The following is a 71,691-nucleotide window of genomic DNA, read 5'->3' as shown; positions in this document are numbered from 1 at the left end:
AAAAATACTGGACACTTTGAAAGCAAACTAATCAATGCCAGGAGAACACTTCTCAATATAAAAATTCAAGCGATTTAACTCAGCATAGAAATAATATGAAGCAGCTTAGTTATCTGAAGTGAGACACCAAGAAACACACTTCCATCACCAAGTTAAAAAACTGAAGTCCACTGAAATCAATTAATTTAAATACATTTTGATGTGTGAGATAGAAAAAAAAAACAGATCTCCAAGGCAGATTTTGCTTAGTTAAAAGCAAATGTTTGACTTTTAAATTGAGTAAGATATTAATGGTGAGGTCACGCAGAGTGCCATGAGACTTGTAAGTGCCACGGAAGGCAGCAGCCCTGGCCCCTGTGAGTCACCTGATGCTGGGTGCTGATAAAGAAGGGAATGAGCTGTTAGCTCAGTAATCAGAATTGGTGTCTCAGATTAGCTCCCTGTTCCTCAGAGCTCCTCCATTAAAACCAATTCATCTGGCAACACTTGACCTTTGCAATTTCACAGAAAAAAACATCAAGCATTTGCCTTCTCACATAAAAAAATGCAGTGCTTTTTACTTTTGGGTGACTAATAAAAGAAAAATATGTGCACATGATTAAAGTAGTGCACTTTAGATTTACTTCAGAATAAATTAACTGAAACTATACTGTTTCCTTTCAGGACTGTTTTTTTACTAAACATGTGTTTGTTCACATCCCTGACAAAAATGGTAAAATGGGCGAAAAGCACATGAAGAGCTGTACTTGTAGAGTAATAAAGAACTAATTATTTGGATAAAGTACACATCAAAGTACACAGAAAGGCAGTGTTTGTGGTTCCATTTTATTTTCTGTTTCCATGAAAGACTTAAAGTGTGCAAAAAAGTGTATTTATCGAATGTGTAGGTGAATGAAGATGAAAGCAACAAGTATCATCCTGGAGAGCAGGATGCCTTTCTGAATAAGGGTTAAAACGTTTACATGGTTGCAGAAGAAACCAAATATCTTGCTGAGATGGAAGAACAACCTGTAAGATGAAGGCAGGTGTCCTTTCAGGTGTCCTGTCCTGAGCCCCGCTGAACTGCCCAGCTGGAGACCCAGCACTGCACAGTGGGGAAGATGAGATCTAGTTGAAGAAAATTGGGAAGAGATACACTAGTGCATGAGCACAGGTGTAAAAAAATCCTAGGATGCAAATACTAGGAAAGCCCTAGGCTGAAAAGCTGAAAGTGTATTAGTCTAGGAGAAAGGAGACCAAAAGTGACATGATAACAGCCTGCGAATATGTAAAGCCTGCTGCAAATTACAAGGGAGTGGTAATGTGTTTTCTCTGTGGTGCATAGGACGAAATGAAAAGTGTTTGCATGTTCTGTTAGATTAACAAACTAATCTGATAAGCATGGACAGGTGTGTAAGGCTTCAGTAAGCTTACAAAAGCTGTGAGTAAGACCATCTTTGCTCCAATGCTACTCATAAGGATCACATTTGAGCACAGCAGCTGCTTGTCCAGACTTCAGGATTCCTGATGTCCTTGGGTATTTTTGAGAACGATTCAACATTAACTGCTTTGAGTTAGACTAACTTTACTAATTTTATATGTCCCAGTGCTGTAAGTATTTTCTGAAGACTTTGGCCCAAACTCTCAAAAGGTTGTTTTCAACAACTGTTGTTTGAAACTGTTGGTTCTCAACACCAGTTTAGATGCTAAGTCAAACAGTTAAGCAACATTTAAGAAGTCATTCGGTTGCCACCTAAACCTGCAATCACTTACAAGTCTGTGAGTGTGCCCCCCATTCATCTATAAGCTCTCACATCAGGTGGCTTTGCTACCAAATCCCTCCCTCATGAACACTGAATGTAAAAACCAGAGCAAATACCCCACAGAATTGTATTTGGGCTGTTACCCCAGATTGCCTGAGGATTTAAGGGTTTCAGGTGGGATGTGACAGACATTGCTGCTTCAGATCTCTTTTTGCTGGCTAGAGAGGTGAACATTATTTAATCTCTGGCATCCTAGACTGAGACCTTTAATGGGTGAATGGTTTGGGTTGGAAGGGCTCTTAGAGATCATCTCATTCCAAGTCCCCTGCCATGGGCCTTCCACCAGACCAGGTTGCTCCAAGCCCCATCCCACCTAGCCTTGAACACTCCCAGGGATGGGACATCCACAGCTTCTTTCTCTCTGCCCAACAAATAATCAAGCTGATACCAAAACTAGAGGCTTCTTTACAGTATTTCAGCTATTTGAGTAAACATTATACGCAGAAATAAGAGTTCATAAAGCCTGTGGAAAGATTTAGAGACACATTGTAATGAAATGAGCTCAACTTAAATCACTCCAGCCAATAAAGGAGTGGAGATTATGCAGAAGGATTTATATTTAAAAAGAGGTTAAAGGAGCATTGCAATATGGTTATGGTTATGGTCATTTATGCCTGTGAGAGCATGGCCTGAGATCTGCCAGGCTTTCAGTAAATAAATCTGTGGCAAGCTTATTGAACTCTGAGGCACACTGTCAAGATTTTAATCTTTTTTAAAAGAATTTTTGCAGTTTTCTAGAACTCACAGGGAATTAATTTAGCTGCTTAGCAGTTATATATTTCCAGACACAATTAAAAAGCTTTTTTTCTAGTTTATTCACCATCTTTTTTAGAAAGTTAAGATCCAGATAATCAGTTGTGCTGTCCACACTTTAAAATAAATAAAAATATCATTACTGTATTCAATATCAGCACAAGAAAAGCACTTGCTCAGGATCTCACTTTTTAGTAGGTGATTTAAAGCTATAACTAATGAACCTCACAAATTCAGGTACTTTTGTTTAGCTCTGTTTACTAAAATGAAGATATACATAAGTAAAATACATGCTGGATTACAAACACATGTTAGAGTACCATTCAGTTGTAAGTAAACTCTGCAATGAAAGTTGTAGTTATCCTTCATATACAGGTTCTAAAACATTATTACATGCTTTAAAAAAGCCTACTCAAGCAATACAAGTGATCCAAGTAAGATTTTAGCAGCAGAATATTGGCTGATTTCCCCAGCTCTTAAAGACTAGATGCTTTTACTATTGCAAGAGCAATTTGTATTGGTGACATTTTATCATGTATCAGCTTGTTACTTACAGCCAAACAAGTAAGTTCTGTGTAAAAACAGACAATAAGAATTTTGCCAGAGGAAAGCTCTTATATTTCACCCTGAATATATCAATATATGTATTGATAGGATTTGGACTCCTAATTGGATTAGGAATCTGCTTTTGCAGTTGCTTTCTATGTGTAATGATAGCAGTTATGCTCTGGAACTTCTGTAGTGTTCATCAAAACTTGCCTGCTCTTTGTCTTTTAAAAACATTTCATTTTCTGCTGCAGATTATAGTGACATACACATAGTGACAGTATTATAATGGCATACCTAAATTCTCACCAGATATTTAAATGCATGTTTCCAATTTTTTGTTCTTAACTGTTCTTGTTCTGTTGCTTACTCTGCTCATTAGCTGTATCTCCAAATTTTTGTTCGAAGCAGCTTATTTTTCCACTTAGCTGAAGAAATCTTCAGATGTTATTTCTCTTGTAGCAACATACATACAAAATGTGTTATTTTTCTTGAAGTAATATATAAGATATAGTCCTTGCAATTATCTGCTAGAATTCTCCAGAAGAATTTAAATGCCACATAATGGAGGCTGCTGCAACAGAAGCTGAAGAAAATAAAGCAGGGGAGTTGTTTAAATCCCTATGAAGCATGGGAAAAAACCCCAATATATGTACATATATAAACATGGTTAGAGGAGTTAAAAAAACCAACCCAACCTTAAAATGTCTGAGTCCCTGGAATCAGCATGATCCTGTGACCAAATTATTTTGGAAATCTTATCTTAAATATTTTTCACAGAGAAGCTGTTTTTAATATGTGGAATCAAGTAAGATATTGCTCAGTTGTTTAAATAGTACTCTCCACTTGAAATTTGGTAGCAGTTTTTGACTCAGTTTTGTTCTCAGCAGCTGAAGCCCTTGCTTGTAATCTCTAAATACATCAACAATGGGTGCTTCTGGCTTCATCTCTCCTGTTTGAAATCCTGAGAGTGAGACTATTGCTGGCCCTAAGAGACATTGCTGCTGTGTGCTGTCCCTGGCAGATCTGTCAGCTGCAGAGAAATGATCCTCAGACAACTGGACAAACCAGATATTCAGACTGACAGAGCATGTGACTGGACTTAAGGTCAGAGATTCAGAGACTGTGGGACTGGAACCTTTAAAGATCCCTGCACAGGATTGCCCTGTGTGCTGTGTGTCACTGGCATCAAGGGAGTACCTGCACAATTGAAGGGTTACTTCATTCTTTGGGGAACCAGGCCTTGACAGTCCTTTAAGCACAGGCTGATAGGGGTTAATCAGATTTACTGTCTTTTCCATTCCCTTCTTCAGAAAAGAGTTACTTAACTTCCTAATTATATGATTAGAAAAACCCCAAACCCCCATTTTACAGAGAATGAAGACTGTTAGGATGAGCTTCAGCATCCTGCCATGCCAGATCTGATACCCTCTGTTATTTTGTCACCATACCCCGATTGAGATTAAAATAGGTTTTAAAAGTTCATGATTATCTTTGTCACCACTGCTATGCACAGTTCTATAAAATCAGTACTGGAAAATAATTCAGACTCTAAATGCTCTTTCATGTTCAAGTTTATACTACCCAAGAGTTAAATTCACCTTTTCACAAAGGAACAAAAATAATGCCAACTCCACCTAAACTGTCTCCTGGAAATACAGAAGGTTCTTCTGGTTTGGTGCTGCTTTTCTTTACAAGGTTGAAGCACACCTTTAAGTCTTACAACTGATATATGTTGCTTCCTTATTTTATCATATGCTGGGTTACTTTTTTGTATTTATAAGAAGTTTTGTTTTAATCTGCAGCTTTACATTAAGTATGTTATTATTGCATGGTATATAAAACATATTTATGGTAGAACTTGATAAGACAATACTGAGAACTTTTGTTAGTCAGTTTTCAATGGAATTTATGTATTTAAAAAGTGTATTTCTAAAAGTGAATAGCTGAGAAAGAAGAGCTAAAAGGAGGTCATCTATTTAGACACCAGATACAAGAAAAGCCACAGTCTTCCAAGGGCTGAGCATCTAGTGTAAAATTTACATGAACTCCACTCACATTTACTAATGGCTCTTTCCAGTGGTTCTCTGAAGAACCAAGAATTGTAACCTAATGTGTTTGGCAGAAATCTTCAATAAAAGTGGATGCCAAGTATTTACCAAAATAAAAAATTAAAATATGCACATGCCAATATTAGCACTAGACATGCTTCACACCCAGGGAGGACCAGCACAGCAAGTGCTTTTGTGCATCAATCAGCACAGATATTTCTTTAAGCACAGACCTAAGTCCTTTAAGGAATCAGATCTCTGATCAGAAAAAAAAAAATCAAATGTTGTGGTAACAATAACACTGGACACAACTTGCCTACTGTGCTGCATGAAGTTCAAGTGTGTGCAACTTTCTATAACCCCAAAAGTCTCCCAACAACTATTCAGAACAATAGCAGGATATCCTCCACCTCTGAGCAACGTAGGAGAAACTTGCTCTTTCGGAGTGGTATTTTTTCTAACATCCCTACCATGATTTCTTCCAAGCATTCACTTGCACTTAAAAATTGGTAATTGATGTCTCAATATGCATTTACTTGACTGCTCCATCATCCATGGCTAAGTCACTCCCATCGTATCAGAACAGCCAGAGTTAACAGATAAATTCCTTCTCATTAACAAAAGATTGGCTAATAAAAACAGAGTTGTTAAATGTACTACTCTCCCTTTAGCCTCTTTGCATCTTCTCCTTTAAACTGTTTCTTCCTTTTCTCAGATTTTGCAGCTTGCTCCTTCCTTTCTTGATTTTCCTGCATTCAGACAGAATGACAAAAAAGTAAATGAGAGTTTCTGAAGGAAAAGCTTGTTAATAAACTCTCAGTTTGCTATGAATAGGTATTCTCAACATGCCCTGTGCTCACTTAAAACTCTCAGCGGCTGGGGTTTGGGGGTAAATAGCAGAACAGAGCTTCCTGGTCAATCCCCTTGGCCTTCTCCATGTGATGGTGTCACCAGCAAACTATTTCATCAGCTTTAACTGCAACTTTCAAGTATGGACTGAAATGCATTCTTCTTAATTAGTCCCTTTGTCCACAAAACAGAACATTAGTTTAACTTAATTAGCATTCTAGAGATTTATCCCTTAGCAACCTTGTTTATATTCAGGGATTTCTACCAGAATTTTCAGGAACTGTTCAGCTGTATTAAACAGCAATTCAGAGTTTCTCTTCAGGCTCTCATTAAATTTGCCAGTAGTATTTCTGCACTGCAGTTCAGGGCCAGAGTACAGACTGGATGTTTGTTGGTACCACTCACACAATTGCCAGAGTGGCATAAATCCTGTTGGGATTTATGTAGATAGGCAGGATTGTGGTTTCCACAGAGCTGCTGGTACCAGAATAATATGGTTAATAGAGGAAGAAAAAGGATTGGAATGATTACTGCTAGCAAAAGAAGACCATTACTCAGTGGAAGAGTATTTCTGGCTTTTGACAAGTAGCACAACAGTGGGAGAAGGTAGTTCTGAACAGCTGAGATAACTGTAGTATAACATAAAGATGATAAAAGCCATTTTCTTAAATGCTTCCGCATTTCTTGTTCCAGAGCTGCACTTGTCACCAGAACACTGCTATCCCACCTGGAAGCTTGCCTGCTTTTGATTACCAGTGAGGAATTAACCTACACGTGGCAGGTAGGTCAGTACTTAACAGGATGCTGTGTCATATGACAAAACCTAATAACATCCAGGAAGATGTTGATGATTTGAAGCAGATAAGATTTCTGATGAGACATGTGGGGTCTCCTTTGCAGAGAGTTTGAAGCAGAAAATACAATTTCCCACGATACTGATAAATCAGTTTGATTGCTATGGATTATCTGCCACTGTTCCCATAAGATGAGCTGAACAAGTCCCAGAAAATGAGCACAAGTTTATAGAACCAGCCTTTATAGAAAGTAGAAGTCTAGTACCCTTCGGTCTAAAGGAACTTTCAAACAAATAAAGAAAACTTGTGAGCATTAACAGAGTTAGTCTGAAATATAGGAGCATTAGGGGCTCAAGGTTATGGAAACTGTCCCTGGGTGCCTTGAAAAGGAAAAAAGAATCCGTGTTCTTTTGACAGAGCAAGAAAAGGATCCATTTGCCTCAAACAGAGGGTGCTTCTGAAAGAATGGGGTAGAGATGGTGAAATCTTATGGCAAGGCTAGAAGTTTTCCATCAGTATATACTTCCTATGTGCTTGCCTGATAAATTCCTGCTGTGTCTTAGCATAATATCTTTAAGATACTGTGGCTGTTTGGACACTTGGAGATTTGTGGGCCATGGAATAATGTCTCTATGTAATATGCCATAAGAAGTAAAGTTGAAGTCAGGGATATGTTGCTCTGCTAATTGAGCAGCACACACAGTAGTGATAACAAGCTAAAACACGTTAGGAATAAATTTATCAGTTGGGCAAGCCTGAACCAAATTTTTCTTCAGAAAAATTGTAAAAACTCCCAAACAAAATAGCAATTCAATGTAAACACACTTAAATACCCTTAACATAAGAAAGCCAAAAAAGGTACAGTGGTAGTAGGGCAGAAGAACAAATAGTCACAATCCCTTCTCCACCTGCCTGGATTAGTGAAGGCAGCTGCAGGGATAAGATCAGTGAAAGAAGGTGTTGCTTTGGATTTGCACTTTGTGCAATGTTAGATACTTGCTTGATTTTTGAATTAAAAGGTGCTCCAGGACAGCTGTTTATCCCCACACTATCTACAGTACATCCTATTCCAACACCATATGCACCCTACTGAGGAGCAGCTGCTCCAGCTTGGTTGTCCTAGGGGAGTACACAGAGGAACTATCCTTGTGCAGAGCTGTCAGTATAACCTCTGTCATCAGCTGAATACTTCCTAGAGCAGATTTTGCAGAACATTTTTTTCTCCTTTTCCTGAGATTAGACCATCTCTTTGCTAGGAGCTCCCTTCTATGAACAGCTGCAAATGCTAAGGGAAATCAAATGTTTCCCACAAACCACTACAATCACACAGTGATTCTTTTCCCCACAATTTTACCACTCAGTTCTCAGCAGAACTCCAAATCTGATTTTTTTTGTCTTTGAGCTGAGAAGCTATTTTCTCCCTGTCTCCTTCCTCCTGCCATCTGCTTCTTTTATTTTTTGAGAACTGTTGAAACAGTCATCGGCCCTGGGTGACAAACCAGCTCCCTTGCTTCCTTTCACTATGTCAGTTTTGGATACCATTTAGATATTTGGAAAGGATTTCTTGATTTGGGTTATTTCCCTCCAGGTAGATGGAAAGAAAGATGGCAGAGTCTTATTAAAGTAATTCCATTTGTGTAACTCAATTTTTGTTACCTGAAGGATAAGAGATCAGAAAGAACCCTCAGGGAGGGAGGAAGATTTCATTTGAACAAAGTAACAAACCCCAAATCTCTGTAGATGAGCTTAGGAGACATGAGGAATCACTATTTATCTAAACTATTTCCCTTCTTATTTGATGTGGGAATGGAAAGATGGCACTAATGATTTTGGCAGTGCTAAGAGACCTACTTTACACAGAAGACTCATCCTAAAATAAAAGTTACACCTTAACATTAAAGCTTAAAATAAATGGCACTGGGAAGAGATGATGCCTGCGGCTGATTCTGGTGTAAAAAAAAAAAAAAAAAAAAAAAAAAATCAAAATCACAGAACAAAAAGATGCTTTAAAAATTAAAACCTTCAGCTTTCCAGTATGTAGCTGTTTCAAGTAGAAATACTATCTTTACTGCGGTAATAGTAAGAAAGCAAGGCAAGAGGAAGAGGAGATTACTTCTAGGTCTGCAGTGAAGGAGGGAGGTGTAGACAACATGGCTAACAGCTGTGGTACCTTTGAGGTGAGGTGCTGCTGAAAAATGGACTCAAAATAGGATGAAATGGAATTGATATTTTGGGATATAAAAAGAAGCTTTTCTAGTTGCTCTGACCTGGCTATGAGCAAGAAGCGCCCAGAAATGTGGTTTGAATCTGCTGCAGCTATCCTAGAACACTACATAACTTTCACTGGGACTGTTTCTTAAAAGAACTGCAGTTGCTGGAATTACCCTCCACAATAAATTTCCAGTATAGCTCTCTGCAGATGCTGAGCCATTATGCTCTGGACTCTCTTAATTTTTTCTTCCTTAATCCTTTCCTAGAGTTTTAGGAACTTTAAGGATCAAGCATATTGCCAAAACATCTGTGGTTTATAGGGTTAATCTTCCAGACTGTCTGTGGCAGTATCACATCATTTCAGAGCCTGGGTAGCTGCATTGCTTGGAAAACTTCAGCTCAGTGCTTCACTGGAGAAGCAGGTAGAGGGAACAGTGGAGGACATTTTTTTCATCTTTCATCTTCTATCACTTCCTCAGAAACTTCATTGTTTTCGTCTGAATGTATGATCTGCCCTGAAGCACTCCTCCAGTCTCTCTTGGCAGCAGAGCTGTCTGTATTCTTGCAGTTCTTCTTGTCATGCAGATGGTTCTCTCTACAGAAGGTTTATTCAGGCTGAGGCTCTCCTGGAGTCAGCACAGGAGTGTGTGATTCTTGATGTTAAAATATGTATGAGTGCTAAGCAACTATCTCATGGCATTAAGAAAACCCTAAAGGAAGTACATTAGCCCAGGTGTGAAGTGCGCAGTAAGGGAAGTGAAATGGAGGTTTACTAGAGAGTTTACTGATTGGAAAGTTCTCTACAAAACTTATGGTGAAGTTGCTGTTCTCTTACTCCTTAAGGCAAGGAGTAAAGTCCTATACATTAAGAAATATAATCCATTGGAAGAGTTTTTTTGGAACACAATACACACCTTTTGGAGCTATCTAGTACAATGAAAAACCAACACAAACACATCTTCCAATTAGGCTTTGTGTATTGGAAAATATCTACCTTTTGTCTATCACCAAGTCTATAAAGCATGTCAGGTTGCTCATTCTTTCACGTGCCAAAAAGGTCCTATTACTTTCAGGTCTAATTTTCAGTGGGAAAAATTACTTGAACTGTTCTCCACAGGACCACACCTCACCCCCCCCCCCAAAGGAAAAAAAAAACCCAAACACAACCAAAACCAAACACCACAAACAAACAGCCACAAATTTTATATTTGCCCACATACTCATTTTCTGCTGCATTTTGCAATACAGAAATTTACTTTCATTTACTTCTGCAACTAGGGTTAAGCAGCCCATCTTAGAGTAGAAGAAAATAAAAATTATTGCTTGATTTAAAATAAAATAAAGTTCTCAACCTATTTCTAAAGAGAAACAAGGGCAAACCACCTGTAAGGTCTGGAGAAAGATCTCTCTGAAGCTTTTCATTGTGCTGAATACATCCTCCAAAGACAATTTTTTTCGGTCTTCACAAAGATAATCAGCAAGTTCTTCCTTCTTCTTTTCAATGGTGGCAAATTCCTTCTGCAGGTCGTTTGAAGCATTGAGGCTGTCCTGAGACACATTTGTTTAACATGCATGTTAAAGAAACCTGTTCTGAGAAGGTGAAAAGCTAGGATGTTAGGAAATATGTGTGTGTGGGGGAGCATATTGCAAAGCTATCCACTTTTTTCCCCACAAAGCACAGTGAGACAAAACATGTTTCTGTGCTGCACTGTACACATTTATAATTGCAGCCTTTCATTTTTAGGGCTTTCCTTTCTTTTACCCACAGAAAAATCTATCTGATCCTCAACTGTTTCCATATCCCAATACCACATCACAGAAATGTAGGAAAATCTGGGATACTCCTTCCATCAGGGCACAGTGGGTGTGTAGTAATGACCCTTTTCCCATTGGTTTTTATGTCCAGTTGTAACCTGAATCACAGTACCTTTAAGGAGAGAGTGTTTAGGAAGAAAGATAGGAAACGTGACGCACTCACATTACCTACTTGCACAGATTTTCCATGCTGTATTTTTAAATCATCTGTCGACAAAAATAAACGTTTCTCTATTTCCAACAGTTTCTTCAAATTGGTGCCTGCCTCAGCCTGCATGATGTCAATGTGGATTCTGAAAGGTCCACAAAAGGGACAGTACATTGAAGGGGCAAATCTTCTGTTTGCATTAATTTAAAAGGTTATTATAAACATTATCATCTCTGCAAATGAACATGGAATTAATTGTCCAGCCCAGACTCTGCTTTTGCAGGTAGTTCTTTTCTGTATAAATTCTTTTTCATGTGTGCAAACCCTTATCTAAGAAAGACGGTGTGCTTTTGCCCTCGCTACCTCCCTGGATGGACTGTAGAAGAACCTCACTGTCCTAACATTCAAAAAACTCCAAAAATTTTCCAGCCTATTTTTATTCATAGGCAACACAAGCTCATCTCCCCTGTGCCAATACTATCCTTATTTAGCTGGTTCTTTTCCCTCCTTGCTTTTTTCCCCAATCTATTTATAGTCTAAATTTGTATCTCCTCTCTGTGTTACTTTAGCTTGTGTGGAGATCCAAACACAACCACTGCCAGACCAATGCCTTCTGTAGTTCTGAACTACTCTTTGGGCCAGACAAAATTTATTGAATCAGTAAAACCTGGCTCGGTGCTTCACGGTGCATCCAGATGTGAGCACCATTAGGAGAGTCCCTTGCAGAATTTGCACCATGCACAGTTCTCCACAGGTTGATTAGCAAATCAATTTTATAAGTTTGAGAGTTTGACTGAAGTAGAGGGCAATTACTTTATACAAAGAGTTCATTTATATCATTGGCCAGCAAGATATAGTTTCAGTCAAGAAAAGTATTTCTATTATGACACAGCCTAAAAAGAAATTCACTGTTGAAAACAACATTCAGTTTAGCTTCTGCAAAGATAACTCACAAAAGTCATAGCATTTTTCTGTTTCATTATGGAATTAAAATATTTTCAAAAATTATTTAGCAGCTACATAATAAATGTCAATCCATCTACAGATTTAAAAGTTACTCCTTTCTTTGAGTTACAAAGAAATCTAAATCACTACAAGGTTCCTATGAATCCTCTGAATTCATAATGGGATAAAACTTTTAATCCTGGGGCTACAAATGTGGATTCTGATTGATGTAATTGAACATATGTGTTTCCTTTGAGCTAAAGAGAAAGAGCTGGTGATACACACATGAGGCTTTCAGGCACATGGGACAAAGTCAAAAGCCTCCAGAAGCAGTTTTTTTCTTTCTACCAACATACATTAGAAACACATGCTGATAGTCAACTCTGGGAGTCCTGAGGTCCCCATTTGCCACTAAACCACCCCAATCGTTCCCTCCTTACATAAACTCTGTACCTCCAGATGAGCTTTCACCTAAAAATCACAGAATGTGCTGAATAGGAAGGGACCCACCAGGATCATCAAGTCCATCTCCTGGCCCTGCATAGCACCATCCCCAAGTATCACACTGTGTGCCCCAAATATATTATCCAAACACTTCTTGAACTGACTGAGAAACTTCAGGGAAGATACATTTCTATTGCTATATGTGGAAGAAGAATCAGGTCCTTGAAAATGAGGGAAATTCACTATCTACACAGTTTTCTTCTAAAGTACTACTGGATCCACAGAAAGAAAAAAAAATCATAATGGGCCCAACCTAAAAGTCTTAACCAGGTTGAATTATAAATCTCAGCACTGTTTGGTGTTGAAGGGAGCCACTCTCTCCCACAGCAGAGAAATCCTGTGACCTTATTACACCATTATAAAATGACTCAGCTCCTTGTTGGCTTTAAAGAGGTTGGCAATTCATACATGACAAAAACAAACAATAATGTCCTACCCTGCTGCCTTGGAAACAAAGTCTAGATCTCTGGGAAGCTGCAGGAGATCCGTGTGGTTTTTTTCAACCTCCTAAAATTGAAGGGGAAAAATTATTATCTTATATAGGTTGTCAAACAGTATGAAAGCTTTTCAGCTGGACAACATCAGACTGAAAAATTAACACTTCATATTCATTCTTATACATGTAGGGATAAATTTAGTCTCGTTCATGTTTTGTGGTTTTTTTTTTTGGTTGGCATCCACAGGGTGTTAAAAAGAAAGGAAAAGACTCATTTTAAGTGCTCAGGCTGCCACAGTGTGCAGGCTGACCTGAGATTTTGTCTTCATACTGCAAAAATAAATTTAATTTGACAGATGCATTTGGGATACGTGTCAACACAAGAGAGCAGTTGAAGAAGAGAAAGAAAACAGCAAGCAGACATGTCAAGTGAACTTGAGGAAGGAGACCTAGTGTTACCTCTCTAAATATTACTGTATATGGATGTGATCTCATCTGCACAGAGAGCTGTGGAAAAGTTTTCAAGGTATTTCCACACAGAGGCTCACACTCTGGGTACCTATGGTGGGGCATTACAGAGCTAAAAGCCCCTTAGCTTCTGGGGAATTAATATTTGAGAAAAATGCACACAGGATTAATTTCTCAGTTTTGTTGTACCTCCAAAATATGGTGAAGCAGAGTAATGTTCTTTTGGTTTGCTTTTGTTTCTGTTAGTTTGAGCAAGGCACTAATTTTAAAACCTCCAGCATCTCCAGTGTGACGCCCCTAGAAGACACAGAAAAAAGTTCCTTCCTTCAGTTTTCAAGTCCTGCATTATTTTCTGTTTTCTTTAGAATACAACAAGTAAAGAAATAATTTTACTTACATAGTTCAGAAAGTTTCCAACTTTAAGAATCAGTTGGCAGAAAACTGGAAGTCGGTGACTGGTAAGAATTGCTAAAGAATAAGAAGAGAGACATTTTTAATGCATTAAATTATCTGAAATAGGATTTTTCTTAGGTTTGACAGTGATGGCAACAAAATTTTAATCCAAGATTATGTCAAGCCTTTGTTATGGATTTGGAAAAGCACCAGTACAGAAATAAATCAGCTGAATGGAATTGGAATGAGTAACTTTCTATTGTAATCTCTTCTTTATAAGTAAAAAAATGGAAAACTAGTTGTTCCATTAAGTTTGGAGTATAGATGTTTCAACCCTGCAGCTGCCTTATGGAGGAGAACCTCACACAAGAAAGCATATAAACTTGTGAAAGTCTATAGCCCTCATTCCCAGCACATATTATTCTAGTTAAGAAAAGCAAAGGGTTTTGTGCCTCCTTATCAGTGTTAGTGAGAGCGATAATCAAAAGATGCGCATTTTGGCAGGGGAATCGGGGGTAAGAATAAAGTTTTTGGCAGAATTAGAACAGAAACACTGACCCTCACTATGAGATAGAGGGGGAACAAGGATGTCAATGTGGACCTGCAGAGAGTTGTTGATTGCACCCCAATAAAGAGTAGCCATAGTATCTGACATCCAGATATAGCCCTGTTTTGTGTATAAACGTAAAAGTTTGCAGTTTAAGTGTTTTAACAGGAGATCAATGACTGGAACCATTGAACTGAAGTTAAAATGCAAGAGCACCTTCAATAAGGAGGCAACTTAAAACTGAAATGAGGGCTAATTATGGGTGGAGAGGTCTCCTGAAATATTGGTGTTCATCATCTGGAATGCACTTTTCTGACAGCCAAATCTGATTCTGGTATGTCACAGCGTCCTGCTCCACCACAGAGCTAAGCTGGACTGCACCAGTGCACACTACAGGAAAAACTGGAATTGATTCATTTTTATGGACAAAAATCTCCACTGCACACAAAAATGTAACCTATATTTATACAGGATCTAGCACTGACGTCTCCATCTCAGGAGAGCCCTTACTGCTGTCTATAAGTCCCTGAAATTTTGTAGTCAGAGGGAGTTCAGCCTCTTCTCTCAGTGACCAGTGACAGGATGAGAGGACACAACCCAAGCTGCACCAGGCAAGGTTCGGGTTGGATATGAGGAGGAATTTATTAACAGAAAGAGTCATTAAGCATTGGAATAAGCTGCCCAGAGAAGCAGAGTCACCATTCCTGGAGGTGTTCAAGAAACAACTTGGTACTTTGTACTAAGGTGTAGCTGACAAGGTGTTGAAGGATTGAAGGTTGGACCCAGTGATCTTTGAGGTCTTTTCCAACTGAAATGAGTCCGAACCCTGGAAGTGTTCAAGGCCAGGTTGTGTAGGGCTTTGAGAAACCTGGTCTAGTTCAAGGTGTTCCTGCCCATGGCAGGAAGGTTGGAACAGGATCATTTTTAGGGCTCTTTCCAACCTAAACTATTCTGTGATTCTCTGCTAAATGAAATTTTCTTCTTTCTCTGCAGAGCTACTACTTCAGACCAGAACAGCACAAATTGCAATTCTTCAGAATGTATTCTAGGAGCATAAATTTGCAGAATCGTTTCGATACTCACTACACATTCAGCAATTAAAAGGTTAATTTTGATTAGCTTATACCACAGGCTACCACTGATGCTAATCAAGAGAAGAAAGTGGCTGAGCCTGGGCACTGGGGCAGCACTGATGTACTTACTTTCACAGGCTGTCCTGATGGCTTGTGCTTTTGGCCACAGACACTCCAGCAGAATTTTTGTTTCTTCACAAATCAGCATACATTCAATCCGCAACCGGTAGCTAAAAAGAAATCAGTGGGAAAAAACACAACAAACACCAAAAAAACCAAACCCCACAGGCCTGATTAATTGACTTCTGTTCAGCAAGAGCATCATCTATTTTAGGCAAAGCACAGTACCAACATTCTTATGGTCTCTTAAATGCTCTGACATGAGAACTGGATTATAAATAAATCAGAGATATTTCCAAAGATGTCCTAGAAACAATTTTCATCTTCTCTTTCAGAAAGCAATGCTGGCCTGACATCTGGCAGTGACTACCTTGCATAATGAGGCCATAATTTTTTACAATTCCTGGGCAACACTGGCCAGGATTTTAGTTTGTTTTAACTTCACAAACGGAAATTTGAAATATTTTGGCAGTAGTGTCCTTTAATGATATTTATGCTTCATCATGGATTAATATTGTGGAAGGAAAACATTTTTTAAAACACTTAAATCTGGCTAGAAGTTTGAGAAAATGAAAAGCCACATTTTCAAAAAAGTGTCTCTGGGTGTGGCATGGCAACTGATCAGATTTATGGAAGGCTATTGCTATTAATTACAACACACCATCATGTTTTTGTGAACAGCAGAAAGAGTTCTCTGTGTGCACCTCATTTGACTTGGTAAAAACTGGGGAGGTGGTGAAAGCACAGGCACTGCTGTGATTCACTCATGAATTTGTGGGCTCTCCAGTGGGTGAACTGGAATTCTGTAGCCCAGGGGTGGAGTGAATCAGCAGCCTGGTGACAGGATTCAGTCTGCAGCTTCACGCCACGCAGTTCGAATAGCTGTTCAACAGCCAAGGGTTTTTTCATACCAAGGTTATTTCAACTGTAGTTTGCCAAAGGTGTCTGAAAATCTCTGTGGCCTTTGGGAAGGAAAAAAGTTCTCATACGAGCTCTACAAATAGCAGTCAGATGATTTGTCCTGAAGACTGGATGTCAGGAACATCCCTCTAGCACAAGTAACAGAGGCCTTAATTTTTATGGATGAGTCTTGTAAGAAGCACACTCATGAAAAGAGACAAGGAAGATTTTGTTTACCTGGAAACTTCCAAAAGATGGAGATAAAACTGATCTGCATTTGCCAGCTGTGATTTTTCTTCTTTGCAAGACTTCAGGCTATTTATCTAGCAGGGAATAAAAGAGCAAAATAACCATACAATTTAATTTAACAAGGAAAATGACCACACAAACATTTCTGTTTCCATTTTCTTCTTACAGGCACAAAATCTGCTGTGTGCACAGGCAATGGGAGTAAATTAGATGAACAATAAATTCTATGTGTGAACTGGTTTGCAAGAGCAAACATAGGTTTTGTTTTGACTGGAAGGTCTTTTGCCTTTGTACAGCATCTCCTAGGATGAGTTCCTGATTTGTAGGCAGCAAGCTATAATGCACAGACACCCAGAACCCCCTTTTAAAAAGATGAGTCTTTTCCTCTCCTTGAAAGGCTCTCTATTCACCTAAATCCACACATCTAACATACTTCATCCACCTAATTAATATAACAGGATAGAGAGTAGCACTTTGTCTACATCTGTGCTCAGTCTCCCAACATGTTCTTGCTCAACCCTTGTGTGAAGAGGCCAGACTGCTGCTGGCATGGACTTGCAATGTCTCTGCCTTGGAATGTCATTGACCTAGATGCAGCAGAAGGATGTGGGATCCAGGCATAGCTTCTTGCTTCAGCAGTGCAAGTGTTTCGAGCTGAGCAGACAACACACTGGACTCCACCAGAATGACACATTAATAGATACCTCCTGGTCTTCAGGCAGCAGATTAAGAAGCTGTCCCAGTATCTCAGCATCCAGTTTGGATCTATCCCCTCTCTGAATCATGGCAGCAATCTCTTCAGTGGAGCTGCAAGAAGGAGGGAGATGCTGTGGAGTACTGGGGGAGTAACATGGCAAAAAAGACCTCAATCTCTGCTGGCACTCCTGGGGCAATGGAAGTAATTCATACTATACTAGCCTCCCATAACAGTTTGGATCTTAGTCCTCAAAAGTACAGTGAAGATATGAAAATGCAAAGGTTTTTCTTTTGCAATATTCCTTATAATTTAGGTGTGCTTTTTGGCATTTTTTCATATTTACACAACAAATCCCAAAGCTCTGCTTTTACTGTGGCTGACCAGTGTCACTGAAAAGATATTTACATTTTAATTCCTCCACTATTTGCAGCAAAGAGTAGGATAAAACCAATGGATCCCAGAAGGTTTTAACTCAAATCCTCACCTGAAACACACGTCAAGCAGCATGTGTTTGAAATGATTCCAGATTGCTGTGGTTTGGGCTCTGGAGAGTTGGGCTCCCTTGGCCACCAGCACTAACAGAGGCAGCACCAGGCTCCAGAGCAGCCTCATCCCTCACAGGTGCAGTGGGGCTCAGCTCTGTGACCCCACAGTCCCCAGCTGCTCTCAACCACTGCCCAGGGAATCACACAGGCAGATGAAATAACATCTGCATTAGGCTATGCACCATTCTCCCCCAGTGAAAAGCAGTTTGTCATGGAAAAAGAATAATAATAATGAAAAACATCCCTCTGACTGATTCTGATTTATTCTTGGAGAAAAGGGACTTCTTGGCTGAGTTTCTTCTTGAAACCCTTTTAACATAGGCCATGACACAAAGGGCAGAGAGTGAGCAGAGCATCCATCATCATCCTGCCATCTAAGAGTCTAGATATTTTCCCAAAAATTAGTACAAATTCCTTTCCTCCCCAACTCCTCCAGGAGGGCTGTGACTTGGTAAATTTCCATTTGTTTAATTATTCAAATGGTTTCCTATTTATAAGAAAATTTCACACAAAAGCTATGTATGATTTTGGATCTGAACGTTTGGAGATGCCTCTTTCAAAGCAATGAAGTGACTTGAAACTTCCATTCAACAACCTTCACTAACAGTTCCTGCCAGAATTTGATATTTATGACAATAATACCAAAGAAAAATACATTTCTGCATAACTTATGTACTGTTATTTATGAGTACTATCTCTTTAGGAATTAGTAGTCCATTTTAGAGTTAATACTAGTTTGAAAAATTATATTAATTGTCTGGAAAGAGACTGTCACCTCTCATTATTAAAAAAAAATGTTGACTTCTTGTTAAAGAAAGATAATACTTGCAGAATATTTCTGCTAAATTAATTTTATTTAATATCTGAATAACCACATAGGCACATCAAATCAGTAATTCTCATGTTATTCTCCAAATCTTACCACTTAAATTGCTTCAGAAATATACTCAGAAGGAGGCTTTTCTTTGGACCTATGAATGTGATCTGTAAAAAGGAAAAAAAAATCAGTCAGATGTAAATACATTTACTTTGGATTTAACAGATTTTCTAGAACTTTTGTTTGTTTATTGGGTGAGATTCATTCTTTTTTGGTAATAATATTATCAATAACCTTCACTGATCAAACCCCAAGTAAATGACTACTATAAAGGCTATTAGATCTATTTTAGAAAAAGAGAGGCAAAGGCATAGAGAAGGAATTGATTTGTTTATTCCAGTGGATAAGAATTAATATTGAAATTCTCATGTCCTCCCTGCCTCAGATGAAGACCTGTCCCTCTGCAGACTTACTTCAACTTGTTTAATTCTAAACCTCCCCTGTGTTTTTCTTTAAGGCAGCCTCAGGCAGCAGATCTTAAAACATTTCAAACTTTCTTATTATAAATGACTGATGACAAGGAAGTGAAATGCTTATTCATTCTAAGAACTTTGCCATTTTCTACAAAAAGTGGGCAGTCCAAGTACCTCTTTTGTTTTCTTTATTTTTGGCCCTGTTTTCTCTGTAGGTGTCGTTGGTGGGACAGAGAAAAGAAGCTCCAAGCTCTCATAGTCAGGCTCCACAGGCTCCTTGCTGCTGCTTGGCCTCACAGCCCATATGGAGTGGCTTTCTGGAAGAGAATAAAAGCTCAAGATGGACCACAGAGGCTGAAGAGCATTTTTAAGGCAGTGTGGTTTGTAAAAGGGAAAACACTTTTGAGGATGAATGAAATATCATGCTCGTTAGCCCTGGACAAATGTGAATTATTTAAGAGTGACAGCTCCCACAGAGAGCATCCCAAAGGTTTGAAGCCTAATTAAACCTGGAAGACTGCTGCCACATTCAATTCACTGACTTGAAGGTAGCAGATGAACTTAATGGGCTGCTCCGAATTGTTTTTGCTATTGCTGACCAGCTACACTTTGGAGGATCATACTGAAACAGGGGATGCTGCATCCAATTAGGTAAACAGCTCTTTTTGCAAGAGATAAAGACTCCCAAGCTCAACATTATTGTCAGAATCATCAGGACCTATCCAAATAACAAATTGAACTTGGGAACCTTTCAGACAGCAGCTCACTGTCTTTTGCTTTAGGAGAGATTGCAACAGTGACATTGAATGCACTGGAAATGAATCTCAGTTTGTGTCCCTGGCACTCTGTGGCTCAGTTGTTTTACATCTGTGTTTATATATTTTATCATAGCAGCAAGTTCCTGCCCCCGATGTCCCCTTTTCTTGGAGACAGGCAAGGAAGAACAACTGAGATCTGAGTTGTGTGAGATGAATATTAAAAAATGCAGAAAAACTGGAGATGTGTTTCCAGGCTGTTTGCTGGAAGTTGAACAAGATTTTCAAGCTCCTTTAGTGCATGGTAATCACAGACTCTTAGGGTTATTCTCTGTGTGTGAAACACCACACAAATCACGTGCCTGTGGTCAGTGTGAAATTAAGCTGTGGGCTACCCTGAGGGTAGACATTCCCCAGCCCTACTGACAAGAGCGTTCAGCCTCACATTTTGGATGATGCATGTTCTGGCTGTGCAAGAACATAAAAAACAAAGCAAAAGCTTCAGCTGAGACTTCACTCACTAGTGATGTGCCAGCAGTTCTTTAAGAAGAGCCACAGGACATGACCAGTCAAAGGATCTTCCCACTCCACACAGAGTGCTTTGCAAACCTTAATCAGTGCAGACTCACCCCTCAAACAAGTAACAAATAGAGACTGAGAGGTGAAGAGAAGGTAACTTCAGCAGCCACAGAGCTTCAGCTGAGAGCTTCTCCCAAACTACTGTTTCCTCCAGTAATTGGCAGAGAACTGCCTTTCCATATTTATATTGTGATTATGATTGAGAGCAGGCAGTGGGACCACATGTGTGATCTGACGTATGAGTGAAGGTTTAGTCCCCCAACATCAGTGCTTTCCTTTGGCTGCAAAGCGCATGAACCCATCAGGCCAGTGTTACAAACAAGCACGTACGTCTCACCACGTCAGAGGGGAGCTTCTGCCAGTGGAACACCTTCATCCTCAGCGTTGGAGTCTTCTTAGCGTGGAGCAGCTCCCCACATCCACAGGTAGGATGGCTACACTCAGGATTGCTGCACGGCTGAGGAGATGGGAGCAATGGGGCATTTATGCCAGGCATGGAAACAGGGGCAGGAAGCACCTTGTACCCAGGAGGTAAGGGTGGAGGTGCAGGCAGCTGTGGTAGCAGAGCTGGCATGACAGGCTCTTCTTGGGAGGAAGAAAAAACATCTTTCTGGGAAGGTGATGTGTTCCCTGGACAATGCTCTGACTTCCCAGAAAGGTCAGTTGTTGGAGAAAGGCTCAGGTCTGCACTTGGGTTCTCCTCTTCCAAGCCCATGTTAACTTGAATGCATTTGTTCACCTTTGGAACAGATCTTCTAGACACTGTTTTGTGGTGATTTGAGCAGTGCATGCTTGATAGCAAACTCTCTGTGGCTTGCCCTGGTCCCATTTTCCTGTTCTACAACACAATGAGGGGGTACATGGATTAGCAAAGTTCCTTGTGACTGCTCTCTACTCATAATTCCTACAGAGACACAGAAATAACAGTGACCTTCATAATAAGGTAAGCAACAGGAACACTTCTAGCTGCTTTACAAGTGACAGCTCATAGCAGTTTCACCTTGGCAAGTCAGGAGCAAGGCAGCCCTTCTGGCCATAAGGCTAATTTTTGACTTCCCTTGATCCTTCTACAGTCTTGTTATAATACATTAAAAAAGACAAGACAAATGCTATCAGCACAGTAAACACCTACCTGGTTGTTTTTTCCCCCGTGCTGATCAGCCATTTAGTGGGATGAATGAAGGGGTAGGGAGATGCCTCCTACAGAACTTACTACAGTTGCTCTATAGAGGGGACATCTCAAATAGCAGGGACAGAGTCACTTAACCCTGAAAAACCACGTTGCCACAATTTACCTTGAGGGCAGAAAGGTGCAGGGGATTTAAAGAGAAACTCTCAAAATAGCCTAATAAGGTAAACAAGCTACAGCTGAGAAGGAGGAAGCTTCAGGGTGAGCTGCTTAGGTATTTGTGACTACACATGGAAATGACTGGTAAGCATTTAAACTAGTAAGATTATCTTTTCTATTTTGCCCTTAAACCAATTTTTAATCTAGGTAAAATCTTTATGCTTGTTTTAAGACTATACAGTTTCTTTCAGAGCTTCTTGCAAAAGACTGCAGAAGTCCCTCTCTTGTATGTATGCCCAATTTTAAACATGGAGACAGTCCTACCAAATTTAGTAGAGCATTTGATGGCTCGAGACTTGGCTTTGTTTTCTTAACTGAGCAAACCTTTCTTTTGCAAATAATTGCATTTCTTGTGGATGAGCAGTGTCCTGGGACACTTAATCTCAGTAACTGGAGTTGCTGTGTGATTTCTCTCTTTATAACCTCCACAGCAATGACCATCAAAAATGACAGAAGCAGCATGTACTAAAAGGGGGAGCAGTGAGCAAATTATCAATGCTCTAGAAATGACATGGTAGGTGCAGCATTTTTAGGGACTATATGTAGGCAGAAACAAAGTCCCCTGTCATCCCGTTCTTGAACAAAATACACACTAATAGCATCAGCAGTTTTAACTAGGTGGGGACTTTCATTTCCAGTATAGAATGAGAGATTTTTTTTTGGTACATACACCATATTTATATTCTCAAAGAGCTAGGCTAATACTTATGAATGACCATTTTCCTCCTGACACAGCAACTTTGGGCAGTTACTAACACAGACAAACTCATTAAGGGAGCAGCATTAAAACCTGCTATTGATGCATCTCTAGTCCACAGCATACCTGTAAAGCATCTCCTATAATCTGGAACAGTTTGTCTTTGACACCTAGCAGTTCATAGTGATGATAGACTCCAGCTCTTACAGCCTCAGTAAAATTGTGAACCAATGCATCTAAGGCAAAAAAAAGGAATAAAATTTTGATTTTTTTTGTGTCCTAATTTAGTGAGAATGGCTAACATTAAAAACATTAAATGTTAGATCAGCCAGTAAATAACATTTGATTTACATACTAAATGGTACCAGTTAAAATAATTAAGTCAAAGCCTGTAATAGAAAATTAATATTAACCACATTTGCAGTTTACTTGAATTAATTTGTTGTTGGTTTCCTTTTTTTTTTTTTTTTTATTTTCCACAAATAAGCAGGCTTACATTTAATTTAAGTAAACAATTTAATGTATCCCCTTTAGGACTTCTTAATCTGTGTGGTAAACTTGTGCATATGTCTGCAATTACCCTAACAGGACAAGTGAAGGATTCAGCCCTATGAAAAAGCTCAATGAGAAATGAGAAAGCCTAATGAGAAATAAGCCACTTTCTGCTAGAAGTATTAGGAGTAAAATGAGCTGATTAAAAGAAAATCTTATTGGAAATGCTCATGTTAAAATTCTGCTGCTTGTTTATTTTAATTAAGCTATAGGGAGAATCAGTAAGACTATTAATTAGGAAGATCTTTTTCTTTTAATCAGAACACTCATCTAAATTGCTACAGGGTTTGTGTAAAGAAAAGTCTTATTTTTAAAAATCCTACTAACAAGCATTACTACACAAGAAACAGCCTTGAATGATAAATAGGCTTGTAATAATGTATCTCCAAAGATTATACTTTAGAGACTATGTAGAGAAATCCAAGCTTTTGAAAAGATTAAAGCTTTGGTATAACTTCAAGGCAGCTGTAACTTATATTGCTGATCATGTTCAAATGACCTTATGGGTGTATTTTAAAAAGAAATCTCTGTGTGAAATTTCTCCTTAGATAGTGCAGCCTCCTGTGCCTGCTGAATAGATACATAAATAAACAAACTTCTCAATGCAGCCAGACAAGCACTTGCACTGGCACCACTTAGGCAGGGGAGGGAACAGAGATTGTCTCAATACATCAGCCCAATTCTGATAATCTTGTTGAATCAGTTAACTTGCAACTAACTGTGAAGCTGTTCTCAACTACTGTGCTCAACTACTCCAGCTTTTGTTTTGTGGGGAAAACTGATGATACTTGAGGACCACCACAATATAGGCTTTCATTCCCACTTTTTTATCTGACTACTGACATGCTGAAAGTAGGCACACTTCTCATCAGCCTTGAAAGAGAAGGTGTATTTTGATGGCATAGGGTTTAGAATTTTCAGTCACATTAAAACAGTCTCTTACCTCTGTGATTTGGATCATGTAAACACTCTCAATTTTTCACGACTTTGGCTGCTAATGGACTGATACGGGGCTACCTTATTTTGTAAAACTTGATTTTCTTTGTAACAGGAATTTATTTTATTGGTCACTATTATACTATAAACAGGGATTTCAATGTATGTTTCAGAAGACCTAATATTTCCCCTTGTGGGCTCTAAATACCTACAAGGTTTCTCTTCAGGGGGAAGTTGTTTAAAAACTGTGCCCCACACTCATTTGAGGTAACCACCAAAAGTGTAAGACACTTTTGAGGATATGAAGATGTTCTTCTTACCAAATGGCTGGAGTTGAGCAGCAGGATGTGTAACCCAGCTGGGGAGGGGGTTAGCCACTTGTTTATGCAGACAGCTGCTCCCTAACTAGAACAAAGCTGCTGTTCATTAGCTCCCAATGGGCTCCACTTGCTTTGCTTTGGATTCAGGCACTGACTTGGATTAAGATGCTCCTGGTGTAATATTCCTCACTGTTGACTATGCATCTTGTGTCATTTATTCTTGATGATTATGATTCTTAAAAGGATAAAAATAACAAGGAGGAGAAAATAGAAATCTTAATCCTTTCTTGCACAAGCTATTGTCTCACTATGAGATTCACTCTTTTCCTTTCAGATACGTTCCTGAGGGTTTTCAAGGTTCTTCTGCAGCCTGGGGTAAGACAAGCCTTTGGGGAACAATAATTCCTTGCAAGTTCCCATCTTCCTTCTGTTTTGATTCTAGTATGGATTCAAACAGTAAAGAGAAAAAGAGATTTTTTTTTTCTTATTGGTAACAATATTTCTGTTGTGGTATTTTTCAAAAATATTTGTCAAAGTGTTTCAAAGGAAGCCATTACCCCCATTTTAGAGATAGGGAAACTGAGGTACGGGTTCTGTGTTTGCCCTCAGTCTCTTAAGAAGCCAGTGGCAGAAAATGAGTAATCTCAGTAGCCCAAGTTGCTGGCATTTCATTTCAGTGCTCTGTCTGTCAAAACCCTCTTTAGTCTCTGCAATCCGCCTCTCATTAAAATACAGCTACTGCTGTGCCTCCAATTCCTTGTGTCAAAAAGCTGGAAGCTGTTGGAAACTGCAAGCAGCTGGAAAAAGTTGGAAACAAAGTGATAGCACTCACTTTTCACTCTGTAACTGTCCCTGCTGCTGGCAGGAATGTGGCTGTGAAGTGTGTGTGCTTAATGCCTGTGGACTCTGTCCTAGGGATGGAGTTAAAGAAAAAGTCCTCTAAGGGAACTGGCTCTACTTTTTGGCAGCTGGTGGTAAGGCAGGAACCTTGGGATCTGCTGCAGAAGGAGCCAGGGCCAGCAGCAGCAGCTGTGGGTGGCAGATGTTAGGAGGCACTGCTGCTGAGATCACTTTGCTGCTCTCTGTGCCCTGCAGCAGAGTGAAGGAACCATGGAAAGCTGCATGTAGAGTATGGGGATGGACTGTGAAAGGCAGGAGGCTGGGAGAAGACGTGTTGTAGGATCACCAGAGGAATTTGTAGAGAATAGGGATGAACTCTTCAAAATTGAAAGAAATGTCAACAGTTACTTCAATTGGGCCTTGTATAGCTGAAGGGATTAAGGACAGAACGTTATAGCTTTAATCTTTGGATATTTGCTAGGTTTGAGGTAGGTCATGGTTTGAGAGAGATTGCTGTGCTGGCTCTCATTTGATCTACTTGCTGTTGTGCTATGGTTTACACCCAGACCTCTGCAAGCAGCTGTGTGTGTCACAGAACATGCCTTGTGGAGAGCAGGGTCTCTTCGTTGTCCTCTAGACCTCTTGCAAGGTAGAATAGTTGAAAATACTCAGAAGGAGAAAACCTCCTTATGCTGCTCTCCCCAAGGTCTCTCCAATTAAGGAGGTATTTTAAAAAACAAATCATTTGTCTGTCATTCAGGATGGGTTTGTAGGCTGCTGGTACAGTGAATGCAGCCACTACCCCTAGGGCATATTCTTCTGTGTATAACACTGGTTCACCAAAGAGGATTAACAAGCAGACCTGAAAAGGTTTCTGAGCTCTTATTGCTCCTGTCTTTTCTGCTTCTCTTGTATCTGCTTCTTGCTGAACAGAAAATCATAAAAAACATTGGTTGGAAAGGACTCTGGAAATGGTTTTGTCCAAGCTCCCTTTCAGAAGATCATAATCACTACTCTGGTTTTGTCTAATTGAGCTGTGAAAATCTGGACAAATGGAGGTACAAAACCTGGCAAAAAAAAAAACCTGTATAGAAAAACCTGTTGGTCCCAAAGGATGAGTCCTGGAAACTGTGTGCTACTGAGGGTTTAATTTTGATAACAAAATCAAGTTGTGGATTTCAAAGGATTACAGAACCAGATTTCATAGACCTGCTACCCTTTTTGCATGTGCTGCTTCTGCTTCTCCTCTTTCTTCATTTATTCTGACTGATGGATTTGGTGATTAATTGTCACTGATTCATGACTAAATTTATAGATTATGCTGTATGAAGCCACATAAATACCAGACAAACACATCAGGTTCTGCATGCCCTGAGCAGGGCAAACCAGCCATAACCATAATAATGTAGGTGTCATCAGCAAAGACTGCTGATCTTAGAGAAAACTTCCTTTGACAGGCTGGGAGTGTATCTAAACTGACTTGATAGGAGCTGACTGCCACAGAGTGATTCTTGTCTTCTGACTTTGAGTAATGCAAGCTGAGCCTGCTTAAAATCTCCATTACGGAAGGACAGGGCTCCTGCTAATTCCTACTGACACCTGGCTCTGTGTGAATTGTCACACACAGCTCTTGCAGAAGTTGTTTATGCTGCAGCAAAGAGAGCATTAGAGAGTTCCTAATGTGAATTAAGTGCTAGCACAGCACAGATGAAGAGGTGAGTTACCTACAGAGATGACTGAATATGTTGATTAACTTGCAGTGTTAATTGCAGTTCTCCCCTGGTATTTAAGGTCTGGTACCTGCTCTGAACTAAGGAATTGGAAACATTTTTCTCTACTGTGGGGCAAATCATGTGGTTATTTTGGAAGATTGACACCATGCAGTGACTGCAAACATCTAGAGAGGTCCTGTCACTATCACTGCCCCATTTTTAACCCTCTGCAGTCACACTTCTAGTAATAGGAAAGCTCTTTTATCATATCCTGCCCAGTTTTGATTGTGAGGTGACCAAACAAAATGTGGTCTCTTATGGAGTTGGTTCATGGCTCTATTTGCTTTCAGACACCTTATGTGGACATAACCTCATGACTAACATGTTCACCCATATTTCATGGCCATGGCTATTACCATGCAGACAGAACAAGCCAGGGTTCCTGCAGTGCTGATGTTTAGCTTTGGTAAACTTGCATGTTGTACTTGGTTGATCACTGTGTACCAGAAATATGAAGCTGTAGATCCAGGCTTTATGTTTAGACAAATGGAAACTGGTTAATTTTGCTGAAAAAAACTTATGCATTTTCCTTTTATTCAATTTATCCTGCCTCTTTCTAACTGGAACAGAAGGTATATCTAAGCTCCCTTGTCTTTATGGAATGAGGACCAAATGGCATACTCAGCCCAAAAGATATGACATATCTTTGAGATTTCAGCCATGTTTCCAGTACAATGCAAAGATGTAGTGGTACTCATGAACTAGATATAGCTCCATTTATAGCTCTCTTTCTTTTCATAGAATCATTAAAGTCGGAGAAAGACCTCCAAGATTATCAGGTCCAACCTTTGACCAAACACTGCTGTGCCAACTAAACCACAGCACTAAGTGTCACATCAAGTTGTTTCTTGAACAGTTATAGGGATGGTGACATGTCATGTAGAGAGAAAATTAGGAAGGCAAAAGTTTAGCTAGAACTCAATCTGACCACTGTTGTGAAAGATGATAAAAGCTGTTTTTACAAATATACCACCAACAAAAGAGGGGCAAGGAAAATCTCCATCCTTTTTGGGATGTGAAAGGGAACGTTATCACCACAGATGAGGAAAAGGCTGCCTTCTTTGCCTCAGCCTTTAACAGTAAGACTGGTTATCCTCAGGGCAACCAGCCCCCTGAGCTGGCAGACAGGAACAGAGAGCAGAACAGGTCCCCCAGAATCCAGGAGGAAATGGGGCTGTTTGGGATCCACCCTAGAGTACTGAGGGAGCTGGCAGAAGAGCAAAACAATTGGCAATTATTACTAAGCATATATGACAATTACATGATTAGGTGCCTTATATCCTGTGTGGGAAAAATAGGACTTTGATGAGCAAATTCTCATGAATCATAGGTCTTCCCCATCCCCACCAGAAAAAGGAAACTCACCAAGTATTTATTTTATTCTAAATGTGGAAATATTTTCAGTATTGAAATAAAAAAAAATTCCCAACCAAAACTCCCCAAAAACTAACCCTGAAAGTCCTTCTCACTAAACAGCTGATTTTTGATGTGAAATATTTGAAAAAGACTTTTCTGATTTCTCCCATACTTCCATTTTTATCATATAGCCAATGTTTACAGAATATGCATTTATTTGACAGTAAGAAGCCTGTGGTGGCCACAGCCTGGTTTACATACCACACTCGATGTGCAGTTACTGTAATACACCACAAGAATTCTATTTTGAGGTCTGTACTCATGGTTGACTTAAATGACCACGGCTCTGTTGAATTGGCTGTGATATTCTTTTTACCACCAATTAATTTAGTCTTTCAACCACTAAAAAATATTCTGGATCATGAGCTTTATTTCAAGCTCATAAATGGAACAAAACTGCACATCCCAGTTGAATATCAGTCTTTGACCTGCACTTACTCTTTTTTTTTCTGTTCTTCTTTAATAATCACTGGAATGGAAGCAGAGCTGCTCTGGAGAAATAAATTATAAACGCTGTGCTTGAGTCTGCTGATTGGGATGTGATTGAATAGATAATTTACAGGTGACTATTGAACAAAGAGCCTCTGGTGGCTCAAAATAACCCATTTCTTAGTAAACTCTTGAAAGCAGAGGAAAGATAATGCTAAACCCACTCTCTTTAAAGGCCAAGGTAAGCACACAGAGTAATGAAAACTCTGGCTGTGGAAATGAGCTGCTCTCTGGGTGGAAATGAGGGAAGCTGAAAGACCCAGGTGGAGAAATGGACACATGCTGTAGCATCTGAAATGAGCAGTCACTGTGGCATCAGCAGGAAAGGTTCCCTATGTAACACCCAGAAAAACTGTTTGTTTCCCAGTCCTGCATCTCCAAATGATGTTGCTATTGGTCAAACAGTGGGGTGGTGAGGAGGAGGCTAGCTGTGCTCTGCTAGCCTGGGCTGAAGGCTCTTCTGGAAACACAGAGGTGGGAGAATGTGTTTTATTCTCAGGTTTTTGCAGCTTGGAGTCTAATCTGAGCAGCAGATGGAAGAGCAAAAGGATGGTGCTTGGTGATGTGCTCTGAGACTGGAAAAGAGGGGAAAAAAAAGGGGAAACCTGTAGGTGTGATAGAGACAGTCCTGCAAATCAAACCTGGGTGACATGGTTCTGCAGGGAATGCTGGGGGTATCCCTGCCTCTGCCAGCAGGAATGGGTTTTCTGTTGTAACAGGGCTGTGCTGCTCTGCAGTGTCTCCTGCACTGAACCTGCCCCCGTGTCTGTTCTCAAGTCAGCTCTGCTTCTTCAGTTGTCAATATGCTCATAGTGATGCCTTGGTTAAAACAAACCAGTGATTTAATTCTTGGTTTCACGTCTAAGTTTTCAGTATTACAAGGACATTACAAGTCCTATTAAGCGAAGCAAAATAAGCTTTAGCCTGCACATTAGTTTAGCTACAGTGAGTCACCATATAAATGAACAGTTCTGAAATGTACCCAGCTCTTCCACTGGATTTATGTTCCAGCACATATCATACCACAGATTCAACAAACATAGAACATTTTAAATGGACAGCTATGTACAAAATTATTATACAGTGTTATTACAAAACTTGAGAAATAAAGCTCTGAATTTTGAAAACGCAGTACTGCACAGTCCCAGTTTTAAAGCCAAAGTAACATGATTCCACACCTTCTGCAGCTTGGACATAGACTCTTGAGTACAAGCAGCTGACAATGGAAGTCAAACCCAGAGATTTACTACAGGATAAGCTGAAAATGTGTCCAATGGAGCACTCTGGAAAACCTCTTCCTTTTGCTTTAGTAAGAGAAACCAGGGCCCTGGTTCTCCAAAAGCTGATGGATGCATCAGCGTGTGTGTGTGTGACAAGACTACTTTAGACTACTGATGCTCTCCAACTTAACTGCACATAAGCATCATGTAGGAACCAGACACTGTTTATATGGCCATATGCTTACTAAAATACATACTTCTTATTTTACTTTTTTTTTTCCCCATGTAACCAATTTCCCTTGCTTTAAGTGATTGAGAGTAAAAATACATTTGTCTAATCTGGGTCTTGGACCTGGTCCAGTACAAGTCAGTGGGCAATGAGAAGAGGGACTTAACACACCTCCACCCATGATGGTACAGCCATTGCTTAATTTATACTCTTAATTTAGTTGAGGCACTGCTGTTTTAAACACTTTTTTGAGGGCTGAACACTGCAGTCTGTTCTTGGGCCACACTCAGTTGTCATTTCAAGAGAAGTTTGGCCTAAGATCAGGTTGAAAGACTTGGCTTCCAGGACAGTGGATGACAGGTCTGACCCTTTCACTGCCACTATGCACAAAACCATCCCCTGCCCCCACAGGTGCCCAGTGCAAGGCACAGGATGAGGGGTCCAGAGTCACTGGAAAGGCTCTTTAGGTCCCGGGGAGGGGAGTGAAAGGCTGCATGAGGAGAAGCTGTGGGTCTTCATGGGGCAGAAGTTGTCCATGGTGACATTTCATTGATGCAGAACCTGGAGTTTCAGAAGCTGGCAGCACTCCAGGGACACGGGAGAGGTTCTCTCATAACTTCTGCCTTGTCATGACACCTGCAGGAAGAGGGAGAAATGCAAATTATTTGCAACTATGAACAAAAGTGGTGAGTTTTTGCATGCATGTGTATCTAATGGTTGAGGTGCTACTAGGGAAATCAGTTTAATCTGTTCCTCAGATAACCTAAAAACAGGTAGTTTGATATACTTAATAAAACTCTCATGTTTCCAGAATCAATCCTGATGTTCCAGAGTTTGGGCAACTTTGCTTTTAAGTTTAGTCCAATAACATATATCCTTCTAAGTATTAAATTGCTGAACTAACTAAATCTAGGAGATTTAGCAGGACTGTCAGAAAGATGGGGCAGCACACTGTAGCCTGTCTCACTCCATAAATTATCCAAATACCATTCCTAAAGGCAGACATGAAGGCAAAGGCCTAGCAGGAGGATGACCATTAGATTGATGACATTTTCACAGTCTGTTTAAAAACTGTCCACAGACAATACTGGGTCTGCAGAAGGGGAGGTGAAGCAGCTGTCCCTCAAGAATTAATGGAAAACCTGGACTCTCAATCCCTTCTGTGACTTTGCAGGGGAAGATTGATGTGCCACTGTGCCATGTGCACATCATAGCCCTTCTCTCCCTCCTCACCAGGCTGTAGTCTCTGAGCTGATCTGTATTGCCAGTTTGGTGTTTCTTTTATTTACTAGGAAATAAATCAAGTAGATCTGTGAGCAGGGAAATGGCTAAGGCCCAGTTGCTGAAGCCCAATTGTTTATGGCCTTATGCTTTCAAGGCTTTTATTTCTCCTAACCATTCTAAGTGACATACAGAGGGGAGGAGAAGGGGAGCTGCACAGACATGAACATTTGTCCGTAGGAACTCTGTAGGGTCTGAGGCAGGCAAACTCAAAGAGCAGCTCTCTTGAGTTCAGGTGCTTTTACAGTCTTTCTTTTACTGTTACCTTTATAAAATGATTCTTAAAGCTCTTTCTGGACTTGGCTGGAATTGAGTTGAGATGTTATCAGTGTGCACACAAACAGTGTGACTGCCAGTGCCTTGATTTCAGAGGAAAACCAGCTAAATCATTTCTTTCAAGAACATGAAGATAATTTGGGATACTAATCTTAAGGTGTAAATAAAGACATTAACATCACTATAGAAATTGCTGCATAACCAGATAAGGTCAAGGTGAGGCAAGAACTCAGTAGCTGATTACAGTCTTTTACTGCTCTGAAATACTATCACACAGTCACAGGCTGTTCCTGCCCTCAGCTGGTTTTGCACAAGACGGAGGAAGACAGCTGTGGCTTCACTGAGACCCATTAACTTTCACATCAGCAAATCCACCAGAGAAATAAATATCCTGTACCAAAAGAGAACTAGTAGGGACCTGAACACAGAACACACTATGTATGCTTGGGACAAAACATAAAATAAAAAAAGCCAGGTGGAAGATCCTAGGAAAAAATATTGATAGGTAACGCTCTAGGCTTGCTGAATATGTCTTATCAAGAAGTTCTGTCTTATCTGTCTCATCAAGAGCTGGATTTGGGAGAGGAAGCTCTCTGGCAGGAGACTAAGACAAGCAAGTGTGTTTTTGCTTCTGCTGCCCTTGCTGTGTGACATACAGAAGAAGAGGAAAAAGAGAAGTGCAGGTTTCATGGTGCAGCTCATCTCTGCCCTCCTGGCATCAAAGCCCAGGTAGGCTCTGCTGGTGCAACGCCAGGCACTGCATTCCAAGGATGCAGTGAAACTCCTGGCTGACTTGGTCATGTAATAAAGGTACTGTATCCTCATGCATTCCTCTGTGTTGCATTTCTATGTCTTCCTAGGACAAAGTGGAACTGTGTTTCATATATTTTTTCAGGCCTGTATGCTTAAAAAAAACTGAGTTAAGCTTAACTCAGGGTTCCAGCTGCTCTTCCAATGAAGCATGTCCACTGGTCCTGCCATACTTCCCACCTATGCTTCATTGCTACTGTTTTCAGTTCCTGCAGGAAATCTTCCTTAGGATTTTTAAACCAACAGAACTACTTTCACTTCATGTAATCCTATGGTACTGCAAGAAAAGGATCAAAAGGAGGGCAGGGGTAGTTAGGACTGTAACTACCCAATGTATATCCCATTATTGCTTGTGAGCAGTGATGCTCCAGGTGCAGGAACAAAAGCAATCCTGTGAGGAAATCCTGCAGATTTCTCCTGTCTCTGTGCAGGAGCAGGGCTCCCAGCCCCAGGGAACCGGGGTTGCTGGAGAACAAATACATTCCTTTCAGGAAACAAGACAAAGAACGATTTGATAATATTGGTTTAGTTCATAAGAGATGCTCATCAGCATGGAAAGGACAATGCGTAACTATGCAATTTCAGTACAGTGGGTGTTTCAGTTGTTTATTTTTTCTTGCTTTTCTTTTCACTTGCTGTAAAAACAGGGGAAGTTTTGCAAAATGAAAATCTCATCCTGGAACTCCTTTTAAGGGACAACCGTATGCTGCCAGCATCAGTGAAGGATGGCAGGGAACTTGTGTGCAACTCTGGAGTTGAATTTAGCTTTGAGTGGGAACTGGTATCTCACCCCAACTAGTGTTTGTCCCTGGGTCCAGTGTTTTATTCCCTTTTCCAGATACCCATATTTAAACAGTGCTATAGAAAGTGGTTACCCACAAGTAAACCAAATGTTCTTTTTTAGAGGTAGGTACTGAAATTACATTTTTACAGTTTTTGAGAAAATAATGTGATCAAAGCAAGGACTTTGTTCATCATATGAAATTTGATTGCTTGGTTAGAATGATGGCTCTTAATTATCTGCAGGGAGAAGCAGTTTGGCTGCTGCTGATACAGAGGACAAACATGTGGGCTGTGACCCTGTGTCAAATGGAGATCAGCACTGACTCCACTCAACGCAAGATCAACACCCTGGAGAGTAAAAATCAGAGTAACAAATTTATTTTGCGTGTGTTTGTGATTAGACACAAAGACAAAAAGCTTAGGTGATATGTGGAATACTGATTAGGTCTGTGAAGTCCCAGTGCTGTGGTTAGTTCACAAAAAAAGACTTCTGTGAGTTTACATACCTCATTGTGTCACACAATCTTTTTTTGTTTTATTATCTCCAGTATCAGTCTCAACCTCTGCTTTTGAACAAAAGAGAGACACTAAATATATCTGATAATGGCAAGGCCAAGTTAACAAAAGGGAACTTTTTAAGGTGAAAATACTGCCTAGTAGCAGACAGGTTCCTATGAACACAGAATCTTTGAATGGTTTGAGTTGGAAGGGACCTTAAAGATTATCTAGTTCCAACCCCCTTAATGCCATCCCTAGATGCCTAGGGGACCCTGTGGCTGGGGTCAGTCCTTAAGCCAAGAGTCCCAATTTCAGGTGTCAGGAAAGCATTGCCAGGGCTGGGAGCATGGGATGATCCCATTGCTGCAGCTTCTGCTCCTCCAAAGAAGCAAGCTTGAGAACCACTGTTCTAGGAAATCACTTTTGGTTTGTGGCTTGTTTTTAACTAGGGGAAAGTGGCATGTTTAGCAATGTAAGTAACTACAACCCTGGGGCATGCTGCATTAAAAGGGTAAATCCCTCTGTGGCAGCTGCTCAACCTATGCTGTTTTCCTCGGCAATGGGTATTCAAACCCTTCCTTTCTTTCTCCTCCACCCTCCCTGAAAGGAAAAACATCAAGCATTGGTCAAAAGACTTCCCCATTTGCCTGCCCATTTGACCTCAGGACCTTGTAGGAAACAGGCTTTGGAAAGTATATTGTAAGTTCTAAAGGCTGACAGACCCATCTGTCTTCCCTACAGGCATCTCCAATTTGGGATTAAGGTACCCACCCAAGGGTGGTATGATCTAAAGGACTTGAACACTCTTCCCAGGTTTGGGCCTGGCTGAGGACTTTTGGTATGAAGAGGGGGGCCTGTGTGGCTCCAGCAGCTGAGCTCCCTCCCAGCCCCAGCAGGGCAGCCCAGCTGGAGGACTGGTCCTTGGTGGAAGCATCAGCAAGATGCTCTTTTTCAGTGGCTGACCTTTCCCCCTCTCTGCATCGATGGTTTGAGGGCCTAATGTTTAGAAGCCACCTAAAGTACCTCGGAGCAGGTTGTCAGGCAAAGTGCTGTTGCAATGAGGAGAAAAGCCAAACAACCCCAAGGCAGCATTGATGTTGCTGCTTTTATGTGTTTATAAGTAGTTCAGAGGGGGTGATTGCTGATTAAGTACCCAGTATTAAATGCTCTTAATCACTGCTCTGGAGCCTAATGGAGCTGTTGTTTGCACATAACTGTGCCTTGTAGCTGTCTTTAGCACACTTGACAGATGTGCTTATTGCCATCGTTATTGTGTGTGTGTAATGGGCTTTTTAATTATTGATTCATCATTACTTCTTTATAAACTACTTATACATAGCACGAGAATGAACTATGCTTGTGTTTTGCTTTTTAAAGCTCTTTCAGGTTTAAAAAATATAATAGCTGCATGAAACAGTGTGACTCTAGGGGCATCAGGCCTTGAATTGGAAAGAAACAGGTACACACAAATATATCAGGAAGGTTCCCACATTTAAGTCAGTCCCCGAGGCCTGTTTATAACATAGGCTACCTGAGTAGCTTTTGCTGTGCCTCTTCTTCTTCTTCCGTTTCCCTGATGGCCTCTGCTTTTCCCTGTCGGTGTGAGTTTGCTCTGGGGGAAGTGTTGCTGAACAAGAGGAGTCGGTGGCCGGCTCCTCTGAGAAGGACTTGTCTTGAGAGGTGTCCAACAGCGAGTCTGTACCAGGGTCTTCATTTTCCTTTGTAATTTCTTTTGACTCTGCCTGCTGAGCCTCACTGCAGGGAGCAGACTGAGCACTCTCTAAGCCATCAGTTGGGCATTCCTTGTCCTGGCCTCCTGACATGGACCTGTTGGTCCAGCTGAGTTGGTCTCTCAGAGCAGAGGCTGAACTGCTGCTCACAAAGCTCACCCTTGTGCCTATGTCAGCCACAGAGAAGGCGAGGGAGCTGTTCTTTGTGCTGGGCTGGAAGCTTTCCATGTTGTTTGCCTGCTCCATCCCGGGGCCCAGCATGGTCTGGCTGGCTCCATCAGCTTCTACCATGCTCACTGAGGGACTTTTTGTCTGGGACTCCAGTGGCAAACTTCCTCCAGCATTGTTTTTAGATAATACCTGGCCTGAAGCTGAACCATTTGTAACACCTCCACCTGTCTCCATCGGGGCAGTGGTTGAGGGAGGAGTGCTTTCTGGGGGATGATCATCCTTGTTTTGCTGGGTCTTGTCATCAATCTTTCCTGCTGCTTGTGGATCCTTTCCTTTAAACAGAAAACATACCATCAGTCACAGCTCCAGTTTCACCAGGAATCAACCAAGATGCACCCACCCTGCAGAGATTACAGGTTAGCAGCTGCCTGTGGAAGGAGCACTGACCCTAAAGCAGCTGTGCAGAGGCAGCACCAGTTTATCCCCCCTGTACCTCCCCCTCCTTATACCCATATAGTCACCCAGGCTCCAGCTTAGCAAAGACCCTGATTTGTTTTCAGCAGGTGTTAATGTGTCTTTGTTGTAAAATGTCTGATTTCCATGGAAGCTCTAGTATAGAGGAGACAAATCCTTCTGCAGATACCCCTGGGAGGCCCCCTTGGCACTTAGTCTCTGAGATAAGAAAAACTACTTGCTTAGAATGACTCATGCTAGAAAAAATATAAGCTCTTCCTCTTATCTTTTTAGAATATTATTGGTTAGGTATGATTCTTTATAATTGGTTGTCCCAAACAAAGAAAGATAATGTAGTTGGCTAAAATGTGTTAACCCTATTTTTTATTGGTTTACTTGTGATCCCCCCAAACCCTATAAAAGTACACGTGTGATCCCCCACCTTTGGATTTGTAGCCTGACCCCTTCATGGGCATTAATAAAGCCTGTGGAAAAGGTCTGAGCTGCTCTCCCCGCCTTTTTACATTGGCTGGAAAAAAAAGAAGGTCACAAACCTTGTAACTTTTCCCTGCCCAAGAACAACAGAGGCAGGGGGGACAAGAAAAACTTACACTCTAGGACTGCAAGAAAGCCTGAAAGTCTGTGTCATAAGAGAGAACCTGCCTGTGAGGTCCTGGACCATGTCAGACTGTTGGCTTGGCTGTGTGAAGACTTCAAGTCTGCCCATTAGCCAGCCTTAACCTGCCTTTGCAGAGTGGGTCTAGGAGAGACCAATGTCCTTGGAGTTACCTAACTGCACTGACACTGAGGTCAAGAGACCAAAGAAAAGCTAAACCCATGGGCTGTCCCCTCACAAGCACCTAAAGCACTTGGGTATTTCTGCAAATAGGGTTTCTTATCTTTTTTTTTAAAGGGCTTCTTCACTCTCCCAAGTGTAGGCTAAGATGGGATGCAGCAGTCTCCAAGGCAGAAATACACTGTGCTACTAAGACTTGAGAGCACGGAGAGGACTTGTGTGGAGATGACAGTAGTGCCCCATCAGCACAGTACCATGGCTGACATGTGGGTCAAGCACCTCACAGGGTTTATCAACACAGATGCAGGGCCATGTTGCTCCAAATTCCTGCTAATTTTGTGACAGATGTTGCTAGCAACAGCTCAAGTGTCTCTGCTCCTCTTCTCCATGGCACTGGCTGCAAAGCCTTCTTAAATAAAATGCCCCAAATGCAAACACAAAGGTTTCTTGCTGGTGCATGCTTGGCTCAGGCTCAGAGGCAGATGGGAATGAATAGCTGCAGGTAGAGTCAGGTCTGTGCCCTTACCAGACTGGCTTTCCTCCAGGCTCTCTGCAGATAAGGGTTTAGGAACTGCATCTGACTCGTGTCTGTTCTTTGTCTTTCTCAGTGTGAACCCTTTCCTTATGTCGGCAAGCAGGGCGTCGATGACACACACCTCCTCCTGCTTCATCAACCCCTTCTTGACTGGGGGGAGAGAGAGAGGGGTGTTAAATCTGCCCAGGAGACAGGGTAGGAGAAGACTGCAGTGATGCCACTGCTGTCCCAGCACAGGCAACTGCTGGGCAGGAGAAAGGCACCTACACCAGACCTGGGAGCAGCCCGTGCTCTGTGATCCCACAGCAGCTCATCCTGGCTGAAGACATGGGATTTGCTCCCAAGTCTGGCACCAGTGGCACCAGTTCTGCCTGGACATGTCCCTGGTTGTACCATGACTTTGAAACACTCCGTTTGTTATCGATGTTGGTAGGAACCCTTTTTTTTGGAGGAAAAATAATTTCTATTTTTCTTTCCTCTCAGCTTCTTCCAATTACATTTTTCAGTCTTTCATTTTCATCCAGAAGGCATATTTAAGTAACATGCAAGATTTTTGGGACAACTGTGGTAAAGAGAGACCATTCAAGTGTATACAGGGACCTTGGATGGCAAATAAGTCAAATGTTTCTTTTTAGATCTGGGATTCAAAAGTTATGTTTAGAAACTGAAAAAGTTAACTGAAATATTTAATTTGTGGTGGTTTTCTTTCTTCTTTGCTGTTCAGTCAGCAAGCCTAAAATTAACTTCTCTGCCCAGCTGCAACTGTGGAAAGTCAATTCTTAGCTATGGCTGTAAGACACCTAAAAGCCTTTAGTCTGCCAGCACCTGGAAACCTACAAAATAAATTTCCACTACTGGTCCATTAAAGCAGGACCAGCAGAGAGCTCCTATGGCTCCATCTCTGCTTTTGAAGCCATTTCAGATACTCACTGACTTTTCCATTTTCCCCCTTCTGTCTCTTCCCCTCTTCCTCTTCTAGCTGTTTTTTCCTCTTCTCTGCTTTGGCAGCTTGCTCCTTTCTGTCCTTGTTTTCCTGCAGTGAGGTAACAGTGGTATGAGAAGGTTGGGTAAATGTCTGCTGATGAAGAGAAAGATCTATAGATGAAGGAGGAGAAATTCTGGCCCCATCCTGTCCAATAAATAAAATGGACATTGGGAATAAGGGCTGTCTTACCAAAATGGTGAGAGGGGAACACTGACTTGGCCAGGACTCTGCCATGTCCCAGCTGGAGGTGGCAGTGGTGATATGCCCAACACAGCCACCTGCAGTGTGCTCACCTTCCTGACTTCTAGCTGAGGTGAATGTGGGAAAACTGAAGCCACAGTTTTTTTGCAAACAGGTGGCTTTTTTACTACATATCTCTGTTCTGAGTCTGTTTGCTCAGGTTGGAGCAAAGGGTTCAGTTTTATAAGCCCTTTCACTAAAACTTGCACATTTGGCTAAACAACATCTTTGTGACTCTGCAGCTAAAGTTGCACCAAAACCACCAAAACCAAAATCCCTGGTGTTTGGGCCAGGCCCTGCAGCACCAGAACTGCATGAGGATGCAGTGGAGGAGGGATCAAACACCACTTCACTGGGGGACCTCATGCCAAGTGCCAGAAGGAGGCTGCAAACAGGTCCCCCCCTGGATTCGGGTGCCCATCCCACCCCTGTCCATTGGAGTGGAGGCAGCCACCAGCACTAGGGATGCTCAGAATCCTGTGCCAGCACAGCCAACCTTCAGGGCTCTGATGAAGAGATCTCTGAAGGTCTTCATGATGCTAAATATGTCCTCTAAGGACAACTTGCTTGGGTCTTCACAGAGATAATTTGCAAGTTCTTCTCTCTTCTTTTCAATGGTTTCAAATTCTTCTTCCAGCTTTCTGGAGGCATCAATGCTGTCCTGAAACACATTAAATGCACACAGTAAAACACCATCCAGAGGACAACGAGTGAAGTGCACTCACAGAGAAAGGATTAGAATTAAGAGCAGGACTCTGTGTCCTGTCTTTTAACTGCAGCAGAGCTTTTGGGAAGCAGGTGGGAAGAAATTAAGATTTGCAAATGACCTTTACTCTTGGCAACTGTGCTGTGCCAGTTGCTGTTCCAGTTTACAGGGGTGGCTTGAGCAAGACATGGAAAGGTCCATGCAAAGCTTAATCCCAAGCAAAGGGTTTCACTCTGCTGATCCACCCAGAAGCTGACCATCTTCTCTTAAAGTGAGGAGTCACACAAAAGAATGGACAGAGCAGCTGTGGCACACACCCTAAGAAATGGCCTCACCAAAGGTATCTAGGTTTGGGGTGCAGTTGGCAAATGCACATTTGGGTTGTGTGGCACTGCAGCCTATTTCCAAATCTGAGAGCATGTCTATGGCAATATTTTCTCCCCTCTCATGAGGCTCCTCAGCTGCAGATGTACCACACACCATCTCTCTGTGTGGAATGGGGGAGATCTAGGGCAGCTCCATTACTGACCTGGATGGGTTTCTCATACTGCTGTTTCACATCCTCATTTGATGATAAGACTTTCCGCTGAAGCTCCAGCAACTTCTTTAAATTGGTACCGGACTCCGTGCGTATAATATCAAGATTAATTCTGAAATCATACAGAACCCTGCCATTAGCTGACACTCCAGCACCTTGAGCTGACCAAGGAGTGGACAAGTCTGAACTGGTGGTTTGGCCACCCCTCTGCTTCCTACCACTTCACTGAACTGAACCCTATGCTCTGAATTCTCTATACAGTCCAAGCTCATGGAAAACAGCTTCCCATCACAGTAATTATGGAAAGGCTGCCAGGCCTACCTACAATTTTGTGTATTGGGTAGATGAATGCCAAAAAAGTCCACCCATTCCAAAGGCTGTTCTCCACCCGCTATGCCCAGTATTAGCTCACTTTCCCTGCCTGGAGGTAATTCAGAAATGCTTCTGGGTAGCTGGCCTTCACCAGCTCCTGCCACCACAAGGGCAGTGCACATTTCAGAAGGGTCTGGGAGGCAGTTTTAACTGACTGCTCTGCAAATTTCTGAGCTAAGTGTTGCCAGCTGTAGTAGAATTATTATATATTAAAGGGCTTTCAACATTCATCAACCAAATCTTTCAGTTAAAACTATGTAAGATGCCATCTTGCTAATCTCTATACCAGCTGTGTGTGTCCTAATTTCTGGTACATTGTAGATATGCATGGGATTTATTTTTGTTTTTAATTCAAAGGAAGTGACACACAATTTTACCCTGCTGCTTTTGAAACATATTCAAGATCCTTTGGCAGCTCCAGTAGGTCCTTGTGGCTGTTTTCTACTTCCTGAAGAGGAAGAGAGAAATAAGTGTTATTTGGTGTGTGGCAGGAGCTGAGGGGAAGCTGGACAGAAGTGTCCAGGAAGGCTGACTGTGCTGTGTTCTGCCCCGCTGTCTGTAGTTTGCACATTCAGAGAGGAAAGGCATTTCCCCTGGCTACAGAAACACAGAAGAGTGCTGAAACCCTGAGAAATACTCATAGTTCAAAGCAAAGCAGAGCTCTTCTTGAGCATGAAGGGAGGCAGGACTGTGGTTTGATGCAATCTGACACTTCCTACGGTCCCAGAAGGGTACCAAAAGGCCTTGAATCTTGCATTTTTACTTTCACAGCTGTTCTTGCTGAAGCTACTGCCAGCTAAAGCACAGCTTGAACACGTGTAACTGAAACTGAGGGACATTGATGAATGAAGGTGGCAGAGCAGAGCATGGAGAAAAAAAGATAAAAGCAGCATTGGAGGGAAGAGGAATGCCGTGGGGGCTTGGAGAGAAGCATGAAAAGCCTGAGCGCAGTCTGGAGGAAAAGGGAAAGTCCATTGGAAAGGCAGAAAGGCTGAATGGGTACAGATGATCCAGGACAGCTTTGTGCTCTGTGGTTCACAGCTGCTGATGTGCAGATTGCACAAATATGAAAGGAAGTTGCAGACACTGAGGGAAAAGATGCTGGAGGGAAGCAGAGCAAGACTTAATAAGGAGTAGTGCCCACAAGCAGCCTCCACCAGAGTCACCAGAGTGATTCAAACGCTCCTGACTTGTGACACTCTGGGGCTTGCCAGGGAGGATATGAGTATGAGCATGGGGCATTAGCCAACAGTAGAGTAGGAGAAATGTTTCATCTGTGATAAAACCCTCCCTCTTCCCTACTGTGCAGGACTTGGTACTGGTACCTCTAGAATATGGTGGAGCAGTGTAATGCGGGTTTGGTTTGCTTTGGTTTCTGTCAGTTTGAGTAAAGTGCTGATTTTAAACCCATCGGCATCGCCTGTGTGACTCCCCTATAAGAGAGAAAGAAAGCAGATGTAACTTCTGTGTCCATCACCATCCCAATTACAACCCTAAAGGAGATCATTCACATGTAATGAGGGGAGGAGAAGACAAAAACAGTCCTTACATAGTTCAGAAAGTTTCCAACTTTGAGAATCAGTTGACAAAAGACTGGCAGGCGATGACTGGTCAGAAGACCTGAAAAACATAAGGGACTTTTAAGCAAAAGCCTCTGTTACATCAGAACATTTCCTAAACTGCATTGAAATTGGGGTTCTGAATTCCACTAAATTAAATCTGGTATTTTGGCTTTGCAGCCCAATGCCCAACTGGCAGAGAAACTGATTCTATGTAGATTCAGTTCTGTGGGTTGCAAGTCTTTGTTGACTTATGTTTCTTTCTTTACATCTGGTCTTTCATTTTCTAATGGCAAATAACCTGGAGCTGCCTCCTCACTTACAGCAATCAAGGTTCTGCATTCTTTGCAAGTTTCCCAGTGTGGGCAAGGGTAACTGGGCTGCAAGTGTAACCTTGCCAACTTCATTTAGCTGTGCTGTGAAGCCAGTTCTGACTGCCCTATGACCACCTGCCAGCTGCTAAAACCAGACACACTCACCCTGTTCCTGGTCTCTTGTAGTAGAGGTGATTATTGACCAGGCATGAAGAGGACAGTCCCTGTCCTTGATCTTACAACAGGGTGCTGCAGTGCTGTGCTTTCTGAAGCACTCAGCTTTGAGACTGGAACAGCTCCAAAAGAACACTTGGGCTGCTGGGAAGTCACTTTGGGGGAAAGTTCAATTTATCCCAGCAGACAGCTGTAATGCCAGCTGGAGAAACCCCCAGCAGGAGTTGGGAGAACTGTTTCTGTAGGACAGGTGACACTTGGCAGTGCTAAGAGCATACTGCTCTCAGAGGAGTGGGACCAAAGGTTTCTGACACAGGAAGCCAAAATCTATTCCATAAACTTTCTGTGTACTCACAATAGTGGAGCATCAGCAATTTATAACTGAAAATAACCACCTTTTTTCTTCTGATTCCATTTCTAGGCAGGGAAATACTAAAGCATCACTACTTTTGGGGGAAGTCTGGGGTAGGCTTTTCTGGCAGCAGACAAAATTGCTGTATGAAGTTCTTAATTTGGGAAATAATGCTGGATGGATGGATGGATGAATTTGCTGCAGTGGGGCCAGCTCTGCTGTCTAAATTCAGCTTTCTGAAAGGGCTAATGAACTTACAGCACTTCATTCAAAGTGTTTCAGAGGAATACATCTGCTGCAGAAAATAAGGGATAAGGGTGAGCAAAAACGATCTTTGGTCCTGTTAAGGACTTTGACCATCAGTGGAGATACCAAAAGTTGCATCCCATTTGCAGCAAACCAGTGAATGGACCACACAGGAGTTCTCTGGGGCTTGGGTAGTAATACTGCAGAGCTCCAGGGGATTTTCGGGGTAACACTGCAGAGCTCCAGGGAAGTTTTGTGGGGGTTAAAATTTCCTGTCTTAAATCAGATCCAGAAATAAGCTCAGGTCATCTATACCTTCACAGGCTCTCCGGATGGCTTCAGCTTTGGGCTGAATCATGTCAAGCACGACGGTGGTCTCTTCACAGATCAGCATACACTCAATGCGCAGCTGGTAGCTAAGGGTGGAGATGGATTCACAGCATCAAGGCACTGGGATCTCAGTCAGCACAGCAGTTCCCTTCCCACATCACCAGCAAGCCCATGCCACCCCACAACACTGCTGTCCACCACATCCACACCAAACCACCGGCGTGGCCTGTGGAGGGAGGTGAGGGGCCACTGCTTGCCCTGAGGACCAGCAGGGATGTAGGTTCTGCTGATGCACTGTGATCAGCAAAGATTGATCACTGCATTTGGCACTGCCTTTCACTAAGCTGTGGAGCCTCCTTGGGCAGATCTGACCCCGAGTCTGGGCCAGCTTCTGCTGCTTCAGAGGGAGAGGAGGTGCTGGATCAGGAAGAGCCCTTCATCTAAGGGTAACAAGGAAAGGGATGGCTCCAAGGTGGAAGGGGGAATCCACCAGTTACATCCATCACTGTTGGTGTGTGAGGTTCCTATAAAGCAACTTAACTTCCCAGAGGTAAATCAAGAAACAGACTGGGACATGACCAACAGCCTTACCTGGGAATCTGAAGGAGGAGAAGATAGAACTGATCTGCATTTGCTAGCTTTGATTTCTCTTCTTTGAAGGCCTTCAAGTTTTCTATCTAATGAGAAATAAAGAATCAACACTGCAGGGTTGCACTATGTGTTCGGCTCTCTGAACCAAGGATACTGTTTTCCTCCTGACCTCATGCTTTTCAGGCAGCAGCTTCAGCAACTGCTTCAGAACTTCAACATCAAACTTGGTCCGGTCCCCATTCTGGATCAGGGCAGTCACCTCTTCATTGGAGCTGCAGGGAAGAGGAGCAGAGCCAGCCATCAACCAAAGACCACTTTTCAACTATCACACATTACCAAGAGATTTATCTGTGCAAGCACTCTGTGCTTTCCCTAGTAAAGAGTCACAGTAATCCAAAAGGAAAGGTATCTCCCCACAATTAATAGAATGATGACCCGGATCCCTGCTACGACCCAAATCTCGTTTCTGGCCCTGATCAAATGACTCAAGGCTAGAGATGAATCCTGCAACTGAGATCCTGTCTCTGAGCATTTTTTTTTATCTTAAAAGAAAATGGAACTCTTCATATGTCCATTGGGTCTGATTTGAGGAGGGATTTGATCTCCAGGTGTGTCTTACAGTCTAGGTCACCCTAAGAGTCTGTGCCACAACTTTATCTGTAAAATGGAGATGTAACTCCTTTGTCAACATATGGGGGACTTGTATGTAAAAACATAATTAAACCCCTAAACTCAGTATTTTAAAGACAGTGTAGGACAAAATGGGAAATATTCAGATGAAATAGTAGCATGGACCACCAAAGCACATTGGCTAGAACAGATTTTGTGAGGACCTTCCAGATACTGCAAAGCCTGCTCAAAGTTTTGTCAACTGTCATGAAAACTGGCCATATCTTACCATTTAAATTGCTTCAAAAATATGTTCAAATTGAGACTTTTCTTGGAGTCCAAAAATGTGATCTTCATTAAAGAAAAAGAAGATATCTCATATTAGATGAGCTGTCTGTAGGGATCTTTACTCAAAAAAAATGAGGGGGGCCTCCTCACCTCCTTCGGCTCTGCCTTCACTGGTGCTGCTGTCTTCTCCTTGGGGGCTGGCTGTGGGAAGCAGAACAGCTGCTCAATGCTGCTGTAGTTGGGCTCTATGGTTTCCTCACTGCTGCTGCTCACAGAAGCCCACATTGAGTGGCTCTCTGAAAGGAAAACAGTGCTCAGACTGGCTGCAGGGACAGCTGATAGCTCCTGGGGCAAGGTGAGCTGCTAGCAGGGACACTCCTCAGAACCTGAATGAAATAAGAAGTCCTGGATAAATGGTCATTACTGAGGAGGGGCAAGTGCCACAGGTGGGATCCAAAGGGCCTGAAGGGCAATTAAACCTGATAAGGGGAGGAAGCACAGAGGCTGTACAGCCTCAACCCTCCCTGTAAAACTGGGTTTTCCTCCATGGTGGGCAAACTGGATCAGAATGACAAGGACCTCAGACATTTTGTTTCTAGTCCCCTGAATGATATTATTTTTGCTTCCTTGCATTCTAATGGAGGGACTGGGCACAACTTGGACAATTTCTGACTGTGCCCTTCTCCGTTTTTCATTTTATACTCAAGTCTCCTTGTATAATGATGGCTAAAGGATTGCTTGAATTAATTTCTACTGCAATTTCTTATATCTTAAAATAAAATCATCACCCTAACATGCCTGTAGAAGCCTCTACTGAAATAATCCCAAGATTTTACTGTTCTTGTGATTGAAGACATGCCTTATTTAGATTTTACCTCTGCCTACTTTCATGCAGTGGATGCCTTACTTGTCTAGCACAAAGCTGACACAGCTTGTCCCAGCTTCTCACATTTCATGCTCCACTTTGAATCCACTAGTAGAGGGAAATGCAACCCAAAAATCAAGAGAGACGTTATGTGATCCTCACATGCACTCTTACTCATGACTTTAATATACTCAGATACAAGCACAGATGAGCTGGGTAATAAAAGTTTGGGGAACTCAGATCAGAGCGTGATCTAAGGCACATCATAGTAAATTAGGAAAACATTCCCATCCCCTTCTCTTTTAAGTTCAAAGTATTTTAGGTATAAACAAGCTATCCCAAAGTACTAATTCAGTTAGAATAGTTACTATAACATTAGCAGTTTCATGTTACTTTTATATCAGCCCTGTAGGTCAAAAGCAAAGAAAATCAGGGAAGTTCTGTATCTAAACAGAGTCAACCAAATCTGACCAACTTTAAGATAATATTTCTTCCCCTGGGAAGCAAAAGCAGCAGTGTAAAGCACCCATAAAGCAGCAGTGGCTTTATGCCAGAAGCACCCACCTCTCACCACATTGGAGGGCAGCTTCTGCCAGTTCAGCTTCTTCATTCTCAGCGTTGGTGTCTTCACTGTCTTGTGGGGAGGCCTGCCCAAGCCAAGGGGGCAACTGTACTGGGAGGCCACCACGGCTTCTATGTGGTCTCCTGTCATGCCAGGAAGGAGGGGCGGAGGCGGAGGGATGCCAACCATGCCAGGCAATGGGGGTGGAGGGGGAGGGATGCCACCCATGCCAGGCAATGGGGGTGGAGGGGGAGGGATGCCAACCATGCCAGGCAATGGGGGTGGAGGGGGAGGGATGCCAACCATGCCAGGCAATGGGGGTGGAGGGGGAGGGATGCCAACCATGCCAGGCAATGGGGGTGGAGGGGGAGGGATGCCACCCATGCCAGGCAATGGGGGTGGAGGGGGAGGGATGCCAACCATGCCAGGCAATGGGGGTGGAGGGGGAGGGATGCCAGGGAGTGGAGGGGCTGGAGGTGTATTTGTCATGGAGGATGTGGGGTTCATGGCTGCTGTGCCAGAGGGTAGAGGTGGTGGGGCTGGGGGTGCCGGGTTGGGAGCAGTGTTAGAGGGAGGGTTACATTTCTCTGGCAGAGCACAGCAGGCTGTGAACTGGCAGGATGAGATCTTCTTTTCATTGGCCAGTGGCCCTGAGGATGTTGCTGGTGCCCTGGTGGGGTTTGATGATCCCACTGGACACCGAGCTGCACGTGCACATGGCTCTGGTTCCCCCTGGACACCTCCAGCTGCGCTCCCAGACAGGCGGTTTTCAGCTCGCTTCTGCTTGTTTGGATGTTTTTTGATGGACAGCAGCCTCTCAATGACTTCTTCAACTGTGTTCCCTTGGACTAGAGAAATAAGTCAGGGTCAGGGAAGGGAATGAGGCCCACAGGCCGGCTCATGCTATTCAACCCTCACCAAGCAGCAGATCTGCAGCTGTGGAGAGCTCATTTCCTGGTGTCACTTTACACTACTACACTTTTGGCTTCTAGACAATTTCCTTCCCATGTGCCTATCCCACAAACACTTTTGATCATGCCTGCTAGCAAGACAAGCCAGCACCAGTGGCAGGATACCAGTGAGGACAGATTCCCACTGACTCCCATGAGCCAAACCTCAGGGATTAACCATTTAAACAACACTGGCAATCCCAAGCCTACTGCTAAATGTGGCCACCCACATGGATGAAGCTTCACTTGACCTCATACAGAAGGTGTAGCTTTGTCCCAGCTTCTGTTCAGCTCTTATCAAGTCCCACAGATTATTTCCTGCACACTGGGGAAAGACTTTTATGGGACAAGGGAAAACAAGAGCAGTGTGCAAGGCTGGATGGATATGTCATTCTTACTGTCATTGGCGAGTAAAAGGGCTCTGTTCACTACGGCATCCAAGGACTCCCACAGCAGGAGACTGGAGTGGTGAGATGGTTCCAAGTGCAGCAGGCTCTGAAGGATGGACAGCAACTGGACAGAGACTGGAGAGCGGCTCACCTGGAAGAGAGAGCAGCTTCTGTCACAGCAAGGCTGGGTCCCAGCAAAGTGGATTCACTTTGCCATTGTGTGACCTCGCACCCCATGTGAGGGACAACTTACTTTATTGAAGAGAGATGAAAAGACTTCATGATGATCATTCATGTTTATCCCATCACATATCCTTAATAATTCCTCATCATCCTCTATTTTGAACTCCTCAAATGTGTCACACTGGATAAGCAGATCCTCCTCCTCGATGTCTCTGCAATATTACAGCATTCATTTTCATTGAAGAGCCCTTCACTAATTTTCAGATGATTGTTTTTGTTAAATGGCTTTTGTATCTTTGCCTCTCAGACTCAGCCAGTTGGTGTAGAAACTATCCAACTCATCCCTATTTATAAAGGATGAGATGCCATCAGTGCATCCTTTCTTGAACTGAATGTACCTCTTCCTACAACCAACACATACAAAGGAATGGGACTTCTCATGGCATAACCTGGCCCAGTATAGGCTTGCTATGGAATTCTCCTTGGAGCTGTATAGCAACAGAGTGGCATTCTGAACTTTTGGAAACCAGGCGGCCACCTCTATTTTTTTAAAATCAAGACTAATTGAAAGTATTCCAGTGATGTTTTCTATTTGAAAAACTTCCTTCTCCATTACTCAAACCTGGATTTAAAAAACACACAGACACTCCATAGCTGACCTTTTTCAGTACTCTCAAGACCACACACTCAGTGCTAGAATTTTACAGTTGCTGCTCTATTAAAAGATCTTCTCTTTCCTAACTTTTATGGTGGTGGATGGAGCAATTCCAGTTACATGGATAAATGCAACCCACATAAACTGCATTCTAGAATTTAGCACAGATGTTTCTGATAGAAAATATTTTTTAAATTACATTCAGATATGCATTAATAAATTGTTTTAGCTGGATGCTTCTGGGACCAACAGCAGAAGTGAAGTGATTTTGAACACAGCGAGCTGCTCAGTGAGCCCACAGCATTGCTTCAGATTCAGTCTGAAACAGCCTCAATGAGGACATTGCTACTCCATCTGTGCCCAGAGCCTCTGTACATGCCATCTGTGCCAACAGCTGTCCCCGTGACACTGTTGTTGGCAAGAGCATTTTAACACTGGCCAAATGCCTCTAGCTCCCATAGAATGGATGCACACAGGCATGGTCCACTCCACCCAGGCACACTACACTTCACACAACAGAAGGTTGGATAAATATTATGTTTCCACAGCTACTTCACTATGAATTTCATTTAAAAAAAAAAAATAAGTAGAGATCCTTACCTTAGTTTGTCTAAAACATCCAACAGCTGAAGCCCTGGCAGGTGAAAAAAATAGATAATGTTGCATTATGATCCACTTGGTACTTATTTGTTATGATCTTTATGTTATGCTCATAAACACCTTTTGCAGAGAGAAAAAGTGAAAATATCTTCAGATGGATCTATCAAACTGGGTAGAGTCATCTGGTAAATGATGAGACACCACAGCACACATCTGCAGCACCTGTGTGTGTGAACCACTGCACAATCCCTCTGGGGTTACTGAGGGACACAGGCACTTTTGGGGCACGAGTGACCTCAGTCACTTTAGATATCTAAAATCAGTCTGATATGCTCAAATTGATCCTTGATCTCCATGGAGAGAAATGAAACCCAGGCTCACCAACTCGGATGCAACCAGTATGTGAGTGAATCCCAACAACGGTACCTAGGAGCCTGGGATTCCAGCAGTTGGAATGAACTTCTGAACCATGTGACAGCCTCTGTGGCTCAACTGAGTAGACACATAGGGACGAAACTTTATCAACTCTTACAAGTAGTTGTAATATATGGAAATGTGGCCACAAAAGATGGTTGGTTATAGAAACGTCCTGAAGAAGCTCAAGTGATACGGTGCTGCCAGGATTCAAAGCTGTGGGAAAGCAGCAAAGTTAAAAAAAATCTGCTGACAGGCTATTAAGAATAAAGGTCAAAAGAAGGAAGAAAATTAATATTTGCAGTTTTGCTCCCCAGCCTCTTCAGGCACCTTATGGATACATCCGAAAAAAAAAACATTTAGTAACTGACTTTCTCCAGGGTAAGGTGTAACAAACATCCTTACCTATGAACTCATTTCTGATTTGTGTCCTTGTTCTTAGCTCTTCTTTCCCCAGGATGATGGCATTGATAGCACTCAGCAGTGTCACCATGTATGGCACATTGTCTGTGTTGGAGAGCTCATTCATGATTATGCTGAATCGATACTGCTGGTTCTTCACACTCTGTTGGTAACACAACTGATATTATGACAAGAATGCTCTGTATAGACATAAATGCCCATGACTGGTGCAGGCTCTCTGATGGAACTGGCATCTGAAATCCTCATTTTATCCCACTGTGCACAGGACAGGAAGACACAGGCAAAAGCAAAACTCCTCCATTATGGACTAGGGGCTGGTTGGCAGCGAAAGTAATTGAAAACATCTCTTGGATCCCTTTGTGCTTTCTGGCAACTGATGCATGTACCTGAGCTCGTGGGCACTGAAACCTGTGGGTATGGCACCATTTATTCTGCTGACCTGGTGGTGATTTTGCTACCAGAAAACACCTTGTGGTTGGCAGTCATCTGTCCACACAAGTCACAGAACAGCACCACAGACCTACACTGACCACAAAAAACTTCCTACTGTTTTCACTTTATAAAACCCCTACTTCTCTTACCGAAACAATACAAAATAAACTTTACTCCCACCCTTTTCTGGGGTACATGGAACTCTGCATGGATCAAAACTGAGCCATTCCTTCTGCTCCAACCAAACACTTGCCTTGTAATGGTCCAAGGCATCCAGAGCCAAAGAGTGGCCATCTGATGAGTAAATGCACAGTGCAGCCAGGAGCTCAAATATTTGCTTTTTGACCATGACATTAGTTGTGTCAAGTGCTGCAGGAAAAACAGAACAAAACAAAACAGAATTTATAATGACATTAATGTTCTGAATCTCAGTGTCTTCTGCTACATGGATTATGAGCAGTAGTAGAAAAGAGACTGAAGGAGGGGACCCATTACAATGGAAGATGGGAAGAGAAATTTCTTAATGTACAGATATCTCATCCCAATAGCATTATGTGATGGTAACTTCTAGTAGGAACAGTAAATGCTACAGGTATCCCATTGGCATTTTGGTACAGCATGTAGTTATTCATTTTTTCCATGTCCTAGTGACATGCTGCAACAGCAGCCAAGATTTTTCAGCAGTCACAAAACTCACTTCCCATTTTCACATATGGGTATTTTCTAGAACAGCAGATGAACAATTTTCTTTGATTAATGACTCTTATTTTTAGTGCAGAAAAGCTCAATATGCATATGAATTAGAGAAATTGTTCCAACGGGTCCCCATCTATTTGTCCCCCTTTTTGCAATACTTTTTCTCTGTGAGCCCTGAGAGCTGGGATGGAGTGCATTAGGCCTTCTTATTTTTCCTATATTAAAGCACAAAGAAGCTCCAACACTGAAAAGTCCAGGATACCCCCCCTGTTTTCACAGTACAAAAATGCCAGGCCCATATTTTATACAGGCTAAGAAAACTCAGGGTGAAGAGGAAGGGGACTTCAAAAACTGAAGAGGAGAGCAAGTCAGCTTTCAGAATAAATGCATTTTAAAAAGCTGTTTATAAGGGTTTCTGAGTACAGCTGTGATCTCTGTGGAGCAGCACAGAAGTTATCCTTCCAGCACCATTAAGTGCTGTACAATAAGTTCTACGAGATGAATTTCAAAGTTAACAACGAGCCAAGGGAATGGCAGGAGAATGTAAGTGGTGTTTCCGACCATCTTCCAGAAGGAGCAGAGTGAGCAGCACAGAGAGCAGGCTCTCGTGGGTCCAAACATGCCACTTTCCCTCCTCTTTACAGTCTGCAAGACTCCAAGCCCTTTCAGCTCCTCTCCTCTGCCCTTGGGGCTCTCAAAGACTGAACAGCAAATGTCTGCTGACAACCAAAGGTGCTGAAGATTTCGCATGTCTGTATACAGATAAGTCCGGGTTTATCCCCAGCTTCTCAGTAAACTATGACAGTATTCGTGTGGAAATAGCACTGGGTGGCACAGGCAATGTGATTTCATAGCAGTTTTATTTTAAAGAAGAAAATAATCTCATTAATCAGTTATGACCAACCGTTTCCAAATAGCCTGGCGCAGGGCAGGAGGATAAGCAACAGGAAAGTGCCCCAACCCGATGCCACATGTGATGGATGAAGATGTCTCCTCACCTTGGAAGAGTTTTCTGACGTAGCCCTCGTTGCTCACAATGTATTCTATGCCTTTGTGGGAGTTCATCACCGCTCGCACACAGCTAATGCAGGTGAGCTGGAGCAGGGCATCGGATATCCTGGCCACTCCTCGCCCAGACAGCCTGTCCAGGGCCTCCAGCAGGAGGTCCAGCCCAGACAGCTCCAGGAACTGGACCATCCAGGCATCATCACTGTTCTCCAGCCTCTTCTTCAGCCCAGAGTAATTCACCACTGAGGGCATTTGCAGGAGACGGATGCACAGCTCTGGCTCTGCATTTTCCAGGTTGGCCTCTGACTGGTCAGTCTCCTGGGGTCCGAGTTTCTCCTTCAGGGCAGCCCACTTCTTGTGGGCACCTTCCTTTTTGATTGACATCATGAAGGGTTTGTTCTGAAAAAAAAAAAAAAAAAGACAAAGTGAGAAGTTTGTCTGGAGTGACCAAAAACTATCCAATAGCCCTGTTTTTTCTCCAGTAATTGGGTATAAAGCCCCACTACAGCAGGTCCCAGCTCTCCAGCCTGTAGGGCACACACTGCAACCAGTCCTCCGTTGAAGAAACTCAACACCTTAACCACACACATTACATTCAGGCTCTGAAGACTCTGTAGAGAGACTTTTAGCACATCCAAGCCGGCAAATACAGCTTTAAAACAAGCCAATTTACACCAGTCAATTGCCACTACCTATCTTCATGGAGTGAAAGGATAAGGTTGGAAGCAGCATTATCAGCTCTGAACTCCTAATGCCCATTAAACCATTTCAAAATCTCACTGTGCTGGAGAGGCTGTGCAGTTTCTAAGCATTTGTAATGGGATGGAGAAATCATTTTGAGCATATCCTGCTCATAAGAGCATTTGATTACCCTGTTCCTTTCTCGCTTTTGTTTCTTTTGACTGATGTTGAGGTTAATTTTATAGCACTCACTTAATCCCTTCCTGTCTGCTGTAATAACAAATATGTTTGTACACATGGTATTTATGCCTGATAATGTGAGAGCCTGACAGGCTGTGAGTGCAGGTACAGCAGCAGGAGGCTGGCTATGAAAACAGCAGAGCACCTTTTTGGAGATGGGAAACAATGGCTTGTCTCCCTGGAGGACACGGCCTGTCCAACCAGCCAGCACCATCAAGGAAAGCCAGGAACTGATTCAGGTCAGAGAAAGTGCAAAGAAAGTATAACTCTTGGTGCCAGATTTTATGGTTTTAGGCAGGATTATCATTTTTCAGACTCACAGGGATCAAGTCATACAATGCAGGTCCTTTTCAAAGCTGCATGCAATCGTTTTGGCCACTGAGATTAGCTCAGTTGGTCAGAGCACGGTGCTAATAATGCCAAGGTTGTGGATTTGATCCCCGTATGGGTTTTTCACTTAAGAGTTGGATTTAATGATCCTTGAGGGTCCCTTCCAACTCAGAATATTCTGCAAATCTGTGATTCTGTTTTAAAGTTGACTTGCTCCCATAGATGACAGTTTGCCCCACAAAAATTGATTCTACCTCCTCATCCTGCCGCACCACCAGTACCTCTGTTCCCCTGGGCTGCTGAACCTGCAAAGAGTTCAAAATAACCTAGGGTCAGTTGGCCCCAAAACTCAGCAATTAGGGTGCTGAAGACTCTTATGAGAGACTCTTATTTTCCCTTCCCAGCTTCAGCACAAGGCTTTCTAGCCCAGCATTGACTAGAGAAAATGCTTGAAAAATCTAAACTAAGTAATCTCTGGAAGTTTTTTTTTTTTTTTAATTCTCCAGAAAGCCAAGATAAAGGATGAACCCTTTACATTAGTTGGAAAAATTTCATTTTAAAGCCTGGCTTGTGATTTTTCCTGGGGACTGTGCCAATGAGAAAAGTCCTAGCTTCTTCCCCACAGCAGAGCTGCATGGCTTTATTTCTATCCAGAGTCATTTTGGCAATCTCCCCTTGGCAAATATACAGCCAAAAGATTGGCTTACTGATTAGTGATAGGCATGATATTATAGGCCTAAATATGCCTCTTGAAAAGATGCAAAGTGTGATGGGGTAGGACATTTGAAAATTTTCCCTGAGAAAATGTGATGGTGGGACTTTCTGGCAGCTCACATCATCAAAATCTGCATTGAGAGGTCAGAGGGGTAGAAGAGTTAGCAGGATATGGTGACAGAAAATCCATTTAGAGAGCTCTGGAAAAACCCTCTTGCAAAGTTTTCTTTTGCTTCACTGGGAAAGAAGCTGGCCAAGCACCCAGTCGCTCCCTGTTCTGTTAGCTGAAAAAATGGTCACGATCCAAAAACATGAAGTGGCAAATATACCATCTGAGAACACACTGTACAGCTGAAAAGTGATAAAAAGGACCATAAAAAAACCAACCCAACCAATCCCCAAACAAACCTCCCTGCCAAAGCACAGGCTTGAGTTTCCAAGATTTGTCATCACTCCCTGCAGCCCAGAGCCCTTACTCACTCTTGGTTAAATTCTTGTTGGGATTAGTCAACCCCAGTCCCTCCCCTGTATTCAAACCCAGGAATCTGGGTTAGGCTTAATGCAAAGAAGAGAAATCCTTCCTGACTGGAGGGAGATAAGCAAAAGTTTCCTGCCCCAGGTTCACAGCCCTGGGGATGGGGCAGCATCCTAACAACTCTCACCAGTCATGGTGACTGCAAATCTACAGTCATGGGGCTGGAGAGGTCCACCTGCAGTCAGATTCTTCTCCACACTGTGCATGGAGCCCAGCCACCCCTTTCCAGTGCTGGGGTCAAGCTGGACCTTCAGTGCAGGGCAGTACTGAGGACCATCTGACCAGGGTGTTGGTCAGCCTGTGGGGCTGCAGAAGTGGCTGCCAACTGCAACTTCCCCTTCTCTTGTGTGAATTCTTTCTATACTCAGCAAATTGCTTTTTTTCATTTGAACATAACTAAACATTTCTTATCCAGGCAGATAACAAAGCAGGCTGACTTTTTGCTCCCAGATGCATGAACGCCTCATTATATTGTATTTGTATTATATCAGCTACAGCAAGTCAGAGAAATTAAAACAGCATTATTGACCTCAGGCTTAGCTGATTCCTGAAAATTAAGCTCCACCAGTGCAACAGGAGACAGGAAACACCGAAAGAGCATCCTGTTTACCAGATTTGTTGTGAATTATCCTTCCCTCCCACCTGCTCTGCACAGATGTGAAAAGATGAGAAACAGAACCGGGCAGCACCTCTCTGAACAGTCCTGGCTTGTGTTTTTATGCACTAAAATGAACAAACTGGATTGATTAAATATTCCCCACAGAGAGTGCACTCTTTTTGTAGGAAAGGATAAAGATAGCTAATGTATCTAATGTAAAAAGAAAATAAAATAAACAGGAGCTGTACTATATAAATGGAAAGGAAATTAATATGGAGGAGATGGCAATACAACTCTGCAGATGCTGTGATAAATCTGTTTACAAACACAGATATGAGTGATATATTGTGAATGCAACATCTGTCCATATTTTCCTTGAAGCAAAGTGTTGCAAAGATGTTTGGATGCATCCTTAAAGGGCCGATGGTTTTTCCTTTTATCTCTGACCACAGGAGCTTGTCAGCAGGTAAATGACCTCAGCAGAGTGAGACAGACAAGGACTGAAATGGAACACATCTATCTAGCAGGCTCACAGAGGCTATTTAGACTATGCTGGCTGAAGGAAGGAAAGTGCCCTGACAAAACCAGACAGGACAGCTGAATACACCTCACCTCTTGTCAGCAGAAGCTTTTTGTTTGCCAGGGCAGAGAGGGGGCTGTGATGGTGGAGCAGTGTCCCCAGACCCTGTGTCTGACCATGCCTGCTGCACCCACGCTCTGCTCAGCACTGGGGCTGGGTGCTGCTCCCTTGGGCACAACCTGACAGTGTGTCTGTGCTTGCTGCTGTGGGGACACTCACAGCCACAACCAAGAACCATAGAATACTTCAGGTTTGATTAAAGACCTCTAAGATCATTGAGTCCAACCATTAACCCAGCACCACAAAGCCCACCACTAAACCATGTCCCCACGTGCCATATCTACATGCCTTAAATGCAATCCTATCCTCATCTTCTCACCCTCAGAGGCTGGTTAGTCATGATGGGGAATCACAGAATGTTAAGGGGTTAGAATGGACCCTAAAGATGATTTAGTCCCATCCCCCTTGTCATGGGAAGAGACATCTCCCACTAGACCAGGTTGCTCAAAGCCCCATCTAGCCTGGCCTGGATGTCAGGGTTGTGGCATCCACAACCTCTCTGGGCAACCTGTGACACTGTCTAGCTACCCTCACAGTAAAAAATTTCCCCCACCTTCAATCTGTAGCCATTACTTCTTGTCCTATCACTACAGTTCCTGATGGAGAATGTCTCTCTGCCTTCCCTGTAGGTCCCCTTCATATACTGGAAGGTTGCTATAAGGTCTAAAGCAGCATCAATGTAAAAGTACTCTTAATTTTAGAAGATTCCTTTGGGAAACATGAAGGCATCCTAAGGGCTTGTGTTCTTGTATGTGGCAACAGCAGTGTCACAATTCATGGTGCCAACTCCTTGGATCACTGGGTTTGCAAAGTTACAATGTTCTCTGCATCCATCCAACCTGGTCTGCAAAATTTCCTCCTCTTTTCTTTCTAAATCTGGTGCTTCCTAGATTCAGTTTTCTGTGTCTCTCTGTCCTTCAAGTCCACTCCTAGGGAGAGGACATCTGTGGGAGATAAATCAGGGCACATCAATACTTCCTCCATCCTGTGAAGCTGTGGAGAACAGAGCTGCACAGCACAGCTTTCAGTCTAAATTACTGCATGCCTCCAGGATGACATGGATCACAGCAAGGACTGGGGAGGACATGTAAAAAGATTTCTCAGGGCAGCTAAGTATAACTGAGTGAAAACAAAAGGGAGAAAAACTGCAGGTCAAAACTATTCTGATTTTTGGGGGAGCAGACCCAGAGCCTACACAGAAGAATGGGACTTTAGGGCTGGTGAGTGTGAGGGCAAACAGCAGCTCCTTGCCACCCTTTGAAGAATTCTGGGAGCATCCCAATCCCACATGCTGCCCTCACAGACCTCTGCTCCCCTCCATTAGACTGCCAGGGTGAGAAAATCACCTTTATGGTGCTCAGTCCCCCTCCCTTCCATGCTGTTCCTGGCACTCAGGAGCCCGTTCTGCCTGGCTGACTGCTAATGACAGGTTTTGCTTCTGGGTAGCCCCAGTTTTCCCTCTGCTGCTGGGAATATGCCAAGCCTTTGTATTTTGCAACATGTCAGACTACTCAGTCCCTAAAAAGAAACAACATCCTGGCTTTGTGCTTTCCAAAATCCCATCTGGAAGTCTCATGTGTTTCCTTTACCTCTCCTTTTGCTTTCATTTGTGCTGTTGTCTTCCTGTGCAGTGTTGGAAGAGCTCACCTACACAGAGGCCACCAAACCATCCTCCCATGCACCAAGACAAACTGGGGGAAACCAAAAATCTCTGTTTTAGACACCAACCTGACCTCTTGGTGTGGGTTCATCAGTGCATGCAGGAACAAGCAGTATTTTCAGTCTCTCAGGGCAGCTGAAGATAAGGACATAGTGGGAAATTCAGGCAAGCAAACCAAAGGCATGGTTTGCACAACAGACCTTGCCCCAGCATGCAAGCCAAGTGCTGCTCCATCCTTCTGCTGCCATGGCCAGTAGCCTCTGTAGTCTTTAGATCTACGTATTCTGTAGATCACCTGTATCAGAGGCCAAAATGCGTGATTTATGATCAAAAAATAAAAATGTTTTCAAATGAGTGCCCACTCTTGCTCTTCAGTAGTGAAGAAGTTCATGAGTTCTCTGTCACACAGTGCTTTGCTTTGGAACAGCCTACAAGGGCTCTCACAACACAGCCCAGGTCAGCTGTGGCCTCAGCAGTGCTGCAAACCATTATGGGGAATATTCTGTCTTTAGGAAAGGAGGGAGAATGGACACACACCCTGCTGCAGCTGGTGAATGGGAACTGTGCCATCCACCCTCTGACTGGGCCTGGCACAGAGCTGGCAATGCCTTCTGCTGGGAGCAAATTCCCAGAAAAGGACTTCAGTGCTTAGACAAAGACTGGCCATATTGGTATAAATTTGTATGTGTTTTGTCAGTATAGCTTATTCTTCCATAAATAAAAGAAAAACATGTTGTTCTGATTCAGTCCCATTCACCACTATCAGGATGCTGTGTGCCAGCACAGCTTTTCTCTCCTGGACAAATATAAGCTACAGTATTGTGTGATGTCTCACAGAATGGGTAAATGTGTCCATTCAGTATGTACTGGCAGCAGTGGAGTTACACAAGGTTTAACCCCACCAGTAAAAAAAAAAAAAAAAAAAAAAAAAAAAAAAAAAAAAATCACCAACGCCTCCTTCCTCAGCAAATAAATTTCTCATTGGACTCCTAAAGGACCACAAACAAATCAAGCTCAAACGAGATGCTCAAGGATGTTTGTGTCAGGATCTTCAGTGGCCTCTAAACCCTTATTTATATGAGAGGTTCCACGAGCTTAGCTTCAAATGGGTTTGAAACCACTCTTTGCTACTGTACATGTGAAGACACTCAATAATCACTTTCCTTAACGTGGTGAGCCAGGTTTAAAACAGACTGGTGCAGCTGTCAGATTTTGTTTCTGTAATGGCCACTGCCACTGGGGGGAAAACTGGCTTATCTGTATGAGTGCCAAGTCAGACAAGCCAGTACCAGAAGCTTTCCATGGTGGGTATGAACCCTGGGCACCCTCACATGCTACCACAGACCTCGTCAGGCACAGGGGATTCCATGCTGGAGGGATGGGAGGTGGTGGCCAGCACTGGCCCCATGTGCACCAAATGGGGCCACCAGTGCCACCCTGGTCCGTCCCCACTGCTGTTGTCAGCAGGCCCATGGGAGCCAGAGGGGCATCCTGACTCCAGCCAGAAAGGAATGGCACTTGGGTCCAGATCCCATGAAAACTGTGACTGGGAGTAAGGTGGGTCTGGAGACGCTCCTGCTCCAGTGCCCACACACTCGGGCAGAGGCAGCAGCTCCATCTGCCAGCAGGTCCAGCACCACGCTGCATTCTGGGATGCAATTCATTATTATCATTTGGGGTCATGTGAGGAGCAGAAATTGTTACCCAGCAACATGGACAGTGCAGTGGCAACTTTCTAAGATTCCTGGCTTTTGCTCTGTGGGAAGCTGTCACAAAAGCAGATATGAGAGCCAAAACCCTTTTATTGCCTTTTTTTGTTGTTGTTGATATTTTTAAAAACCTCCACAGGATGCCAAGAGGACAGAGAAAACTGTCAAAGGGAAGAATTCCTACCTCAGAGCTGAAGCCAAATTATTCCCTTGTCTCTCCATGCCTTCCCCAGCCAGCTCATTTTCTCCTCTCCACCAAGCAACCTTCAGTCAACATAGTGTAAATCCCCAAACGAGTGTCTCTATAATTTGCACGCTCCAAGAAAGTTCAACAGGATGTCAGTGTCTGATATCATGCAAATGCCACTCTTCAGAAAGGTGCAAGGAAGTGACTTTTCTGTAGCCTCCAGGGAACACATTTGCATGTCATTTGTCATCCTTCTCATTCACCCTGTGCTGGTGGCTGGGAGGGTGTCACTTCCCCATGGGCTGGGAATTGGGAGCCTTGCCCCCACTCCACATCTGTGCCAATATGAAAAAGCACTGCAGGCACGGGGTGACTCAAAACAGGAAAATGACCAAAGCAGGGCAATGATTTGGCAAAGGAAAGGAAAAACAATGAGAAAGAAAAAAGAGGATGCAGGGTGGTCAGGGTGGTGGGATGGAGAGCATGGGTGTGGGTGGGGACAGCCCCTTGCATCTTGCATAAGCTGTGCTGGGTTTTCCGGCTTGTGGCACCAGAGCTTTAAACAGTGCAAGACCTCAGGGACTTTGCCATGCTGGAAGAACCAGGACAGCTTAAAAGGCTGAGGATACCTATCCCAAGGCTGCCCACCCTGGAAGAGGGGCCACATAGCAAAGGCTGGGAGCTCAGGCAGTGTCCTCTGGGCAGGGGCTCGATGACAAGAATTCTGCTCTCATCAGGCACCACTAAGGTCCTGCTGAGCTTCAGTCCAGCCCAGCTTTTATGGGCTGAGCAGGCTCTGAAGACATTAAAAGCTCTTTTTTACAGAAAACATCCCTGTGCCTTTCTGGTTGATATTTCATGTGAAAAGTAGTTTGAGAGCCGCAGCTGCAAAATGCATCCACTCAGACTCTTGGGAGGTGTTCACTGAAACCCAGTCATTATTAAATTGTTAATATTTCAACATGGCCCACTTCAGCACAGGCCTCCTGCCTGGCTCAGGGGTAGCAGTTAGGCTTCAAATGTTTATTTCTTACTCTGTGATGTTTTACCCTGAACTGAACCTCGCAGATCAAAAGTTGGAACCCACATCAAGAGTCTTCCTGCCACAGGTGAGAAACTCAACCCTTGCATACATGAGCACGACTCCACCAGTATTAGAAGTACACTGACCTGTCTGCCCTTTGGTCCAAATTCAGTTGGCCTTTAAGAGACCAAATTGCCCACGTGCTTTCTAATTAAAACAGTTTCACCATAACAATGTCATGTCCAAGGAAATGACTCCGCATAATTCCCCATCCTGCCATAGCAAACACTCTGGGGGTGTGCCCATACAACCCAAGACTATTGTTAATTCAGGATGGGTTTTACAACAGCAAATGAATGTCCCTTTACATTTCATGCACTCCTGAGGTGTAATCCCCAAGTCCTCAAAAGATTAGTTGCTAATCTAGTTCTTGAGAGCAGGACCAGGCTCACAGCAGGTTTTAGGGGAAAAAATAAAATTTAAGAGAAAAAAAATCCTACAAAGAAAGGATTGTGATGGTGCAAATTCCTGTCCTTGCAAACCATGGAAGCAATTTAAAAGGTTATCAATCAGGTTTCATCTGAAGCCTTTGCTTCTGAGAAATTCTGGAAATGTTTCTCCTTCTAGAAAGGCTCTATAATTTCTGACACAAAAAACCCCTCCAAACAAAACCCTCCCCCCCCCACAAAAAAAAAAAAAAAAAAAAAAAAAAGGAGAAATTGGGCTGAAAAGCAGGAAAACCAGCTCTCAGGCTGTACTGTTCCCTCTGCAGGCCACACGGACATGAACTTTCAAGTTGCTCAGAGAGAGGGCTAAATGGTTTTTCCCCAGCCCAATTTTTCCCTAATTTTCTAGCAGATGATTTGGTGGTCTCCTGAATAGTAACTACATCAAAATCAAACAGATTACATCAAGAACTAAGAGTTTAGTTCCATGTTAGGTAAAGTATAGCTGAGACCCTCTTCTTTTTGATACCCCTCTGCTGCCTCTGAATCATAGTGCAATGTTTTCACTGCCCACACAGATGGTCCACAAAAGTCAGGAATCCAATTAAACACACAAATACAACCCATTTGCCTTTAGGAATTAGATTATTTGTAATTACAGTAATCAGTGCCTTCTCACTGCTCTACGTTTCTGTGACAAATTTATTCATTCCCATGCCAGTGTCTTCTCAAGGAAGTCATGTCAAGGGTTTTGGAAAGGGGACACCCAGCTCATTTTGGGCTGGCAGGGAGACCTGTGCCAGCCAGAGGTCTGCTGCAATGGCTTTCTATGTAATCCTGCCTAAAATGACTCCTATCAACTCCCTTCTAAATCACTGAACATCAGCACAGACAGCATTCAAGGATCTGAGGTGCAATATTCACCTCTGCATTTCTGTGGTGGGTTTTCTTGGGTACTCTGGCACCTATGGGGCCACTGATAACATCTACACGTCTACAGGGAAAAAGTTACGGAAATAAACTTGGATAATTCAATTCCTCTGAGAAGTGAACTCAGAGTTAAGTAAGCAGAAGGACCAGTGTCAAAGAAAGTGCTGAAATGGCACTGAAGGGGAATTAGGCAGGGGTAAAGATATACAAATTTAGGGGGAGAGCAAAGTAAAATTTAGGCACAAAGTCAAATCCTCCCCCCTGCCCACAAGGCATCTGGCCTTTGCAAGACAACCTTATGCATTGGGGGTAGCAGGAGATGCCAGAAGAGCTACTGGGATGCAAATGGGGTGAACCAGTGATGACCTTCCACAGTGACAGCAGCCAGTTTGCTCCCTCGTGGGGAGCAGAGACATCTGGGCATCCTCAGGAAACCACAGGAGCAAGACAGGAACTGCAGAGCTGACTGCTGCTGGCTCTTACTAAATTTCTCTGCTCCCCTTGAAGACATCCCTCCAGCTCTTGTCACAGACCAGCTCTCCAATTGCTTTGCAGCTGAACTGCAGTCACTTTAGAGGATGTTAAAAGGAGAAAAAAAAAAAAAAGCCTTCTGAAGTAGTCTTTATTTGATGAACACTCCAGATAACAAAAATAAAGGACTCTGCTATTGCCAACAGCATATTTCTGGGAACTCTGTGTCTAATGGGGTTGATCTGCTTGAAATATCCATAACGTTTGCTCTGCAGTTCTTTTGGTAGGAAGCTTCTGCAAGAAAGAAACATCCTGTTTTGGGGAGGGTGCTTCCACCTGAGGAGGTTAAACCATGAACTGTGAGGAACTCAGAGTTCAATTTGGAAAGGTGTTGACAAAAATCTCTGCCAAAATCCCAAACTGCACCAGCAGTTCTTCCCACAGCACACGTCCAGGTTTCCAAAGGATGTATGTGCTCCTAAGGATAGCAAAGAAGCCTAATATTTATTGTTTCTTTATCCTGCATACATATATTGCACGCCTGCTAAGGCTGCAGGGGAACTGCATAGACATTGCCAGGATGAAGGGTGCCACGGCAGCTGAACTCTGCTCCCTGGTGCTGTAGCAGCAAGAAGATGTAATTACAGAAAAAAGACCTTCTGAGCCCTGCTCCAAGAGGGAGAGAGGCAGGCAGGTCCTATGCAGGGTTTAGCTGTATCCTTCCAGCACAATCACAAACCCTCCTCACCTGCACAAGGGTGAAGATCTTCAGGCAGGCAGTAGTAGCTCTTCCCTAGGAACCAGTTTGATGCTGCAAGTCCACAGGAGAAAAGGCTGAGGGCATCACTAAGCCAAGGAGCTACCCAGACCCATATTTACAGACAACCCTTCTGAACAAAGCTACCAAGACACCAGAATAGTACAGAAGGGGGAAATGTTTTTCCAGCTGTTCTCCAAACAGGTTGCAAATGTGATTCCAGATCAGCTTTTCCATTCAGCTGCTGCTGAATCACAGGGGCTGGTATCTCATCTGGTGAACAGCCCAAATGCAAACATCCTGAATGTTTTTGTTCAGATAAGGCTGACCATAGCCAGGATTCCTAATGGCATGGGCGAAGCACTACTGCACACATTAAGGAGAACAGCCCCAGATACTGCCAGGTATTTTCCTGGGCTTGTGTGAATTCGAACATTACCAAGGGTAATCAGAGAACCTGCTCAGCTGCTAATTCAAGAAGTTAAGCATTTGAGCCGTTTAAAATAAATGCTTGAAGAAGGCTGGCTTAGCATGATTTCAACATTAATCCACTCCAAAGATGCCTTCAGAGTGTTTTCTCTACTGCTGGGTAAAAAAGTTTGAAGAGCCTATTTTGTAACGCAATAATCCTAAAACATTAAGGGGCTTAACCTTTCATCATGCTACAGTTCTGAGAGGACCTAAAATTGTCCTCCTAGACATTAACTTTCCCTTTCTAGCTCAATCTTCATATTAATGTGAAGAGATTTTAGTAGGACCCAGCCAACTGGGGATCATGGGAAAGGTCTCATGCTTGCTCAGGATGACCTTACTATACATGCACGATATCTTATGATTATCATTTCGACCTTCTTTATTTTTTCCTTGTCACTTTAGATAATGTTTTGTTCTTTGCTGAGAAATCAGTTGTTCAATCATATCCTCAAGTTTGCACAGTACAAAGAGCTGCAGTGCTTTATGCCAGCTGAACATGTGGCTGTTATTAATCTTCAAGAGGAAAACCACTATATTTGTCTGATAAGTTAATATACAATGAATATTGGGGTATAATTCTATAAGTGATTAATCTCTATGCATATGGCTTGCTTTCTTATAAGTGTTACCAGAACAGGGGTTTGGGAATTACAGGCTTGTAAATCAATTTAGTTTTGTGTTAGTCCTTTCCCTTCCCTTCTAGATAAATAGAGGCCTTATTTAAGGCTTGGTAATGTTTGTGGAGGTTCAGTCCATTTCCAGTAATGGAAACAACAAAACTCAGAATTTATCCCCAGGCTTACAAAAGAAGCCTCATGACTGGGTAAATAAAATATAACTCATGAATATTGGACAGTTTGTTCTGAAATGGGGAACTACAGCCTGTCAGTGCATAAACAAGTGAGCACAGCCAGGCAGGCTGGAAAGCAGGCTTCCAAGGGAGAAAGAGAGCAGCTCAGCCAGGTATCAGACCAGAGCTACTCAGGGAACTGGCTGCCACATGGGCATGACACAAACCAGAAAGGAAACAAGTTATAAAGTGTATCAGGGAATAAAAACATTTGTTCACCTTTATGGCAGGCTCATATTTGCACAGTTTGTCACGTAAGTCAAGAAGAAGACACATTCACAAATATTTTCTGAATTGCAGAGCCCACTGCTGACATTGCAGGTAAATATTGTAACCCCCAGTTTCTTATTCCACGTGAACTTTTTTGCTCTGGCTCAGAGCAGATTTGCTTCACTGCATTGTGCATGCAGTTGAAAGTTAAGCCGACCAATTCTAAAGGATTTATCTCTTTTTTTTTTTTTCCTTTTCTAAATAGCAGAAGTAATTAATCTGCTTCAGAGAATGAATCAGCCTTTTCTGAGCTAGAAGCACACAGAGGAGATTGTGGCTGTTTCTGGGGCAGGAGGGAGGCTTACTCACACAGCTGATGCAGCAGAGGCAGCTGCCCAGGGCGTACAGCTGTGGGCTGCGAGGGGGGCAAAACCCCAGAGCTGCACCCCAGAACTCCCCAGTGCCATCCTGTACCCCCACAGGACCCGCCGGGACAGAGGGAATGGGCTCAGCAGTGCAGTGCTGATGGAAGGGATGAGCACAAGGAATGGTCCAGGGAGGGCTCTGCGGCTTTGCCTCTCCTCCTGCAGCCCCCTGGGTGGCACATCCAGCCCGTGAGGGTTTGCACCCACCCCTGGGAGTAAATCCTTTGGCAGCAGGGACCATCCTTTTATGTAGGTGAAGTACCTTGATCTGGGCCAGAGGGTGGGATGAACTGATTTGCCACAGTTTGACTTCTTGGTAAACTGCGGGAAGAAAAGCACTGCTCACAAAAAGCTGCTGCTGTGTACTATGGGAACGTCTGTTTCCAACAGGGCCTCTGTCAGAAAATAAAGCTAATGCTTAGCTCACTGCTTCCAGCCAATGCTCAGCAATGACTTAAGAGAAAAGCAGGACAGGCGAAGAGCAGATGCTCCCAGAAAGGGGAAACCAGCAGAACAGAAGCAGTGTGGAGATAGCTGCCTCATTAAAAAGAATGCAATTTAACCCATGGAGCAGAGCATAACACAATTATGCCTCAGCTGCACTGAGAAAAGCAGAGCTGCTGACCAAAATTATAAATAAATCAATAAATCAAGATGATGCCAACCTCACTCATTGATCTGGAAAGAGGAGAGGGGTTCTGCTGTTGACCTGGGGGCTACTGCTGCTTCCCTCCCTTCATCCCCTCTGCCAGCCAGGGTATGCAGGGGAGAGGCTGTGCCTCCTGCAAGCCAAGGGTTCGCCTTGCAGTCCCTGGCACAGAGGCGATGGAATGTCCCTCTCCCTGGGGAACACAGGAAAGGGGTGGGACAGGTGGCCATGGTTCCCTGCGCAGAGCAGACAGTTTGATCTCTGCAACGGCAAAAGCACCAACATTTTCCATTTTAATGTACAACTAAATATAGAGGTTTTATGGTATGCCTCCTTTCCCACACTTTCCTGGAGTGATCTCCAAATTCCTCTGATGTCCTCGGTTGTTAAAATGTGACTCAGCTTTCCCATCTGCAAAAGTGGAGAACCACATAGTTCCAAGGTGGCCAGCTGCCACTAGTGATGTCCTATGTTAGCATCAGCCATCAGCTTGGGAGCAGCAGAGGCAACAGAAGGCTTTTCAAGTTGGGTTTGGGGTGAAATCAGAGTCAGAGAGCCTCTAGGTACTCTGTGAGCAGCAATGCAACCCATCAGCTGAAACTTTCCTTTTGTACCTTTTGGGGAAGTCCTCTCAACACCACGGAGTGACTGAGGACACCTGCTCTAATGGAGCAGCAATGCAAAGAACAAATCCCTCCTCTGCCCTCAAACATCCCACAAAAAATTAATACTGTTCACACCCCAGCTGAATAATGGTCCTGGTAAAAAAACAAGTGGGAAGTCAATGCCAAGTAGCACCACCTGGTGATAATTACTACAACCATGCCAAGTTCAACATCAGGCCTTACCAGCTACAGCATTTGGCAGCTCTTCATCTGTTTGTACTTGTGACACTGGACATAGTGCTGGAGCAATGTCCCTTCTGAAGTGAGCCATTTCTTCTAGGGTCCTTAAACATTTTGGAATCAGCTGAGTGACTCCAATGCTGGAATGAGAACTTCATCCACTGTCTCTCAGTCTTTTCTAGCTTTGTCTGCTGTCCTTTATCAGCTCAGACAGTTTTGTCAGAGACCTTGAAATACACCATCAAAAGCTACAGAGCTTTTTGCAAACACTTTTGCTTGCTTAAGATTCTCATTGATCTGTGGCTCCAGCATTCCCAGCACTCTGAAATGTCAGCTCAGGTATTAAAATAGTAGAAACAGCTGAATCCGTGAACAATACGTGTTCATTACATTACAGAAAACCCACCATGCTGCTAGATGCTCTCCTGATGCTTTCTGCAGATGTGAAAGGCTGGCTGACAAAGCAGCAACAAATGTTCATCTGTCTGCCACATCACATAATCACTTACTTTTAATTTTGGGCACTCCTGTAGATGCCAGGCTATGACTCAGGGGCTCATGCTTGAACCCCACACCCTATTTTCGTCCATATTCAGTTTCATAAAATCAGCTCATCTACCACTGACATTATCTGGGAGCAATCATAAAGCTTGGCTGTTACTCATTACTTTTTTTTTTTCCTAACTAAAAGGAGCCAGAGGATACTTGTCCTTGACAAAGAATCCAAGAGGCACTGAAAAGTCACCCAAGTGCTTTTTTTAAGCATTCCCAATTTGTGCTTCTCTTCAGTCCTTAAAGCATGCCTGCAGAACTGGAAACACTGGAGTGGTGTGACAGCCCCAGACCAGATCTGTAAGCATGAAGCTGCTCCTTGTTAGAAGGAGACAGTCAAGGCTCAAAATTTGATGTGACTTGTTTCCTTCCCCAAATTTATTCTTAGCATTTTGGTTGACAGCACAGGACTGGAGAAATCTCAGCAAAATTAAAATACAGACTGTTTGCCCACTCTGTTGCGGTGCTTGGCTCTCTCAGCGCTTTTTCTGGCCACTGAGAGATGAAGGCAGCCTCTGCAAGATCAAGTTCATGAATACAGTATGATAAACTGCTGCACAGACTATGCTGAGAAACTCTGGAATAAATTTGAGCTTGGTGGATAATGCCAAAGGGATTATAATATATTAGGTCAGAAACAGGTAGTCATGCACTGAACACGAGGGGTATCATGCTGCACGGCTATGTCTACCTTCTCCAAAATATTTAGGTATTTTTCACCTAGATATATAAAAAGCAATGCACAATGGTAATGAATGTAGCAGGGATAATTCCTTCTGTATGATCTGCACCTACCAACTGCAGACTGAGCAGAGCTGGATTTGTTCAGTGTCACTGTGTGACCCCATGACCTGACTTTGTTGATTCAGTGGTATTTTCTCTGAATCATTATTGATAGACCCTACCACAAATATTACGAGCAAGGATATTCAAGTGGGAGCTTAACCTGAGCTCAGATATGAGCACTGAGTTTGTCTGAAGTCCCTTCAGCTGTTTCAGCTCGATGAATGTTGTTCACTGCCCAAACTGCAGCATTGTGCTACTACCCACTGCTGAATTACACCCATCTTCTACTCACGGCTGGTTACAGGACAATGGTGGGATTAAACATCCCTTGTCAACAGAATAATCACTGCAGAAAAGCCCCACATCTAATAATTGATGCCGTGGAAGTGAAACAGGTGGAAAGAAGACAAAATGCAACTTAGCTTGCTTTGGTAAGAAAAGTTTTCTGCTCAGCTACTCCGGGAAAATTATCCAGCACACCTGGCACACAAGGGATAAAGTTCATCTTACAACACATTTGAAGCTACTTGCTATGCAGTCCAGTGAAATCAGAAGTTTGCAAACAAAATATAAAAATTTGCAATAAATAGAGTACAGACCTAGAAGGACCAGACAGTGAAATGGAAGGGGTCAGTCTGAGTCTAGCAGAGGCCATTACTGCAAGTGAGGGAGGCTCCATCCTACTTAACTCCCTTCATGACAGACCAAGTGGGAAAAAGCTGAAGGAATACTGAACCAGCACAGAACATGGGGATATGCAATAAAAATGGGATTAATAAAATGACTGGGATATGATGAGAGCTGACAGCAGAAAACAAAAGTCATATGGACACCTGGAGAAGAAAATCCTAGCTTCCCACCCCCATCACAGGACAGGAGGAACCTGAGGAGGAGGTTAATTGCAGCACCTACCTGGTGAGGGATTTATTTCTAGGTGAGCTGTCAAAGCACGAGAGGCACAGGACAGACCTCTGAGCCTTGCAACTCTGCTCATCCACAGAAAAGTTGGAGATTAAGAAGCCCAGCTCACAACAGCCAGGGATCTGCAGAAGCTGGAGCCTGCTTCAGGAAGCAGACAGCAAGTTGTAGCTTGTTTGGCATTGCACAGTAAGGAGAAAAGCATGCAACTCCTATTTCTGCACTGATAAGAGAAAAGCACCAGTCGGTGAGAACCAAGCAGCCATAGTGCAAATACAAAGTAAGAGAAAGACATACATTGGAGAAAGAATTGTAATACCACGTCAATAAAGCTGTGAAGTTTCCCCTTCCCAGAAGGCTGGCAACAAACGAATTACAGTTGTGTGCAATAAGGCATAATATCATTCTGTGTTTAGATCTGCTGACCTGCCAGGTCTCTTCCTGTCCTACATTTAGATTATCATTTATACAATGGGTCTTGCACACTGCTTGCATTTTTCAGCGATATTTTTGGATGACAGCCTAGAATAGAATTATTAACTTATAACAGGACAAAAAAAAAAAAACTCGTATCCTCAGAGATTCCTGCGATCCCCTCCCCCCTGCCTGCTAGTTTTGGCAGCCTCTGTTTAGTGGAAAAATAAGCTTAAATCGATGGAAGAGAAATGAGATTAGTGGCCAGACAGCCCAAATTCTGAGCAAGTTCAGTAGGATGATGGCAACCTTACTGCAACTCTGCTGACTCCAACTTTCCTTTTCAACTAACTTAAGCCAGAAGTTTCCTTGCAGTCTACCAGGGAGCCTGAGGTGTTTTGCACTGTGTTTGCCCGGAGAAATTCTTCAGTCTTAAGAATCCCCAAAAAGAACATACAGTTTACAGTGTTGATCTAGTACAGGGAGAGACGACAACAAGCACCGTTTTGGGGAATTTCTCCCAAGACCAGTGTGTCTGAGCACTGCTTCCCCGCCCACGGGCTCTGGAATTCAGCTCTGTATACTGATGTTGCAAGAAGGCATTGAATCACTGCAGAGTTATTGAGCAAAAGGGAGGATGAAGCTGGAGAGAACTATGTGGGAAAACTGGGCAGGACTTGGGAGACCTTGTCTGAAAACCACTGGATAACAGAATCTGTCAAAATAAAAGCCTGAGAGTGGCCCGGCCCAGACGCAGGCACACCATCCAGCCACTCCATGCCGGGAGATGCTCTGCCAGCCCCAGGCACAACAGGACCACATCACACCTGCAACCTGCACCACGTCGCACCAACACGTGCAATCGGGACCACGTCACACCTGAACACCGTCTGCCATCCAAATTACATCCAGCACCGCCAATCCAAACCACCCGCAGCCCTTACGCGGCGTGTTCGCGGCTGCGGTCCGGACCAGCTCCCACCTGCGCGCTCCTGTCGCTCCTGCAGTCCGGACTTCATCCCACCTACACCGCCCTGCTGCAGCTGCATCCCGGACGGGCTCCCAGCTCTCCCGCGTACCGCCAAAGCGCAGCGGGGGCCCCGTCCCAGCGGTGCTGCCGCACCTGCAGCCCAAACCGGGTCCCACCTACACCCCCCCGCTGCTGTCGCGCCTCCATCCCCTGCGCTCAGCCATCCCTCCCGCAGCCTCCAGCCGCCCGCCGAGCTACGGCCCGGGGAGCCTCTTCCTCCGCGGACACCCGCCCCGTCTCACCGGCCGGGAGCGGGGCACGGCCGGCCGCGGGGATGCCCAGCCGGGCTGCAGAGCCGGGAGAGGGTTTAACCCAACTTGTCCCGACACAGAGGACCCCGTTCCCGCGATCACCCCGGGCGGAGCTCGGTCTTACCGCGGCGGCGACAGCAGCGACCCTCGCTGGCAGGGACCCTCTCCGGCAGGGACCCTCCGCAGCCGCCGGGCTCTGCCCGCCCGCGGGAGCCGCGCCCGGTTCCGGGGCGGGGCGCGGGCGGGGCGGGGGGTCCGGACCGGCCCCGCCGGGGAACTTCGTCTCCTCCCGGGCCGGGGGCTCCGCCGGTGTGGTGCCGGCTGTGTTCGGTTGGCAGCCCCGCTGCCGTGTCCTGGTCTCCCCCTGGCAGACAGATCGATCGTCCCCGCGGGAAGAGCTCTCCGCGGAGCCAGTGCTGCGTGCCCCTGTCTGCAGAGGGGTCCTGCCCATCCCGGAGGGGTCCCCAGCGTGCCCCTTCCTGCTGTGTCCCGTGGGCATCCTAGAGACCAGCGCTGCCGTCTGACAGCCTGAGCTGCCCCGGTGTGAGCGGGTGCAGCCCCTGCCCAGCGCGGGGACCCTCTCAGCCGAGCCCTAGGGTTTGGATCCGCATCCCGAGGCTGGGAGCTGAGGGGGGAGTCGCGAAAGCTGGGGACGCGCTGCCCAGGCGGTCAGAGACCCAAGGGATCCTGCACCCACCTCTAGGCACCCGGCACCCTGGTCTCTGCAATGTAGTGCTTCACTTTTAGCATAGAATCATGACATCGATCAGGCTGGAAAATACCTTTAAGATCACCGAGCCAAAGCGTTAACCCATCACTGTCAAGCCCGCCACTAAAGCACATCCCCCGAGTGCCACATCGATATGTCTTTTAAATACCTCCAGGGATGGTGACCCAGGCGCTTCCCGGGATAGCCTGTTCTAGTGTTTGAATCTTGTACTTTGCACTGAGCTAGTAAAGCTAATATTTGAGCGTTTTGCACACATTTTGAGTGCATCACCATGTAAACATCTAGTCATATGCAGCCTAAAACTAGAATCAGTACAAGTTTAGCATCTCACGGTTCTTCAGATTGATGGGCACAGTGGGCCACCCAACCCAGAAGAAGGGAAGGATGTCTATTCCATTAGTAAAACACATCAGCTCTAGAGATAAGAAAAGAAACAGCGGAGTTAAGCTAAATATTAACAGCCAAGTTGAGAGAATTTGGTGGAAAAGTGTTTCCTTTTGTGGGTCAGAAGTGCTGTCTCCTATAGGCGTTA

The 71,691-nt window shown here is 43.4% G+C and overlaps 2 protein-coding genes across 2 annotated transcripts; both read right to left on the bottom strand.

The window, feature by feature from the left end:
- Positions 1-28,402: 28,402 nt before the first annotated feature.
- On the bottom strand, positions 28,403-47,034 carry LOC134045742 (inverted formin-2-like). Its single transcript, XM_062495698.1, has 18 exons — positions 46,935-47,034; positions 46,356-46,438; positions 45,077-45,222; positions 44,928-44,989; positions 44,199-44,301; positions 44,030-44,115; positions 43,424-43,524; positions 42,013-42,083; positions 41,789-41,896; positions 40,841-40,911; positions 40,083-40,203; positions 39,344-39,508; positions 38,553-38,655; positions 37,614-37,772; positions 36,734-36,820; positions 35,469-36,170; positions 33,946-34,002; positions 28,403-30,925 (listed from the first exon to the last, which is right to left on the bottom strand). Coding segments are annotated over exons 1-17 (2,226 nt in total). The 5' UTR covers positions 46,937-47,034; the 3' UTR covers positions 28,403-30,925; position 33,946.
- A 1,753-nt stretch (positions 47,035-48,787) lies between these two features.
- On the bottom strand, positions 48,788-52,682 carry LOC134045743 (inverted formin-2-like). Its single transcript, XM_062495699.1, has 4 exons — positions 52,094-52,682; positions 50,653-50,768; positions 49,950-50,109; positions 48,788-49,164 (listed from the first exon to the last, which is right to left on the bottom strand). Exons 1-4 carry the CDS (start codon positions 52,488-52,490, stop codon positions 49,127-49,129), a joined length of 711 nt encoding a protein of 236 aa, XP_062351683.1. The 5' UTR covers positions 52,491-52,682; the 3' UTR covers positions 48,788-49,126.
- Positions 52,683-71,691: the final 19,009 nt, after the last annotated feature.

This window comes from Cinclus cinclus, chromosome 6 (genome assembly GCF_963662255.1).
Source record: "Cinclus cinclus chromosome 6, bCinCin1.1, whole genome shotgun sequence".
NCBI lineage: Eukaryota > Metazoa > Chordata > Aves > Passeriformes > Cinclidae > Cinclus > Cinclus cinclus.
The sequence above is the reverse complement of the archived record's forward strand: the minus strand, read 5'-3'. Positions and strand labels throughout refer to the sequence as shown.

Excerpts from the sequence above, each read along its gene's own strand:
- LOC134045742 (XM_062495698.1), bottom strand. Across the intron at positions 44,990-45,076 it reads TGAAGGCAGAGCCGAAGGAG|ATCACATTTTTGGACTCCAA; the intron begins GTGAGGAGGCCC and ends TCTTTAATGAAG. Across the intron at positions 39,509-40,082 it reads AGTATGAGAAACCCATCCAG|GACAGCATTGATGCCTCCAG; the intron begins GTCAGTAATGGA and ends AATGTGTTTCAG.
- LOC134045743 (XM_062495699.1), bottom strand. The coding sequence starts at position 52,490 with ATGATGTCAATCAAAAAGGAAGGTGCCCACAAGAAGTGGGCTGCCCTG. Across the intron at positions 50,769-52,093 it reads CGTCAGAAAACTCTTCCAAG|CACTTGACACAACTAATGTC; the intron begins GTGAGGAGACAT and ends TTTTTCCTGCAG. Across the intron at positions 49,165-49,949 it reads AATCAGAAATGAGTTCATAG|GGCTTCAGCTGTTGGATGTT; the intron begins GTAAGGATGTTT and ends TTCACCTGCCAG.